The sequence below is a fragment of the Pinus tabuliformis genome, chromosome 6 (genome assembly GCF_031772625.1).
Source record: "Pinus tabuliformis cultivar Carrire ecotype Pingquan chromosome 6, CPIR1, whole genome shotgun sequence".
NCBI classification, from domain to species: Eukaryota; Viridiplantae; Streptophyta; class Pinopsida; order Pinales; family Pinaceae; genus Pinus; species Pinus tabuliformis.
In genome coordinates, this window is record NC_142292.1 from 1,506,450,870 (window position 1) to 1,506,522,958 (window position 72,089).

At 37.9% G+C, this 72,089-nt stretch overlaps 1 long non-coding RNA gene across 1 annotated transcript; it reads right to left on the bottom strand.

Moving 5' to 3' along the window:
- Positions 1–12,396: 12,396 nt before the first annotated feature.
- On the bottom strand, positions 12,397–57,188 carry LOC149264375 (uncharacterized). The gene is made up of 3 exons (XR_016250072.1): positions 56,844–57,188; positions 56,637–56,727; positions 12,397–12,544 (listed from the first exon to the last, which is right to left on the bottom strand). It is a non-coding gene; the product is annotated as an uncharacterized LOC149264375 (long non-coding RNA).
- Between the last annotated feature and the right edge of the window lie 14,901 nt (positions 57,189–72,089).

Sequence of the window (72,089 nt, forward strand, 5' to 3'; positions counted from 1 at the left end):
TCGACTTCAGCGCAATTCTCACATGGATCGACTTGTACTTAGAGTGAAGATCGAACGAGTTTGAAGACCCCGGATCTAGTTTCATCCATCCGGGCTGCGATATATATTCAGGAAATATAAAAGCATTTGTCATGTACATCATTGCAACAGATGATCATCCTATTCAAAGGATGATAATTTCAGCAGAAAATTATCAGTCTACCTTCAGACGATCGTCTGTCATATGTACCAAAATGTATTTATAGAAAGCTGAGCATGGGAATGCCCGCCTCAGCTAGATCATGAGAATAATGATGAATGAAAAATAATGTATTGTATTGTATTGTATTACAGGGCACTCTCCTCAGCACTAGAACGAACTTCGGATCCTCTAGCTAAAGCATTTCACCCGATAAACGGCCTCATACTTTAGGGGGCAACTGTTATAGACATTTTTGTGCCTCGCGTCAAGGAGCATGGAATGTCAATAATTACAGGGATCCTCAGTCCCTAAATATGTTGTTCTTACCCCTAAAAGAACAAGGTCATCAAACAACAGCACTTCCAATCAGTTCTCCACCTGAAAACACTTCAAAACAGGCTTATTTTGGATCATGTCAGCTGCTTAACTGAGCATCTGCGCTGTATTGCAACTGTCCCACTCTGTACCTGCGCTGGAAGTCAAAAACAATGAAGGCTACCTGCGCTGGGCGAGATTGGCCAAGTGGCACAGTCATCCTGCAAGGTGTCAATTGCCCAGGAAGCTTCCAAAATGACACTTGGTTCATGAGATTCGCCCTGTGATGAGTAAGAGGTACTTGATCACCATGTGTAAGCAAGGACCTCCAAGTGGACACACGAACTGAAGATTAACTGAAGATGGAGAGGACACTAGTCAGCTATATGCCAGCCTCCAGCTGACTCATCCTTTCCTCTTCCCTCCTATATATAGAGCTCTTCTATGAGGTCTAGGGAGGCTGGAATTTTGTATAAGCAAGGAGGTGCTGTTGGTATACCGCCAGGATTATTGGGTGATTGTTTTACTAGAGGTGAAGAGGAGAGTTCTTGCTGCCGAGGAAGTGCTGCTGGATTGGATCCAACATCATTGGTTGTAACTTCCTCTGGAACCCTGTTACTTTCTATCAATAAAGTTTGCATGTTCTCCTGTATACTTGTTTTACATAGATGCTTTGTGTTTACATGTATATTTGATGCACCCTAATCCATGCTTCAGTTATTAGTACATGTATCTTGTAGTTCGCTCTCTTGTTTTGTGCAGGATCTGTATGTAGCTGGATCGGCTAGGAGAGCAAAGAGCTGGGAGCAGGATACAAAGAGAGAAGGACAAGGATCGACTAAGCGCAAGACACCAGGTTGGTTGACCTTCTTACTATTCTCTCTATACTTTCATAAAGTGGAACATGAAAGCTTTATCATTCAGTTGTTGCTAAAGACTGTCACCTTTAGAAGGGTTAGTGTCATCCGCATCGGATACTTTTCCCCACAACAAATAGGCACCAAAATCACAATCAGAGGAACCTGAGGTAGAGAAAACAATGAAAGAAATAATGGAAGAGAGGATGCTCAATACCAATGGGAAGGGAAAAACTCAACCAACTCAAGAGAAGCCAAAATCACCATTTTAGCTTAGACTGAGATCAAGGCTAAGGGCTATATCTTGCAAACAATAATCAACTGAGAAGTCAACTCCTCCACCAACTATTGAGATCCCTGAAGACACACCCGAAAAGGCTACAATGGAGGAAACTAATGAGAAAGTGAATGAAATAGAAGGACATATATATCAACCAAATGTGCAACCAGATTTACAAGTGGATGAACTAGAGTTGCAACTACCAAATATACAGTTACCAGAGGTATAGATGGAAGGACAAGGTGTGCAGGAGAAGGATAAAGAGGTTAAGCTAGAAAAACAAGAAAAGGGAAAATAAGTTATTGATGTAGAAGAGATGGAGGAGCTTAGAGTGCTACACAGGAAACCAATGACAAGATTGGCAACAACCAATTGGAAAAAACAAGTCAAGGAAGCCTTTGAGTCAACTGAGAAGCCACCTTTTGATGACTGGAAGGAGTACCAGAAAATCTTTGAAGAACTTGAAATATGTCAGCAATAGCTAGACCAGTCAAAGGGAAATTATGAAAGATACAAGCAGAACATCACCCTGATCCTCAAGGAAGTTGACCACCAGGTGTTTGAAGCTTTGGAGGCCATTAAAAGGGCTAAAGTAGTTTTGAAATGGACCCTCCCTATGCATGTACAGGTAAAGCATTACTACACTAGGAATTTGATCATGAGGAGGAGACTGAGACTGGTAAAACATAAATTAATGAAGGCTCAAGGATAAATAAAAAAATTTAGATAGTTGTCTATTGAATTGCCTGCATAGGTACCATCCCAACTAGTGGAAAGGGCCAAAGCACACCAGTTGCCAGCAAAGGAACAATCCAAAAAACTAGAGGATGTCATGTCAGCCCATAGCTAAGAAAGAAAGCCTTCAACAAGGAAGAAGAGTAGATATTTTTAGTCTATGCACTTCGTTTTAAATTTTTCTCATTTACTCTGTTTTGCAACTAGTTTTGTGAAGCCAAGGTTCCCTCTAAGACCTTTAGAGATTATTTTTGGTGATGATCGGTATCATTTTGGTGGAGCATATTGTTTACTCGAAGTATAAAGAAACAATGATGGATATAAAGCACTTTGGTATTTTGGAGTGGCACAAATAGCTATACACGGGGAATTTTTATTTTGCTACCTAACTACTACACAATTGTTGTGCATTGCTAGACACTACTATGCAATGACTGGTTAGGCAGGTTTTGGAAGGTGCATACATGGAGAAAAACACCTATGGGGCCTTACACTAGCTCCACATCTTTGTCACCATCCTCCTTAGTTCAACTCGATAGTCACAACCTATAGCCACATCTTATTTGACTCCACTACACAAATGCTCCCTAGTTCTACAAATTAGATGTTTCTTGTTTTTTCTGTTAAAGCTGGACTTTTCTAATTTTTGTAAGTGATATTGTGGATCAAAATACATGATATGGTCGAAGGGATTAGATAAAATACATGGTTGTTGCAGTTTTACTTTCAGTTTAATTTTAGTCTTTAAAAAATAGATTTTTCCTATCATGTTATTTTATAAAATTGAGTGGATATATCGAACCTAGTAAATGTTTTTACTAAACTAAATAGCAATATGAAGGAATGGTTCAAATTCTGACATATGGATATTGTTTTGTGGCTTTGTTGTGGTAAATTTTCAGTGCTATGTGTGTTTAGCTATTTTAGATATTCATGTGGTATGTGTTCTAGCTATCGTTATCTCCTTATGTGTTATACCATTTATCTTTCATCTTTAAGCAACTGTTAAACAATTTTTCCTTTTAGAAGTTGTCTATTAATTTTCTAGATAGATAATTGTTTGAGTGTCAATTTCATGAAATAATATACTATACTTTAAGCCATCCATCCTCTATTTCTTCCTGATATTCAATCAAAGTTTATGTTGCATATTTCATGATGTTTTAATTCTCTATACATGTTGTTAAGAATCCTCATGTTTTCTATTATTTCTTTAGAGTTCATTCAATAATGTTTTCATATGTTGTAGCCTAGAGACATATCTATATTACATCTATTGCAATAGATTTACATGCATGCACTGATTTCCTGTGTTAGGACTTGAATAGTTGTCTCATGTAGTAAACCACCTCCCTCAATTTTTTCAACCATTATTTCAATAAAATTATCCATACATACCTGGTATCTATGATATTTCACTATAATATATTTCCTTTTACATTTAGATAGTTTCGAATAAGGGAGCCCCCTCCAATTAGAAAGGACTAGTTTCTAACCCAAAGAGGTTTGTGGTTAGCCCTGTAAACCTGCTTATCCTATACGTTAAATTATAGGGTGATAACATAGTGGCGTCGTTGTTGGGGATCGAAAGTCCAATTTTCCCGAGGGAGAGTTGAATATGATATTCTAACCCTAAGAGGTGATAGGTTGTCAGAAATATATAGGTTGAACATCACCATGAAATTGTGTCGTGGTAGACTACATTGGGGTTGTGTGAAGGAAATATGGCTTCAAGAAGATATACCAGGAAAAATCCTAATCCAAATTCTCCCAAAATCTTGTTCCAAAGAGGAGGTAAGAAAGGTGTTTGATGCTAGAATCATATTTTCTAAATGGTTATATAACTTGGTGCCAGTTAGAAAGAAGAACAGAGAAATTAGATTGTGTGTTGATTTTAGGAATTTGAACAAGGTGTCTCTCAAGGATAACTATCCTTTGCCAAAAATGGACCACATTCTACAAAAGGTGGTGGGCTCTAGGAGGATGTCACTAATAGATGTTTTCTTAGGATACAAACAAATCCTTGTCCATCTAGAATATCAGGATAAAAGTACATTTACCACACCATCGGGTACCTTCAAGTATGCCAAAATGCCCTCTAGTTTGATGAATGAAAGCACCACATTTCAATGAGTTGTGGATATATATTTCACTAATGAGAAGGATAGATTTTTGGTGATATATATTGATGATATCACCATGTATTCATAGTCAGATGAGGACCATTTGCAGCACCTAAGGGCATTTTTTGAAAAATGCCAAAAATATGGCATCTCATTGAATCCGAAAAAGTCTTTGTTTGGGCTTGAAGAGGGTAAACTATTAGGACACATAATTTCTAAGGAGGGAATTAAAATAGATCCTAGCAGAATAAAGGAAATTCAGAAAATGGATCTTCCAAGAAACAAAAAGGAGATTCAATCATTTATTGGCAGAATAAATTTTTTAAGGAGATTCATCCCCAATTTGGTAGAGATTTTAAGAGCAATCACAGACATGTTGAAGAAAGAGAACGAAGGTAAGTTGACCAAAGAAACAAAAAAAAAAATGTGGTAAAATCAGCCCTATCCTGTGCTCCCGTTCTGATTAGCTCAGACTATACTCAAGATTTTATAATTTTTTCCTTTGCTTTAGAGCACAGTATAGCCGTTGTCCTAATGCAAAGAAATCAACAAGGTGAAGAGAAATCAATGGATTTATTTAGTAGGACTCTCAGAGATGCTTCCTTGAAATATAAAATTATGGAAAAATAGGCCTTTTCTTTGGTAAAATCCTTGAAGGACTTCTGGGTGTATATGTTGCACTTGCCCAATATTTCTTATGTATCAAGTTCTACTCTCAAAGACATTCTTACTCAAAATGATCCAGAAGGCAGGAGAGGGGAATGAATTTATTCTATATTAGAATATGATCTAGAAATTAAACCCGCAAAGTTAATCAAAGGGAAAGGACTAGCGAAAATGATGGTAGAGTCAAATATGCATGAACGTGATATTAATTTCTTGGTTTCCATGTCAGAAGAGGAAGACTCATGTGAAACTCGGAAAGTGTTGGAGAAATTTGTTGTTTCTCCATGGCATTCAGACATCACGTATGTGTTGTAGAACTTACAAGCACCTCTAAGTTTGACTAAAACTAAATCTCGGTTCCATAAATTGAAGGCTGTAATGTGTCATGAATTAGTTTTCATATTGGAAAGACCCCATTGTTATGTTGCTGAATTGTATGCTTCAAGATGAGGCAAATAAAACAATAGAATAATTTCATAAAGGGGATTGTGGCAGACACCTATTTTGAAAGACCACTACAAACAAGATCTTGAAGGATGGATTTTATTGGCCAACACTACTTGTTGATGTATACAACAAGTTGGTTAGTTGTTATGAATGTCAAGCTTTTGAAGCAAGAAAAAGTTTTCTCCCGCTCCCCATGAAACCCATTGAAATTGAGTCACCCTTTTAGTAGTGGGGACTTGATTTCATAGGAGAAATTCACCCAGCCTCATCTTGAAAATAATATTTCACGAAGTGGATTGAAGCAGTCCCAATGTAGCAGGCTATAGATGTGGTAATCATTTGATTCTTGGAAAGCAACATATTGTTTAGGTTTTGCTAGCCATAGAAAATCGCCACTCACAATGTTGTTGCCTTCAAATCTAAGAAGATGGTGGATTTTTGTCATAAATATCATGTCACGCTTGGTCACTCAACGAATTATTACCCTGAGGGTAATGGTTTGGCCGAGTCTTAAGATAAAATTCTCGTAACATAATCAAGAAAATGTTGCAATAAAACAAGATAATTTGGCATAAAAAGTTGGTAAATGCATTGTGGGCTCACCGGGTAAGCAGAAATAAATCAATAGTCATGTCCCCTTTTCTGTTAGTATATGGAGTAGACATTGCTTTTCCTTCTTTGCTAGGAATTCCAGTGATGAAATTTCTTTAGGAAGCCAAGGTGGAACCAAATGACATACACAGAAGAATCAACCAAATGATCCAATTATAGCAGAGAAGAGAAGAAGCTTTCAAAAATACCTTGGCAATACAACATTTGAGCAAGAAAAACTATGACAAAAGGACTAGAGCATATGATTTTCAGAATGAAGATTTGGTTTTGAAGTGGGATGCTCATAGAGAAGAGAAAGGAAAGCACAGGAATTTTGAAAATTTATGGAAAGGTCCCTTCAAAATTGCTTATTTCCACGGAAATAATGCTTACCTCCTCAAAGACTTGTCTAGTGAATTGCTTGGATGTGGGCCTATCAATGGAAGATAGTTGAAGCATTTTCTCATGTGATTTTCAGCTGATACAACAACTAATTCATTATACATACCAGTTTCCTTTTGCTATAACAGGTGTGGGTAATTATCTTTGGAACTTGAATCCCTAGGAGAAGTCCCTAAGGTTCGAAAACTCAGTTGCCATATGTAAGTGAGTTAGTCAATTTTGATCTAGTCGTTCAAGTTTGATTCAGTCAGTTTCGTTTTCAGTTAGTCAGTTAATTTGCAATTTTAGTTTTTGAATCCATTGCCCAATGGTTAGACTACAAGTCTGCGGTGTTCTTGGAACCTCACTAAGAGCTTTCCATCCTGTGTGGAGCCAATTTTAGGGTCCTAGTGCTAGGTATTAAATGTCTCTGACTTGTTTATTTTTCCTAAGATCTCGTGTAATAATTTAGCCTATGTCACTATTGTGGTTACAACCTAAAAGTTATTGTCTAATGTCATTATTAGTGTTCCAGAAAAGTACTTACCAACAAGACATAACAAAATCTGAGTTAATCATGATCATCAAGTTATTTGTAATGAGGTTCTAAGGATCTAGGTGTGGTCAGTCATTGGTCAAAGCTACAAAAAATACAAGTTGTTTCATTAGTAAGGTTCTGCAATCTAAGTTAGGGGTATATCATCATACCATTGTTGATTTAATGATCTATTTTCCCTACATTACTTCCATTACAGGCTTCATTTACATCATTACATATTTCATATGCTTTATTCCATAACATCATATCACTGCATTACATTATACACCTACACATTACATTGCATCCTACACATCACATTACATTTTACTTTTATTACCCCACTACACTACACTACCTTTCATCATTACCCCACCTAAGCCCCTAGTTCCTAATCATCACTTTTTCCACTACCTATGATACCCCCATAACCCCGACTATCATTACAATGGGTGTATGAGAACGATAATCATGATTTTCCAAAAGTTCCACATGTGACTATGGTAAATAAGGCACACCTTTGAATTCATTTTCATTGTTTTTTTCCCTCCATTTTTGCCAAAACAATGCACCTTTATGAGAGGAAATTGACACGGTGTTTCATTACGAAGAGATGAAGGGGAGCCAAAGGTGTTTTCAAGTTGTTTGTACAATTTCTGAGAGATTCCATCTATGGTGTTCGTTGGTGGAGTTCCATTTCCTAACAACTAGACAGCCTAAAGCTACACACCCTCTCCACAAATACTACGCAACCATCCCATGTTCACTGCAAAGACTGCATTGTGCCAAAATTGGTATTTATTGTGATTTGAGGTAGGAGGAATCATAACCCAACTTTTTGTTTTTTTTTTAAATCATAACTTAGAAAACAATAGTAGCCCTAATACATTTTTCTCCTACTCGTAACTATTATGCAACACTTGTATAGAGTCTCAAATGGAGTGTGAAGTCACAGTGAGCATTTTGGGTTTGCGTTGTCTGTGTAGGGTCAAGTAAGCTGAGTCACAGGTATTGGAATGTGTGTAAAGTGGGTGGGCTCATATATATTTCATACGCAACACTTGCATTGACAGGTAGAGACCAATGCATTTTGTTTGTCAACAACGCACACATAGTGACCCTTTGCGCTATGTCATAAGAGCCATCAAGCTGTCGTCCAGTTACTTACGTGTGTTGTTTCCTTCTATCATCTTTATTCCATTGTATACTTATCCACATTGCATAGCTCCTCATTGTTTCCACTCAGCCCTACATTTGTCTATGTTGTCACCCTTTCACAATGCCTTTTCCACGAGAGTAGGCCACAGTGTTTTGAGCAGTGTGTTGTTATTGAAAACTATCACATGGCAAGCTCACCCAACCGAAGTAAGTCCAATGGAGGGGACGTGGTTCACATTGAACCTAGGAGTTTAGACATGGTCAATTCAGACCCAATAGTGAGAGAAAATTTTGAACAGGTAGGGTGTGTCTAGTTTTGTGAGAAGATTCAGACTCATGGGCATCATGCCCAGCTGGCCAATATGTTTGCACAAGGCTTCAAATATGAAAAGGTTAAACTGGGTGATTTTGAATTTGTGGTGACTGAAGAGACTATCTCTCAGGCCACAGGAATCCCTCTGCAAGGCAAGAGTTGGTTTAAGGGAAGAGAGCTAGATGCTGCACATTTTAAGGAGTTTGTCAAGCCTCAGTTTAAGAACAAATATGCTACCACCTTCCCTAGAACTTATTTTCTAGACCAACATAGTCAACTCCTGAAATTTATCCAACGATACTTCACATGTGAAGGTCGATTCAGCATAGTCTACCAGTATCACATTAGAATTCTCATGCATTTTACTGGTAGAAGGAGTTTAAATTTACCTTATTACCTCCTTAAGAGTTTGGGGAAAATGGCAAAGAGGGTGCAAGCAAAGGGAGACAAACATCAGTCCAGCCTGTTCCATTTCTCCCTCATTAAATTGTTGGTGTTACATGAAATTGAGAAGAGGAGCTTATCATGGGATGAGTTTCTAGTAAATGTGGGTCTCCTATCATATATCGCGATTTCCCCAGAGAAGACAAGAGAAAGACATAAGACACAAGAAAAACAAGAGGCTCAAGAGGCACCACAAGCACAAGAAGAGGAACCTGAGGTAGAGAAAACATTGAAAGAAATAATGGAAGAGAGGAAGCTCAAGACCAAGGGGAAGGGAAAAACTCAACCAACTCAAGAGAATCCAAAATCACCATTTCATCTTAGACTGAGATCAAGGCTAAGGGCTATATATTGCAAACAACAGTCAACCAAGAATTCAACTCCACCAACTATTGATATCCCTGAAGACACACCCGAAAAGGATATAGTGGAGGAAACTGATGAGAAAGTGTATGAACCAGAAAGATAGATAGATCAACCAAATGTGCAACGACATGTGCAAGTGTATGAACTAGAGGTACAACTACCAAATATAAATTTACCAAAGGTACAAAAAAAGAGCAGATGGAAGGACAAGGTGTGTAGGAGAAAGATAAATAGGTTGTGCTAGAAAAACAAGAAAAGGGAAAACATGTTATTGATGTAGAATAGATGGAGGAGCTTAGAGTGCTACACAGGAAACCAATGAAAATATTAGTAGCATCCAATTGGAAAAAATAAGTCAAGGGAGCCTTTGAGTCAACTGAGAAGCCATCTTTTGATGACTAGAAGGAGTACCATAAACTCTTTGAAGAAGTTGAAATATTTCAGTAGAAACTAGACCAGTGAAAAGGAATTTATGAAAGACACAAGATAAACATCACCCGAATCCTCAAGGAAGATGACCACCGGGTGTTTGAAGCTGTAGGGGCCATTGAAAGGGCCAAAGTAGTTTTAAAATGGACCCTCCCTATGCTTGTATAGGTAAATCATTACTACACCATGATTTTGATCATGAGGAGAAGAGTGAGACTAGTAAAGCAAAGACTAATGAAGGCTCAAGAAGAACTCAAAAAAATTTAGACAGTTGTCTATTGAACTGCGTGTAGAGGTACCATCCCAACTAGTGGAAAGGGCTAAAGTACACTAACCACCAACAAAGGATCAATGCCAGCAAGTGGAGGGAGGAAACCCAACCACTAGTGACTAAAGAAAGCCTTTAACAAGCAAGAAAAGGAGGAGGTAATTTTATTCTTTGCACTTGGTTTTAAGTTTTTCTCATTTAATCTATTTTGTAACCAGTTTTGTGAAGCCAAGGGTCCCTCTAAGACCTTGAGAGATTTTTTTTGGTGTTGTTGGGTATCATTTTGGTGGAGTCTATTGTTTACTAGAAGTATAAAGTAGCAATGATGGATATAAAGAACTTTGGTATTTTGGAGCGGGAAAAATAGCTATACACAAGGAATTTGAATTTTTCTACCTAACTGCTACACAATTGTTGCACATTGCTACACAATGATTGATTAGGCAGGTTCTGGAAGGTGCATGCATGGAGAAAGACACATGTGGGGCCTTAAACCATCTCAGTAGCTTTGTCACCGTTCTCCTGAACTCACCTCAATAGTCACATCCTATAGCCACATCATATTGGATTGCATTCTGGAAATGCTACGTAATTCTTGAAATTAAATGTCTCTTGTTTTTCTGTTAAAGATGGACTTTTCTAATTTTTTTAAGTAATAAATGGATCAAAAGAAATAAGATGGTTGAAGGGATTAGATAAAATGCATGCTTTTTGTTGTTTTACTTTCAGTTTAATTTCAGTCTTAAAACACATATTTTTCCTATTATGTTAGTTTTGATCCACTGAGTGGATACATTGAACCTAGTACAAGTTTTTACCATGTAATTTTGTATTTAAACTAAACAACAATATGAAGGAAGGGTTCGATTTATGAGAGAAGGCTATTGTGTTGTGGCTTCATTGTGGTAAATTTTCAGCGTTGTGTATGTTTAGTTATTTCAGAGATTCCTGTGGTATGAATTCTAGCTATTGTTATCTCCTTATGTGTTATACCATTTATTTTTCATCTTTAAGCAATTGTTAAACAATTTTTCCTTTCAAAAGTTGTCTATTAATTTTTTGGATAGATAATTGTTTGACTGTCAATTTCGTGATGGAATACACTATACTTAAGTGCTCCATCCTCACTTTCTTCCCGATATTTAATCAGAGTTTATGTTGCAGAATTCATGTTGTTTTAATGCTCTGTACATGTGGTTAAGTATCGTCATGTTTTCTATTATTTCTTCAGAGTTCATTCAATGTATTTTTTAGATGTTGTAGCCTAGAGACATATCTACCTTGCCTCTGTCGCAATAGATTTACATGCATGCACTGATGTCTTGTGTTAGGACCTGAACAATTGTCTCATGCAATGGCCCTCCCCCTTAAGTTTTTCAACCACTATTTCAATCAAATTACCCAAACAAAACTCATCTCTATGATATGTCACTCTATTATATTTTGTTTTATATTTGTACAGTTTCAAGGGAGAGAGCCCCCTCCAATCAGAAAGGGCTAGTTTCTAATCCAAAGAGGCTTATGGTTACTAGTGTAAACCTTTCGAGCCTAGAGGCTAAATTATAGGTTGATAACAAGTCATACTAGTAGTAATGGGAACGAAAACTAGGCACGATGAACAATGAGTCCCTGTGGAACAAGATCTAGTTGTAGTGGAAACCCTCACTGAGATAGAGAGGAACTTTGAGAGGGTGAATTTGGATAGCCCAAACATCAAGATTGATGACCTTCCTCCTCGTATTAGAGGTGTACAACAGGTGTACTTGGGCATATTCATTTCCTGTTATGACGAGTGGCTCATGCCATCATCTGTTATTACGAGCATCATTATTAATCTCTAGGAATAGAGCTAGACCTTTTGTTTTGGTATATTGACATGTTCAGATAATAAAGGCCACCAACCTCATATGTATTAGATGACATTTTTTGTAAAAATTCAAAACTTTTTATAAACATTATGATTAATGGGAACTACTTCTATTTAGTTGACTAATATTGTACAATATCTAAATGATTATTGTTTTCCTTTTAAAAATGATGCAAATGTTGATTTAACATATAATTTTTCTATTCTTGAGTTAATGTATTTAAATGTCCTTGAATGCATTTGTATCCAATGTAATTGAATTCTCTTTCCAAGAGACATACCATAAAAACAACCTTAACAATGAAGAACTTCAACTAAATAAATGTGACTTAAGTGTAATACTATGAGTTGAGAAAACAATATGACGATTAAACTATGAATACCAAATGAAATAGGATCAAATCACAACTCAATGATGACACTATATTTTACAGTATTGTTCATTGTTCAACCAAGGCATATTCCATGTAGACTCACTAACTCATCGGTGGGCGAATAGATGGCCCAAGATACAGAAGAAATATTACAAGTACTATGACTAGCACCATCAATGTAGCCAATGTAAATTTGAAGGAGCGTTGACATCTGCAAATCAATTGTATCATAAGATAAACATGAGAAATAGAACAGGTTGGTAAAAAATAAGTAAAATTTCTGCACATGTAAAATATGATACAACAATATACAATGTACTCATGCAATGAATTAAGCATATTACCCTTTCATGTAAAGCCCATTTCTGGGCATAGCCAAAGGAATACCATCATAGTCAACTACCTCATAAGCACCTTTCGCAAGTGCATGTTTTACAATATATGGACCATGCCACATAGGTTCGAACTTACCAGCTCCCAACTTATCGTGTTATGGATTGTAAACCAAGACCAAGTCACCTTCTGAATTATGATGATTTACATTTCTATCGAAATGATCCTTAATATGCTTCTTATGAGCCTTGCTAGCTAATTCAGCATCATGACAATTTTCATCTAAACATGCCATGCATAAAAAATGTTCCTCCTTTGCAGAAGTAGAAAGGAGTAGTTCAATTGCTAGCTTCAGTGATGAGATTTCACATTCAATAGGTAAGACTACTACTAGACTGTAAACTAACTAAAATGGTGTAAAACAAGTTGTAGCTTTTACAGAGCTCCAATATGCCCACAATGCTGAGAAAAGAATTAGATGCGAGTTTCACTTATGAATTCCCATAATCTGTTGAAGAATAGTGGTTAAAATGTTTTTCACAGCTTCTACCTGGCCATTGGCCTACGACTAGTAGGGATTCAGGCTATTGTGATGTAAGCCCAACTTCGAAATAAGTTTGCTCATCATAAAGATTTGAAAATGGCTGCCATGGTCCATGATGATCGCCTATGGGATGAAAAACTTAGAAATCACATGATTGAATATGAAAAGAATAGTGATTTCACCATCATTCCTATATGTATACATTACCTTGGCCCATTTTGTACAATAATCCTCACTTACGATAATATACACATTTCCCCCTGACTGAGTGAGGGTTACATGTAATGAAATCAATGCCCCATTTTGCAAAGGGATCGACAACAATGATTGTAAGAGTAGAAGAAGGAGAATAAGACATTTTGCGATGATAAATTTGACAATTATGACATTTCTAGATCACAGTAATATCTCTTGGTAATATAAATGGAAACATAAGTGGAAAGGTTATCTAGTACAAGGTTCATCATACATCTAACAGAAGGAAACATTTGTTGATGGGGATAATTTAGATTGTCAAGATTATTTGATGTAATCTTCTTCGAAATGTTCATCAAACAAGAGAGGAAGCATGTGTTTCATCAAGAATTCCAAAATTGTGGAATTCATGGCATCATGACATAGAGGTGAAGCAGATCAAGGGATTGAAGCTCTTTCAATCAAGGAAGTTGTTGCAGGAAGTCTGGATGACCCAATGAAAAATGAGGTATGTATTCTTACATTTGATATTGTACAAGTCATGTCATATGGTTTCTTGTAACATCAATTAATGTTAAATATTTAGATCATGATAAAAAAAGAAGGATTTCCTCCCTCGAAGAAATGCAGGAATGCATGAGTCATACACCCACTAGATGAAATCAAAATAATATGTTCTCATGTGAAGTATGACGTGGTTGAAAAGAATTGAGGAACTTTGATTGGAAGCTCATAGGAATGAGATGTGTGACGAAAGGAAGGAAGATATCATAAAAAATGAAGCCATGGTAAAGGCTATCAACATCTGAAAAAACCAAGAAGATTTGACTAGGATATCTCGATGGAAGATATGAAGACTCTCATGAAGTATGAAAAATAAATTGACCCTTGACAATATATATATATATATATATATATATATATATATATATATCTTTTGTATATGTGTCGATATGTGTGGCGGATGTTGATGGAAACTAGAAGATGTTATGATTAAAGACAATCACAATGGCAGTGTTGATTTTAATGCTCATTCCTTTCTTTTTGAACAAATATCTAGATATGTTTATGTAGGGCTTCCAAGGGAAGATATGTGGATATATTCCACCACCGATGAATGTGTAGTATGATTAAAGATCGTTAAGTAAACATGGCATGAATAAAGAAGCATGGAATGAAGGAAGGTGAGATATAGATTGATAGATCACTTTCCGATGATGACATGGTGTTGAGGGCCCCGAAGTCGGGTCGACAACAAGGGGGATACCCACCCGGTCCGGAACCTGGTTGGCGGCTCCTTTCCTGTTTGGAGTAGCGGGTCCGACTGGGGGTAATGGGACCAGTTTCCCAATGTGAAGGGTGTGCGTGTGTGTGTAGAGTTTGATGATATTAATCTAAAGGTTTCTCTAAGCTGGTCTTAATCTAACTGCTAAGCTAACTCTATGCTAATGTAATCTAATGAAGAGAAACAATACATCTAGTCTACGCTAACCCGGGGTGTTTTCTTTTGTTATGCGATCTAGAAAGATTTCAAACAACAGCTGGTAATAAAGATCATTCAACTGTTATCAGAATATAAATCAATAAAGATAAACCGTTCTGCATAAGAAGTTAGACAGAAAAGTTGTGAACAGCATATCGCATAAACAGTTTTCTATATGTCAAGCATAAATAAATGACCCCACCGTACAGAAGTGCCAAATGGTAATACAGACATTCATACAGTAACATATAAAGAACTCAACTGCATATCACTTTAGGAATACTAGCAGAATTTAGTCAAGAGATAAAAGTACCATTTATGACTGATTTCACTAATAAACTTCAAGCAATAATGATTTATTTCTACTTGTTCTAATATCTGCTAAGAGTACAGAAGTGCAACATCAGTAACAGACATTAAAATGCAAACATAAATAAATCTCGATCCATCCATTCATCAAAAACCTCCTCTGAGGGTGCAGAAGTGCATGTTCTGAGGACAAGTTTTTTGACAGATTCCGGACCCTTCTCTAAATGCCATGAGAAGGGTTAAATACTGCTAACTAATCAATCTTATTTACACGAAATTAGGGAATCGGCTTCAAACGACCGCCTTTTACTAAAAGCAAATTTATTTCTAAAACTTTAAATCTAATTTCTGACCGTTTCTGTATATTCTCTTTAGTGCTGTCAACAGCGCAACGTTTTCCTGGGCACAGTCGGCTGGCCGCCTTCTTCTTTCGCTCGGGAGATAAAAGTGGAAATAACAAGAGCTGGCACTTCCTTCTAACAGACCAGAAGATATTTTCGAAAACCTTTCTCTAACTGGGTGTATTCGCCGCGTGTATACTTAGCACAACCCAGGTTCTTCTCGAACTGATTTTGTTGTTGCTATTCCGGTTTCTGGTCGTGCCAATGACTGAGTGAGTTAGGAGTCGTGCTGTATGGGAAACTCCCTGTGTCGAGAATTTCTTCCGTTCTTTGTTCCAGGCTTTTCTGGGGCGTCTTCTTTCTCATGCGCTTCTTTTTCTGCTTTACCACGTCTGAGCTTCAGGATCTTTTGTGAACACGCTGCTTTTGTGCGCTTTTGACTCTGAGTCCTGGATAGTCTAATTCCATCAGTGCCGGTTGGCTTCTAGTCTGGAACCCGCGGTCCTGCTGCATGCGGCATCCATTTGTGGAGGCATCTTCTCTCTGCTGTCTGATTGGCACTTTCCCTTTTCCTTTAGATATTTCCTGCATATAAATTTATATTAGTTGCGTGTCTTGCAGTCTACGCAAAGAAGAAGGGAAATGAAAAGATTGACATGAAAGCATTAAACTCTAATGAATGCATAACCCTGACATTTATCATGACTTGACTCTTCGAAAAATGCGATGCAATCATTCCTGGATACTCAAGCATGCGGTCATTAATTTCCTTTAAGGCGCGCGCTTAAACTTGGGTCTATTGGGTATGTCGGAGAATTCGTGCGATGAGTCTTTTCATATCGCAGATCGCCGATATCGCCGATCGCAGATCGCTGTCATCGCTGATCGCTGGTCGCTGATCGCAGATTTTATTCAATGGTTTATGCTACCTAGTGCGACGTTTGCGATGTGCGATATCGCATATCGGCGATCGGCATTTTTGAAGGTCTTCTTTTTAGAGGGCGCTTGGGATGCATGCGATGCGATGAATTTCGCATCGCTCTTTCGCAGTTTTGTTTTCCGCGCCTGGGTAATGTTTCAGCCTTCCCTTGCGATGCGATTTAAGCCTTAGGGAGAAAATACAAAAATTTAGAAAAATATTTTTGGGATTTTTCTTTCAGGGTCCCCCCCTTTGCTCGATGTTATTGCTAATATCGAGCAAAGAGGGGGGGGTTGTTGGTGACCACAACAATGGCGATTCACTGTGAAGAACCAGTTATCTCTGCTTGTTCTATTGCACTTTCACTTCCAAAACAGAAAAAAATTTCTTATGTCTAAATTTTGTTATGGACAGATAGAGTATTACCCCTTATCCCGTCAATAATGTTTCGTCACAACTTTTATTTCATTCCGACTGTTTGCTCCCTCTGGGTTATTTCTTGTATTCATACCTAGACATTACTCAGTGCTTTTCAAAGACAAAATAAGGTCTTCTCTGCGTACTGGCTTTGTAAAATATGCTCATTTGTCGTAGGTAGAGCCTCTGCTGCCCGCAAGCGTCCATAGCCTCGACAGGGTTACCATGTTATCCAGCAATGATCCTTTTTCCTGTTTAAGGTTATTTACAACATACCAGAGAAAAATCCTTTTGACACTTTTTTTCTTTCTTTTTGATTTTTTTATTCTCTAAATAACAGTGTCTTGGTTTGGTGGCCAAATTATGACACAGTGATTCACTTGATTTACACTTTTGCTTAACAAGCTGGCTCGTGATGAGACCCCTTGTCTTTTGATTGCAACAATCTTGAGTCGTTGCCCTGTTTTGGTAGACAGTAGTGGCAAAGTCAGCAAGTTATAATATCTGTGATCATGATAAGCCGGCTCGCGATGAGACCTCTCATTCTTTGAGATATAGTGTTTTCTTGGATTGTTTCTCTGGATGCTGCGATTTCTTTAACAGGGAGGAAGTCATTGTTTTTCCTTAAGAAAGCTCCGGACGACAATAATAGAGTTTAAGAACAGCAGCTTTGCAGAGAATAATTATTTTGCTATTGATGACACTTTTCATTGCGTTGGCATAAAACAATTTTTTGCCAAGAGTTACTTTCATCCCAGATTTCTTTGTGAAGTTGAAACTAACATCATATTCAGGCTAACGTTAACTCTATCTGTCAATAATAAAAGTCAAATTTTTCCGAAAAGTTTTACTATTTATACAAGTGAAATCAAAATCTGATAGAGAAATGGTATGTTTCTTCATGAATATAATTTACGATCATTCACAACCAACCTTATTTATAAGAAATAAAAACTAAAAAATAAAAAATAAAACTAAAATTATCCTACAAAAATAGAAGGATGACCTTCTATGGAAAATACATTTTTAGGATTTGTCCATTCACAGGCAGAGAATCTCTCCTGCCTGTCAAGTCCTGCAACACAAAAGTCGACGGGCCTATGACCTCCACGATCTGAAAAGGACCAAGCCATAGCTTCTGGAATTTCGTATGTTTGCCCTTTTCTTCGTGAGCCTTATCCCATTTCAGAACTAAGTCTCCCATCTGAAAGTTTTTTCTGGTCATTATGTGCGAATCAAAAGAGGATTTTATCAGCGCTTGGTGGTGAGCATGGGTTTTCTTGGCCTGTTCTCGTTGTTCTTCTAGCTTGATTATTTCCATTTGTCTTAGCTGTAAGGGAGAAGTAGATACTTCGTCAATGTATTGTACTAAGGACAAGGAGGGAATGACTAAGTGAGTAGGAAGAATTGCTTCTCTCCCATAGACTAAATTAAAGGGAGAAGTGCCGATCGAGGCTTTCTTTGTAATTCTGTCTGCCCATAAGGCGTTTACCAGCGCTTTATGCCAATTCTTTTGGTTTTGGTCGACTGTCTTTTTGACAATCCTGATTAAGTTCTTGTTCGTTGATTCAGCCAGCCCATTACCTTGCAGATAGTAGTTGGCAGAATACTTCAGTTTGAACCCTCTTTTGAGCGCGAACTCAGTCATGCTATTTCCAGAAAAATATGAAGCATTATCGAATATTAAGGCCGTTGGCAATCCAAACCTAGTAATGATAAAACTGATCTATGAATTCAATAATGTTTTCAGAATTAGCTGTCTTGAGAGGAACTGCCTCTACCCATTTAGTAAAATAGTCAGTTGCCGTGAGGATATACCTATGATGTTTAGAGGAGTGAGGAACGATCTCACCTATTATGTCCAGGCCCCATTGGTTGAACGGCTGTTCGATGTTAACCGGCTGTAGTGGCATGGATGACTTCTTTTGTTTTCCTGTAGCAATTTGGCAGACTTGGCATTTCCTTACGTGATGGTACGAGTCTTTGAACAGCGTGGGCCAGTAGTATCCTGCACGTAAGATTTTGTGTGCGGTGGCTTCTCCAGCATAGTGTCCACCTGCTGGTCCATCGTGGAGTTCCTGCAAAACCTTTTCGGCTTCAGTTTTCTCAAGACATCTAAGGAGCACAGAATCATAATTCTTTTTAAACAGGACATCATTTACGAGCTAGTATTGTTTAGCTTTTAATCTCAGGGCTCTCTTCTTGATGTGATCCAGGTGAAATGGAGCATGCCTGTTTTTCAGGAAATAAATGGTGTCAGCATATAATGATTGTGCGTCGTTTAGGCTTACCTCATACGTGTGTACCTCTTCAGATGATTTTTCGGGGATTTGCGATGCTCCAGCTAACATCTTGCAGAAGCCTTGGCCTCTTACGATGTGTGCCGGCTTGATCTCCAGGTCGTATTCTTGCAAGGCGGTGATCCAATTCGCTCTCTTCTCGCCCACATCTTTCTGTATTAGGAGGTTTCTCACCGCTGGGAATGGTACTATGACCTTGGTATGGGCCTTTAGCAAGAAAGGTCTGAAATATTTAATCGCTTTGAAAACGGCGTACGCCTGTTTCTCTACGTCCGAATATTTCAGCTCAACACCTTGTAAGTTTGAGCTAAAGAATGCGATAGGAGCTTCTACCTTTTCTTGATTCGCTTGAGTCAAGATCGCAGCATAAGAATTCTCTGAGGCAAACGTATATAAGTGTTGTAGGGAAAAGTATCCAACACGGAATGACCCTATCCCACTCTAAGGGTGATAGTACCTCAGCAACAACCGAAGCAAAGCTATCTAAGATTTCTTCTTTATGAAAGTAAAATAGGGGAGAAAGGGATCCACTAACCGATGTCTTTCGCTAATGATTGATCCAATCTTCTCTCCTTGCTGCTTGCTCCCAGCTCCTTTCTCTTTCACTGGCCCAGCTACACAGATCCTGCAAAAAAGGCAAGAGAGGGAGACTACAAGAAGCATACATTCATAATTGATTCAAGGATTAGAATAAATCAAATACACAAGTATAACAATACACCATTGAGACACATGCATATAGAAGAACCTCAAATGCTTTATTAATGGAAGAAGTAAAGTTCAAGGAGTGTTACAACCATAAGAGGCCCAATCCAGCAACACCTCCCAGCAGAAAAAAATCTCCTCTTCACCTCCTTCAAAACAATCACCCAATAGCTCTAAACTCAAACCAACAGCACTTCCTTACATTCACAAAATTCCAGCCTCCCTAGACCTCATGAGAGAGCTCTATATATAGGAGTTTTTGGAGAAAGGATGAGTCAGCTTGAGAGCTGACTAGTGTCCTCTCCCACTTCAGTTATACTTCAGTTCTTGAGTCCACTTGGAGATCCTTGCTTCCACTTGGAGTTTAAGAACCTCTTACTCATCACTAGGCGAATTCCCTGATCCAAGTGTCATTTTGGAAGCTTCCTGGGCATTGACACCTTGAAGAATGACTGTGCCACTTGTCCAATCTCGCTCAGCGCAGGTAGCCTTTGTTGGATTTGACATTCAACGCAGGTACAGAGAGGGGCAGTTGACATTCAGCGCAGATGCTCAGTGGAGCAGTTGACATGATCCAGAAATTGCTTGTTTTTGAGTGTTTTCAGGTGGAGAACTGATTTTCAGTGCTGTGGTTTGCTGACCTTGTTCCTCTAGGGGTAGGAACAACATGTTTAGGGACTTTGGATCGCTTAGATTATGGACATTTCATGCTTCATGCTGTAAGGCACAAAAATGTCTATAACAGTTGCCCCCTAAAGTATGAGGTCGTTTATCGGGTGAAATGCTTTATCCGGAGGATCCGAAGTTCATTCAATCGCTGAGAGGTGACCTGTAATAAGATACAATACAATACATTATTTTTCATTCTGCTTTCATGATCTAGCTGAGGCGGGCATTCCCATGCTCAGCTTTATAAATTCATTTTGGTACATAGAACAGGCGATCGTCTGATGGTAGACTGATAATTCTCTGCTGAAATTATCATCCTTTGAGTAGGATGATCATCTGTTGCAATGATGTACAGGACAAATGTCTTTATATTTCCTGAATATATATCGCAGCCCGGATGGATGAAACTAGATCCGGGGTCTTCAAACTCGTTCGATCTTCACTCTAAGTACAAGTCGATCCATGAGAGAATTGCGCTGAAGTCGAACATGGAAAGACATTGCTTGATTACCGGTCAATGATGTAAACCATTAACAAGCGCGAGAGGAATTACCGATAATGATAATGACCCTCAAGGTACTGCAGTACAATTCACGTGGTGTGAATAAAGGACTTGGCGTCGAACACCACGTAAAATCTTTCGGTCGAAGGTCATTGATGTATACCTGTCGCCGGAAGTGAGAAACTTGCCATTGAGGCATGCAAGCTTCGAAGTACTGAAGGGATTGTTCCTAGATCAACTTCTTGGATAATGAGCTGATGTCGACAAGAAGCGATCCGTCAAAGGAGGGCCTTAATGAATCCCACATCAGTGACACGAAACGGAGCTAATGATTTTAGTGGAGGTGAAAACAATCTCTGACATGTGATTCAGGGTGGCGATCATGGATGGATGAAGGATAATGTATGGCAGTGGATGGGACACGGTTGACTCTTTCTGAACGACATCTCTTGAACATATAACGACACTGATGCGATGGATCGGTAGCATTACCCCAAATGTGGATGGTTTGGCGAAGACCATGGTGATGAGACCGGTGAATGAAACAACCCAACCCGATGTGGTACGGAGGAAAAGTGTCATGTTCAAGAGCGACTTGCTACCATTAAAGCTTTGAGGTTCTCCCAATTTTTCCCCAGTCATTTCTGACCAGTACCTCTTTATTTTTGTCAAGCTTGAGGAGGATAACATATGCTTGTTCTATAACCTGCCCTTCGGGCAAGCCCATCGCTATGTTTTAACGAGCCTAGCGATAGGGAAACTCGTTCTCGTCTAAAGACAAGTTTGTCGCTATTTAATCATTTTAACGAGTCTAACGACAAGGAAAACTCGGTCCTTTTCATTTTTAGAGAGTCTGAAAAGGTACAGAAAGTTAACTCCAAAATTCCTTTTTCGTCATCTAATCCCTTAAGTCCGAAAAAGTATAAAACAATACAGAAGGGATGAGTTTTCGGTACTTTTAACGAGCCGAACAAAACAAGCGCTCGATCTTTTTGTGCAATAATCCCTCAGGTCCAAAAAGATTAAAATCTAGAGGAGGGATAGCTCTTCCGGTCGTTTAACGAGCTGGAAGGCCAAAACTCGGCAAACTTTTCATATTTTACGAGTCAGATGAAAAGAGCTCAAAGAAGACTCGTCTTTTGAGGAACGAGTGATAAACAGGGATAGCAGCAGATTCCAGGTACAGGTTGGAATTTTCCAATCACGGCAGTGTCACAAGGATGGCTAGGTGAAATCACTCTTCGCAGCCGTTTCTCAAAAGAGGTAAACAATCATATGGAGGTGAATGATCGGCCAAATGAAAAGTGGAGGTGACGGGCGAACACGACCAAGGCTTTTATGGCTGATGGATTTACGATCACAACGGTTATTTACCGGTTCATTTTTGAGCTTGAACTCTAAGGAAAAGCCTGCTCACAATCTTATGCTAATTTTTTAACGAGCATGAACTATGCGCTAAAACTGCTCGAATCTTGCGTTTATTTTTTAACGAGCATGAACTATGTGCTAAAACTGCTCGATTATACCAGTCATAAGATAAGAAATGTCTCCTGTGAGATCTCTATTTTTTAAGGAGTTTCATCTTCACTAAGCTTTACTCCATATCCTTTCTTTATGTAAGTTTGGAAACGACTAATCCAAAAAACAGATAAATAACCGCTCTTTGCTTGCACTCCAAAAGGTTTGCATGCCCCCAGGTATAAAATACAATTTCAAGGCTGCCCCTCCTCTCCCCCACCTCTGCTTTTCTTTGGGTGTTCCCAGCTACTTGTCGTCTTGCCAGTCTAATGTTAACGATACTTGTCTTCTCGTTATTTTAAGGGGTCTTACGCGGTACTTGTCTTCCCGTCGGCCCAACTTTTAACGAACAGCTATTTGCGACAAGAGAAGAACACTACTCAAAGACAAAACATTGGTGTTATTGAGGGAGGCTTGCCTCTTTCTAGTTACCCAAAGATTGTCTCGTTAATCTTTCAAACAAAACACTTCCTCGGCAATGCCTACCGAAATAGACAAGGGTGAATGACTGTTGTCAAACACGTAACTTTGACAAAAGAATCCTATTCCAGAACAACCCCTCTTCCATCCACGGACGGGGTACGGACTAGTCATATTCTCTCGCGGAAATTCTACCTTATACCCAGGGTTTCTTCTGCCCGAAGCAGACCAGGATGCATGCCCCCTGGGTTCCAGTCCCATCTTTCTGAATCACTCGCATTCATCGGGAAGGAGGACTGGGGGTGGAGACATTTCTTGATTGAATAGACCATTTAGGGTTGGTATTTGACTATTTTCGATGCGTGATCCCGGAAATGAAAGTTGGTCTACGAGCTTGACCACTCTTCCTTCGTGTGGAAAACACATTACTCTAAAGAGTGAGGAGACTATCGCTCCCATGCAATATATATAGTCTCGTCCAAGGAGTAGGTTATAATCCAAGGGTCCTTGAACGACCATCACGTTCATTTGAACGGTCTTCCCTTTCAATGTAACAGGCACATTGGGGAGGATCCCTAATGGTCGACTGGTTCTTATCTCAGGCAAAAGCGTCGGGGAACCCAGTGCTTTCCAAGCAATAGAGGAAAGAATACTCACAGATGCCCCTTCATCAATGATAGTGCCAGCCATTATCATTATGTAGATTTGGACAATGATTCTTAATGGTATACTGGCTGGCAACCGGGGTCTGCCTAGTTGATTCCAATCAAAGGATACAACCAGGTTGCTTGGTGGTGGGACCAAATATACGGCCGGATATGACCCTGACGATGTTCCTTCCTGCGATAAAGGAATGGGCGCATTGCCCTGATGCTCATCAGAGTCTGTGTTGATGAAAAGAATCTGGATGGTGTCATCCTTATTCTCTTCAGTGAGGGTGTCATTTGAAGATGAGTCTTCAGTGACGGTGTCATTTGAAGATGAAACTTCTTAAGGGAGAACCCGGTCAACTGCCGTATCGACCTTTGGACTTTCGTCCGGTCTGGATTCAGTAGGTTCATTTTCAGTGACTGACACTTCAGCCGACCACTTGAGCGGGCCAGCTGTATTTTCAACCAACGAAGGACTTGGCACGAGTTTTTTGTATCCAGGAGGAAGTCTCAACGGTGAAACCGGATGATCTTCCAAAACTCTCTTCGCTTCGTCTAAGAAGGGACAACGGTGGATGGCGTGATCGCCTTCACACAGTCTGCAGGGGAATCTTACTCCCCCTCTTTGTCTTGAACCTTCACTTTCGCTGGTTGACGGTAAGCATTCAACATGGCTATCAGAGGTTGATGCTCCCGAATTGTGCAAACGAGGGGACCAGTCCCTTAGTATCCGGGGAATACAGGGACAATCTCTATGGAAGTGGTCTCCTCTACATATGACACATGGCGATTTAGGCCCGGTCTGTGCTATGTGTGGATTTTTGTCAGATGTCTTTTGCTTGCCCCCAGTCGCCTTAGGCTCCTTCTTCTTCTTCTCTTTCTTCTTCTTCTCCTTCTTCTCCATGGGAGCTTGGCTTTTGCCGGCTCTACCTTGCGAAGACGAGGGATTGGAGGAAGAGTTATAGGAAGTAGAAGGCTGGTGGGTAGCTCTAGACTGATCTAACTGTTGACTCGACTGCTCAGGAACCATGGTGTTCTGAACTACATTGGTTGAGAATAGCCAAATGGGCAGGCCAATTGTCAGTCCTGGAAGCGACAATGTGGCCATATGGGGCGCACCAACTTCTCCCCAAGAGGAGAAAGGACTAGGATTTCCATCATGGGGAATTCCTTGGTTGGGGCGTTCCATGCTCTCAACCTACAGATCAACGCGGGAATAGGAGGTGATTATGTTCCGTTTAAAATAAATTTTATAACGACGCTTTAGACATAACTTGCTTTTTCACTTTTTAAGAGTCGAGAAAAAGCTAAAGATGACTCTAGTCTCCTTCGATGTTTTAACGAGCCCGAAGTGACAAATGCTTGGATGGACTTTTTCAGTTATAGAGTTTGAAAAAGGCCAAAAGAAACTGCTCTGGAGATCTAGGCAGAGGGTGTGCCAAACCTTTCGCGAAACCACAGAATACGTTTTACGGTACGGGTGGTCGATCTTCGTGAATGCTGTGTTCACTGCATCGCGATCACTAGGGCGGCGGACACGGCTTCCTAAGGATAAAGGCTTTGTTCCTATAGGGGTCTCCCAATATATACGCGACGGTACGTGGGAGCACAAGTCCGTATTGATACTTATCGCTTCACCGTGGAGGAATCACCCAACCACTCAACGCTAAGATATTACGTTTAACGATGCCGGAACACGTCTCTAGCTTAGACCTCTATGTGTTTGCGTTATGTTTCAATGCATTGTTATGTAAATTCAATTCATTTTAAGTTGATCTTGCTTAGCAGTTTGCCTTTATGGATCACCACGAGATGTATATACAACTTCCTAAATGTAGTCTAAGATGATAAGCAAGCTTTTCAATCTTTCAACTTTGAAAATCTTAACTACTGAGGGAAAAGAAAGACATCATCTTTTCACACAGATCATAGAGCACACGCTAATGCACTTTTCCCTAAATCAACATGCAAGCTGTCAAAATGTACATGCACAATGCAAGTATTTCTTTTCTCTTTCTTAATGTTGATGTATTACAAAAAGAAAGTTGTTGTATAATTTTGAATTCAATTTCAAGTGAAAGCAAACAAGCTTGTCCAAAATCAAAAGACACCTTAAGATTTACTTGTTTCAACACTAGAAATGTATAAATTCAAACCATATAACGAAAGCAAAATCTCAATCAGCTATGAACAGCAAACAAACTAACTCTTAAGATCAATACGACACTTATCACAGGTCTAGATCTAAGAGGCCACAACAAGACTAGTTCGCTTTTCGTTATGGGAAACTGTAACTGATGTAAGAAATACACAAAGAACAAACACAGTTTCTTTATACAACCGAGGCGGAATAGTGGCAAGGAAAGTTGGTTTCAGATAGGTACATTGACTGGTAACAGGCAGCAAAATCAAGGATGAAAACAGGGCAAGAAACAGCAGGAAACCCCAGTAGCACAAGGCAAGACTGGTTCAGCGCAGGTAGTACACTGTCAGTTTGACATTCAGCGCAGGTAGCCCCTTCGAGAACTGCGCTGAAATGCAGACAACCTTCACACAGCCTGCACTGAAGAACGAAACTTTCGTTTCTCTTGGTTTCCGGGTCACAGATTGCTCAAAAAATCACAGTTTTTGGCCAAATCAGAAGCTATCAGTCAAGTACACACTAAAGGCTAATTAGGAGGATGAAAAGCTATCACTAAGAGCTGTTCAGAGTCCTTGTGGATCAGCTCTTCAAATCATAAACATGCCCAGAAACTGAGCTAGAGTAGCTGCCCTCTACTTTGCATTTGAAAGATCCAAATGCAGTTCGATTCGGTACTCCCTGTTTTTATGAAATGAATAGCAAAAACACAAACAACCAACAAGATACGATCCCCAGTGGAGTCGCCAGTTTGTTGTAGGGAAAAGTATCCAACACGGAATGACCCTATCCCACTCTAAGGGTGATAGTACCTCAGCAACAACCGAAGCAAAGCTATCTAAGATTTCTTCTTTATGAAAGTAAAATAGGGGAGAAAGGGATCCACTAACCGATGTCTTTCGCTAATGATTGATCCAATCTTCTCTCCTTGCTGCTTGCTCCCAGCTCCTTGCTCTTTCACTGGCCTAGCTACACAAAGATCCTGCAAAAAAGGCAAGAGAGGGAGACTACAAGAAGCATACATTCATAATTGATTCAAGGATTAGAATAAATCAAATACACAAGTATAACAATACACCATTGAGACACATGCATACAGAAGAACCTCAAATGCTTTATTAATGGAAGAAGTAAAGTTCAAGGAGTGTTACAACCATAAGAGGCCCAATCCAGCAACACCTCCCAGCAGAAAGAAATCTCCTTTTCACCTCCTTCAAAACAATCACCCAATAGCTCTAAACTCAAACCAACAGCACTTCCTTACATTCACAAAATTCCAGCCTCCCTAGACCTCATGAGAGAGCTCTATATATAGGATTTTTTGGAGAAAGGATGAGTCAGCTTGAGAGCTGACTAGTGTCCTCTCCCACTTCAGTTATACTTCAGTTCTTGAGTCCACTTGGAGATCCTTGCTTCCACTTGGAGTTTAAGAACCTCTTACTCATCACTAGGCGAATTCCCTGATCCAAGTGTCATTTTGGAAGCTTCCTGGGCATTGACACCTTGAAGAATGACTGTGCCACTTGTCCAATCTCGCTCAGCGCAGGTAGCCTTTGTTGGATTTGACATTCAACGCAGGTACAGAGAGGGGCAGTTGACATTCAGCACAGATGCTCAGTGGAGCAGTTGACATGATCCAGAAATTGCTTGTTTTTGAGTGTTTTCAGGTGGAGAACTGATTTTCAGTGTTGTGGTTTGCTGACCTTGTTCCTCTAGGGGTAGGAACAACATGTTTAGGGACTTTGGATCCCTTAGATTATGGACATTTCATGCTTCATGCTGTAAGCAACAAAAATGTCTATAACAATAAGACAAAGGGTTCTGAAAAATTTGGGGTTGCTAGAGATGGAGCGTTGATAATGGCTTGTTTGATTAAGTTAAATGCTTCGTGCTCGTCTAGACCCCATTTAAAGTTTGAATTCTTTTTTATCATTTTTTGTAAAGGAGAAATAATACGTGAAAAATCTGGGACAAATCTTTTCACAAAATTGATCTGTCCTAGGAAAGATTGCATGGTCTTTTTGTTATGAGGCATGGATATCTCGGAAATTTCTTTGATTCTGTCAGGTTCAATGTGAATGCCAGATTTGGACACTATGAACCCTAGCAATTTTCCTTCACTCAACGTGAAAAAAGATTTCTTCGGGTTAAGCGAGATCCCATACCTTAAACATCTTTGAAAGATTTGCTTCAAATCTTTGAGGTGGTCGTTTCGGTTCTTGGAGTATACATTTATATCATCCAGGTAGATCACTACCGATTTATTGACTAAACCTTTAAACGCAATGTCCATGGCTTTCTGAAAAGTGGCGCCGGCGTTGATCAAACCGAACGGAATTTTCCGATATGCGTAGGTACCCCATTTAGTTCGGAAGGTGGTTTTTAACTGATCATCTGGGTGTACCAACACTTGATTATATCCTGAAAATCCGTCCAGGAAAGACATTAACTCTGAGCCTGCGACTGCCTGTAATATTTGCTCCATAGGTGGGAGGGGAAAATTGTCTTTCTGACAGGCTTTGTTGAGATTCAGGAAGTCGATGCAGATTTTAATATCTCCGTTTTTCTTCCTAACAGGTACCATGTTGGATACCCATTTGGAATGTCTGACCGGGAAGATTATTCTGGCTCTCAACAATTTATTCAGCTCGGTTTTTATCTGATTTTCCAAGTTGGGGTGGATTTTTCTGAGCTTTTGTTGGACAGGTTTCTCGTTGTCAATCATAGGGATAGTGTGTTGAATGATAGAAGTGTTGTAAGTCTTCAGCTCATCGTAATTCCAGGCAAAAACGTTTTTGTACTGTCGTAGAAGACGGATATATGCTGATTTTTCTTCAGGAGCTAGGCCTTGACCTAGATTAACGTTTTGCGGCTTCTCATCGGTTCCTAGGTTCACTGATTCGTAGTTCAGATTTGAACTATAGAGTTTGGCGTTAGCTGACCTTTTGAACCGACTTTTCAAGTCGTATAAATCTTCTAATTTGACCACCGATTTGGGTATAGCATTATTAGTGCTATTTTGTTGTATCTGGTGATCATGACAGTCTTCGTCGATTATCTGGTTTGAGTAGGATCCTTCGGAGGTGAGGAAACTTACGATGTCTGGGTCGTCGTTGAATACTCTCCAGTTGGTGACGTTGTCAGGGATAGATGGTTTAAAAATCAATTCTATCGAAAACCTATCTGGACTAAAGTCTTCGGAGGGGATGAGTCTGGAGGCTACGTTAGCTAACAGGTCTGCGTTTGCATTGTGAAGTCTCGGGATTGACGAAATATTGAACGCTGTAAAATGTGCAGTGAGATCTTGTACTAAAGATTGATAATGCTTTAAATGATTAGACAGGCAGTGTATGGTGTTACGTACCTGTTTAACGACGATCTCAGAATCTCCAAAGACTTGAAGATATTTCACGTTGCAGTCGATTGCTTTGTATAGGCCTTGCACCAAGGCTTCGTATTTTGCTGTGTTGTTCGTGCAATCGAACTCCAGTCTGCATGTGAGCATGGTCTTATTTCCGTCTGGGCTGATCAAAACGCATCCTGCTCCCGCTCCCTCGTTGGATTTAGAGCCATCAAAATATAATTTCCAAAATAAAGAAGTATTTACAGGGTTACCTAAGAAACTAACACATTTTGAATCATCAGTCTGGGAAAAGTTTTCAACTTGGGACAAAACTGAATTTTCTAAATATGGTGATATGTGAGCATTGAAATTTCCGAGGAAAGAGTCTACCGAGTAGTTGCCTATGATGTTGTTGTTGTATGCTATGGCTTCGTTCTCTCCTTCCAAATCCGTCACTATGTATTTTTGGTGCAATTCCCGTTCAACTTTTATTTGATTTGGTTTCCCGTTGAAGGGTAACCACATGTGCGACCAGTCGGTTGAGAAGTATCCGTGTAGTTTCTCGGACCAGTCCCTGCTGAGAATCAGACCATAAAATTCAGGGATGTCAGCCACTAGAATGTCGATAACCTGACATACCTTGGGGTTAGACGACAGTCTTATGGTCACTTGATTAAGTTCGCCTATCACTTCGACTTGCGATCGATCAAGTTGAACTATGCGCACTGCGGATTTTTGCGGTTGAACATTAAGTTCGGCACATATTGACTTGGGTAGAATATTGGTGGAAGCACCAGAATCGACCAAGCAGTTGTGCACGTTTCTGTTAAAGATTTCATAAGTGAGGAGGAAAGGAGGAGTATGGGATCTAGATCTCCCTCCAATCAGAGCGATGTCATTTGGATCGATTTTATTGATCGTATTGATTGGAGGTCTTCCTATATTATGGGAAGCTACAGCTGTAGGTAAAGTTGTAGTAGGTACGGCGTGTAACTCTTTCATCATGATTTTCTGTTGGTGTTTCAATTTGCTCAACTCGTACAGAGTGATATTAGCTCTAGTCTTTCTCATGTCATCGATGATGTTATACTCCATTTCATCCGACACTATTAGTGTCTTTGATGGAGGTGATTGCTCTGATTGGACTGGGCTAAATGAGGTCGTTTTAGCAATTGTTTTCTTTGGTGCGACCTTTTCTTTTGCTGCAGGGCTTGCGCCCTTCTGTTTTGGGGTATTCTGGAGAGGATCAAGTTGATTTCTGCTTCGTGTGCCAACCGGAAGTGCTTCTTGATCTTCCTCTTGTGGGAGGATGAAATCCCACATTCCTTGCAGTTCCACCACTTCTTCATCGTCGGTCTGCATTTCGATGGTGCTCTCCTCTTCTTCTTCTTCAGATTCCACATTTGAGACCACGTTGGGTGGCTTCGTCTCCATGGGAGGGTTTCTTTTGAAATTCCTAAAAGGCTTTCTTGGTGACGATTCTGCCACTTGTTTTCTTATGTCAATCATCTCATTAGACATGGCCTTTAATACCTTTTGTAGTCCTTCCATGTCGAAAGGATCTTTCATTTGCTTCTTCTTGGTGTCTTCTTTGAAAGAGATTTTCTTAGATTTACGCTCTTCGATTGTAGATCTCTTTTCTAGGGCTACTACGCGTTTTTCAACTGCTAATGCCTCAGCCAAATTTTCGACTAAGGTTGTCTTGCTCGCCCTATCTACGAAGATGGCCAAGTTTGAAGGTAAGGCCGTGATGTACCACTCACATCTTACTTCCTCGCTGGGTTGAGAAGCAGCGGGGATTTTGTTGAGGATCTTATTGAATCGTAAGTTAAAATCCTTAATGGGTTCCCTATCCTCAGCTTTAAGATTGGATAAATCGTTGATCAGTGTCGTTGTGGATCTATCATCGCCGAATTTGGTGAGAAATTGATTCTGAAAAATGTCCCAGCTGGTGATAGATCCGGAGGGCAGCGAAAAGTACCATGACCCGGCTATTGCTTGCATTGTATAGGGGAAAAGTCGGACCACGGCATCTTCGTTGGTAACTCCGTTGAGATTAACAGAAAGCATGAAATTATTGATATGTTCCTCAGCTAGCATTCCTGTTTCTGGATTGAACTTTGGTAGCCACTTCTCGGGATGGGCAGGTATTGGACTTAGGGGTGGAGGCATTAAAACCGCCCCAGGATTATTCCACGGAGATTGGGCCATCGATGAGTTGTTGGTCAAAAAAATTGTAGGAGATGGTCTTTGATGTTGAGGAGATGGAGATGTTATGATCTTCGACGATTGCAGAGGAAGAGTTGTGGAAGATGGATGAGTGAATTGAGGTGGAGATGTGGGTGGTTGACTTCGCGGAGAGGGAGTTGAAATGGACGAAGTGGATGAAAGAGTCTCTCTGTCAGACTCTGGGAGTGCTTTCCTTGCTCTTTTCCTAGTGGGGAGAGGGATTTCAGTTGGCTGGACGCCAAACTTTTCACTCTTCAATCGTGTCAGGGGATGAGCAGGATTGTACTGCGAAGTCAGGCTGCTTTTAGATTTATCAGACTTCTGGGTAAAAATAGAGAATCCCTGGAGTTTACGGATCAAAGTTTGAACTTCAGGGGGATCGATAGTAAGTTGGTCTGATGTATCAGTATGTATAGCAGCGGTGGATGTCCGAGCGACTTCTAGTTCCGAGATTAGTCGTACCGAGGAAGTCGGGGAAGTTGGTGAGGGTGATTTGCTCTCAGAATGGTATTTGGATTTTTAATTATGTGCCATTCATAGCTTGGCCCTCCTTCTAGCGCCAGAAATGTTGAGGGCCCCAAAGTCGGGTCGACAACAAGGGGGATACCCACCCGGTCCGGAACCTGGTTGGCGGCTCCTTGCCCGTTTGGAGTAGCGGGTCCGACTGGGGGTAATGGGACCAGTTTCCCAATGTGAAGGGTGTGCGTGTGTGTGTAGAGTTTGATGATATTAATCTAAAGGTTTCTCTAAGCTGGTCTTAATCTAACTGCTAAGCTAACTCTATGCTAATGTAATCTAATGAAGAGAAACAATACATCTAGTCTACGCTAACCCGGGGTGTTTTCTTTTGTTATGCGATCTAGAAAGATTTCAAACAACAGCTGGTAATAAAGATCATTCAACTGTTATCAGAATATAAATCAATAAAGATAAACCGTTCTGCATAAGAAGTTAGACAGAAAAGTTGTGAACAGCACATCGCATAAACAGTTTTCTATATGTCAAGCATAAATAAATGACCCCACCGTACAGAAGTGCCAAATGGTAATACAGACATTCATACAGTAACATATAAAGAACTCAATTGCATATCACTTTAGGAATACTAGCAGAATTTAGTCAAGAGATAAAAGTACCATTTATCACTGATTTCACTAATAAACTTCAAGCAATAATGATTTATTTCTACTTGTTCTAATATCTGCTAAGAGTACAGAAGTGCAACATCAGTAACAGACATTAAAATGCAAACATAAATAAATCTCGATCCATCCATTCATCAAAAACCTCCTCTGAGGGTGCAGAAGTGCATGTTCTGAGGACAAGTTTTTTGACAGATTTCCGGACCCTTCTCTAAATGCCATGAGAAGGGTTAAATACTACTAACTAATCAATCTTATTTACACGAAATTAGGGAATCGGCTTCAAATGACCGCCCTTTACTAAAAGCAAATTTATTTCTAAAACTTTAAATCTAATTTCTGACCGTTTCTGTATATTCTCTTTAGTGCTGTCAACAGCGCAACGTTTTCCTGGGAACAGTCGGCTGGCCGCCTTCTTCTTTCGCTCGGGAGATAAAAGTGGAAATAACAAGAGCTAGCACTTCCTTCTGACAGACCAGAAGATATTTTCGAAAACCTTTCTCTAGCTGGGTGTATTCGCCGCGTGTATACTTAGCACAACCCAGGTTCTTCTCGAACTGATTTTGTTGTTGCTATTCCGATTTCCGGTCGTGCGAATGACTGAGTGAGTTAGGAGTCGCGCTGTATGGGCAACTCCCTGTGTCGAGAATTTCTTTCGTTCTTTGTTCCAGGCTTTTATGGGGCGTCTTCTTTCTCATGCGCTTCTTTTTCTGCTTTACCACGTCTGAGCTTCAGGATCTTTTGTGAACACGCTGCTTTTGTGCGCTTTTGACTCTGAGTCCTGGATAGTCTAATTCCATTAGTGCCGGTTGGCTTCTAGTCTGGAATCCGCGGTCCTGCTACATGCGGCATCCATTTGTGGAGGCATCTTCTCTCTGCTGTCTGATTGGCGCTTTCCCTTTTCCTTTAGATATTTCCTGCATATAAATTTATATTAGTTGCGTGTCTTGTAGTCTACGCAAAGAAGAAGGGAAATGAAAAGATTGACATGAAAGCATTAAACTCTAATGAATGCATAACCCTGACATTTATCATGACTTGACTCTTCGAAAAATGCGATGCAATCATTCCTGGATACTCAAGCATGCGGTCATTAATTTCCTTTAAGGCGCGCGCTTAAACTTGGGTCTATTGGGTATGTCGGAGAATTCGTGCGATGAGTCTTTTCATATCGCAGATCGCCAATATCGTCGATCGCAGATCGCTGTCATCGCAGATCGCTGATCGCAGATCGCTAGTCGCTGATCGCAGATTTTATTCAATGGTTTATGCTGCCTAGTGCGATGTTTGCGATGTGCGATGTCGCATATCGGCGATCGGCATTTTTGAAGGTCTTCTTTTTAGAGGGCGTTTGGGATGCATGCGATGCGATGGATTTCGCATCGCTCTTTCGCAGTTTTGTTTTCCGCGCCTAGGTAATGTTTCAGCCTTCCCTTGCGATGCGATTTAAGCCTTAGGGAGAAAATACAAAAATTTAGAAAAATATTTTTGGGATTTTTCTTTCAGGGTCCCCCCCTTTGCTCGATGTTATCGCTAATAGCGAGCAAAGAGGGGGAGGTTGTTGGTGACCACAACACATGGCTAACTCATCGATGGAAGTGACGGATGGCCGATGCCATATGTAGAAGTACCAAACATGAAGAATCCTAGAAAATGAAAGGAAGTTCATGACATCATGAGGAGGAGTTCTTAAAGCAGTTAATTGTCCCATTATCTTCACTTGAGGAGCTTCTATAGGTCCCTAATTAAGAGGGGGCCTAAAAACAAGTTTCTTTCTTGGAAGAAACTTGGAAATTCCTAGGCCCAAGAGGGAGTTTAGGTACATTCCTTTTGGAGGAATGAGTACATTCCCTTATTGGAATACATATATCCTCCCTAATTACGAGGGAGAGATAGACACATCATTATTTTCTTCACTTGGGAAGACAAAATGGAGGATTGCGTAAGCATCTGGCATTGAATGCACTTTGACGATGTATTAGGGCATCCAAGATAAGAGTAGTTGTTGAGGACCGATATTCTTTGAGGACCGGGAATCGAAGATAAGAATAGTCTTGGTGGAACAAACCATGAGAACCCGAGTGGGGTATGTTCCAAGAGAGAAAATGATGAGGGTGTCTATACATCATTGGTCTCACTAGCATTGCGCTCGAATCTTGTTGAGAGATAGATTTGTTAGTCAACGCCTTGCTATGTGACAATGGTGGTTGATATGATTCTATACAGATGGGTTACCAGTCCGACTCTTCTTATGAGAAATTATTCATATTGGGAATGAGCAAGTACCATTATGAATACCTCCCTAGTTAAGAGGGAGTGTTGAAAAGTAACTAGGTTTGATCTTCATAATGACATGTAATTATGATTTTATGTAATTGATAAAAAGAATAAAAATAAAATTACTATTGTAATTATTGTCTTATGGGTTTCATGATAAAGGAATTTTATTTTAGTATGACTCCCATTGTGATTCCATAGGATTGGTCATAAAATTAATTGTCCCATTATCTTCACTTGAGGAGCTTCTATAGGTCCCTAATTAAGAGGGGGCCTAAAAACAAGTTTCTTTCTTGGAAGAAACTTGGAAATTCCTAAGCCCAAGAGGGAGTTTAGGTACATTCCTTTTGGAGGAATGAGTACATTCCCTTATTGGAATACATATATCCTCCCTAATTACGAGGGAGAGAAAGACACATCATTATTTTCTTCACTTGGGAAGACAAAATGGAGGATTGTGTAAGCATCTGGCATTGAATGCACTTTGACGATGTATTAGGGCATCCAAGATAAGAGTAGTTGTTGAGGACCGATATTCTTTGAGGACCGGGAATCGAAGATAAGAATAGTCTTGGTGGAACAAACCATGAGAACCCGAGTGGGGTATGTTCCAAGAGAGAAAATGATGAGGGTGTCTATACATCATTGGTCTCACTAGCATTGCGCTCGGATCTTGTTGAGAGATAGATTTGTTAGTCAACGCCTTGCTATGTGACAATGGTGGTTGATATGATTCTATACAGATGGGTTACCAGTCCGACTCTTCTTATGAGAAATTATTCATATTGGGAATGAGCAAGTACCATTATGAATACCTCCCTAGTTAAGAGGGAGTGTTGAAAAGTAACTAGGTTTGATCTTCATAATGACATGTAATTATGATTTTATGTAATTGATAAAAAGAATAAAAATAAAATTACTATTGTAATTATTGTCTTATGGGTTTCATGATAAAGGAATTTTATTTTAGTATGACTCCCATTGTGATTCCATAGGATTGGTCATAAAATCAATTTGAGTCTATGCCATGTATAATCGACCCTTCTTGGGCATATTACACTTATGCAAGAGTCAATAAGAATGTAAAATAACCCTCCAAGATGAGCACAAGGCATCCCTCTTCAAGTAGGCCTCAAATGAATTAATTAACTCCTCCAAACAGTCATGTCGGATTAACCTCTACATGTAAGCTTGTTATAGTGGAAAACCACTATAAATAGGGCCATATGAGTTTCATTTAGACTCAATTTGTAGTCACCAAGTTTGAAGGAGAAAGTGGAAATTATAGTAGAAGAAAGAGCCAATATATGGTAGTCAAAATAGTGCGAGGTATGAATTTTAGTAGTATAATAAAGGGCCGAGAAATGGTAGCCAAAAAAATGAAAATTTTGAAGCATATGTATAGCAAAAAGAGCCAAGAAATGGTGGTTGAGAAAGTGCAACTTAGTTGTAGCAGAAGAGCAGCTGAGACAAAGAAGGAAAATTCTAGAAAAGGTAGCAAAGAAACTGCAACTTAGTTGTAGTAGAAGAGAGGTCGAGACAAAGAAGTTAGAGTCTCGAAGGAAGGCTAAAGGTTTGAGCTAAAGAATATTGAAGTGGAAGAGGAATTGAGAAAAGGAAGGGAAGCTTGATTATCGTTGTCAAAAGAGAACTCATGTACTGGTCTTAGAGTTGAAAATAGGTCATGGTCTTCGTATTCGTGAACTGGAATCTCATTTAGTGTATTTTCTATCACAACTGTAACAAAGACCTTTTTCTATTTTTTCCTCCAATTCTTGTGGTCTCAGTATTCTAGGTTGTGGATGATAGGGGTAGCAACACTTCCCTCTTTATAGTTGTGGGTGGTAGACTTCCTTGTTGCCATACTTTTTCTTTCAAGTTTTCTTGCCACCGTGAATGCCTTCTCCAATGAATCAGTTTCCTAAGTCGAACTTCATGTTGGATGTTATGTTTTGGAGTCCCTGTGAAGACATCAATCATATGGTCCTTTGGAATATTGATTACCCTAATATTCAATTTTTGGAAGTCTTCAATCTGCTGTGCCATTGAACCCTTTCGTTTGAGATTTATCAATTGGCTAAATGTGGTGTTGCTCTTTGTATCTTCATAATGTGCTATCATTTCCTCCCTAAAATTGACCACATGATAAGTGGTTTACAAGAACAAATCCATCTATACCATACAAACTGAATGGGTTGCAAATATAAATATGGAATGCATACCTTTTGTGAGGGTTGCACTTCATGTAGATCAAAATATTTCTCCATATGTAGTATCCATGTTACTAGATCCTTGCCATCAAATATCTTGACATTTATATTTGGAATGTGATTGTTCTTAAATCCCACATTGGAGTCTATTAAACCATAATTCATATTCCTTTTGTACTCATCATGATTTTCATGGATCGCCTTGTCACCACTAGGAAGACTTTCTTGCAACAAATTTGTCAACCCTGCCAATTTGATATACATCGCATCCATGTCTACTTGAAAAACCTCCATGTTACCTTTTATACCATGCATGCCCCCTTTTAGTTCATATTTGGTTTCTCTTTGTGAGAGAAAAATTTGTTTCACTTGGTCTCGTAATTTTGATATAGCATGTTGCAATTCTTCCTCTTTATGGGTCACAATAGAGATTTCTAAGGGATTAATGGGTATGGAATGAATTTTTTTTGGAGAAATTTTAGAAACCAATATTAATATCTATGCTTCAATATGCACTTGGAATCACTTCAAAATTATTTCACAAACACAATTTATGCAATTTTTAAAAACAAATACACACACTTTTTTTTGCTTCTAAGAGCTCAATATTGAAATGTTTATAACTATGTAATTTTAGATCTCCAAGGTCTAATGTTTAGTCTTATGGTATTCCTATGAGTCTTCTTTCCAATGCCACAATTCACACTAATATTGTATTTTTCAACATAGAGTTATGCCAAACTCCCATGATGACATCATTATGGATTGGTTCAGTACAAATACATTGAATTAGATTCCACGTGTCACTATGTCAACCTTCACCACTCAAATGGCTACAAGAATGACTACATTTCATGCACTTTCATACATTTTGTATAGAATCCAATTCTGATGCCTGAAACGAAACTTATGACGATTTTACCTAGGTCACCTATTTGAGATGGAATTGAGGACCCAGTAAAAGCCCTAACTTCCCTGAATCATATCTCCGAAAATATAGCGCCAAGATTTGAAATTTTTACATGAAGGTCAAAAATATTTTTTCTCCACGGAGTCTAAATTTCGGCTTCTAAATCCTCATAGGAAAAACGTTATAGAAAAAATTCAAATATGACTTGTTTGATGGAGCAAAACCCTAGAATCAAAAGCTCTCAAACCAAATGTTATGCAACGAGCTCATAAAATAGAAGAAAATATAGATCAACAACTTAGAAATTATCCTCTTCGAGGAGGAAACCTCCTTTACATTACATAAATGAATAATTCTTGGATGATACAAAAGACAAGAACTCCTTCATATGTATAGGAGTCTAAGGGGTCATAAGATAATGAGATCCTACATAACAACAATAATGTAATAATAATAGTGGGAATCTATGGGGCACAAAAATAACAATATGGGTGCTACATGTGTACAAAAATAAAAATAAAGGGGTGTACACTAGTATTATAGGGACCTAACATAAACATTGCAAAAATACCCATAAGCATGTACGTTCTCCTTCAAAAATTCACTAGTAATTTGTTGAAGGGTTAAGAATTCCAATGTTTGTGGCTCCACAATAAAGAGATAAAGAGTGTTAAAATATACTCCAACCTCTCTACCTATACTAGTGTCAAAATTCTTGCATGACTTTTGTAAAATTAGTAGGAAAAATCATTCTTAGGAATCTAGTATAGCATAAACATAAAATACCACAATTAATTTGTGGCAATATCATAAGAAAATATAATTTTCTGAAACAAACATCTTATATAATTAAATTATAATCTCAAAACCCTTTGAAGGTATTTTATTAGATGATAAAACAGATGTGTTGAAATTGAACAAGGGTTCTAGAGACATTGACACCCACACTAAACAATTTATTGACATGAAACAAATATAATTTTATGGAATATGGAATGATTATAGTGCACTTAATTGAGGATAAATATAATTCAAGAATTCAATCCTTGGTGCATTCAAATAAGAAAAATATGTAATGCATGTTGTACATACAACATGAATTTTGTGATTATTTTGACACACAAATTTGTTAGGATATTCTGACACATAGGAAATAGTTAAGTACAACTTGGTCTAGTATAGAGTTAGATAAAGTGTGTTTCTTTACTATGTACATTTTGTAACTTACAATCCGACGATCACGATATGTAGTGATCTGATGGTTCATTCTCTCCTCGGTATTACCGACACTTGATCCATGGCTTGACACCCGATTGGTCCATGATCTCTATTTAAAGAGCATGGAGGGTCATTTGTAGGGTAATCCGTCTATGAGAGAAGTATATGTAGATTTTCATTCTTTTATTAATAAATTTCCTGAAGTGGCCGCATTGGCTCAAGCCGTGGACTGTTTCCCTCTTTGAGGGTTTTAACCACGTCAAAATACTGGTGTATTGATCTGTGATCTATTTGTGAGCGGTGTCCTTTGGTGTTCTGTTTGAGGAACTTACCTTGTAAATTCCTACACGGTATCAGAGCTATTTGAGGGCCGCATCCGTTGGTGATCCAAATCTGAAACCGGTAGAACTGCATCTGACAACCGTTTCCTAGATCTATTGTTTCTCACTGCTTTCGGGCCGAGAAGACTGCTCTGTTGTGTTGGGAGCATTTGTTCCAGTGAGGAACCCCCTTCGTTTCACGCGAAAAGGTTTCCGGTAGCCCTAGCTGCGTCATTTTTAAGATCTGGAGGTATACAGTGTTTATTTGCAGTTTACAGCGATTTTCTCTTTGTTTATTTCGGTTTCGGTTTATTTAGCCTTTTTTATTACTGGATCTGAACCTTTCATTTCTGTGTATGCTCTTTGCCCCGCGACTCTGTGCGATCTGGGAAAATCAAAAACATAAAGGAAAGATTTTTCTCATGCGTATGCTCTTTTCCGCTGCGCCTTAGTGTGATCTTGGAAAATCAGAAACATTGAGAAAAATATTTAGTTTCCGGTTAAAGCTAACTTGGAGCCGTAAGGTTTGTTTTTTTTTTTTTTTTTATTTCCGTGTTGGGTTTTGTGTTTTTTGTTTTTTAGGGAAAAATAGCTTTCTCAAAGCAAGCATGCAACCCAAAGCTTCACCCCCCCCCCCTCTCTCTCTCTCTCAAACTTTTTGTATAGCTCACTTGGTCCAAAGCTAATTTATGAGAGTAGAGGTCTTGGGTTCAAGTCTCCATTTTGTGGGGGCGGATTTTTCATTTCCGCACATTCCCGCACTTCGTCGGTGACTTCAAATTTTCTTCAAAAGCCATAATTTCTTCATCCGGAAGCCGTTTTCAGACCCGTTTTTCTTTTAAACAGCCTAATTTTTCGAAATCTTTCCATTGCAACACTTAGTTTCAACATCTATAGCTTTAGTTTTTTTTTTTAAATGGAAAGTCCATGCCAAGTTATTCTTGACAGCACCAACTACTTCCAATGGTGGTCCTACATTGTGGATTTACTTAGAAGTAAAGGTCTTTACAGAATATCCACAGGCCAAGAGACCAAACCGAAAAATGAAGACAAGGCAGCTAAATGGGAAAATAGACAAGACCAAGCACGTGGGTTGATAGGGATGTCTATTTCTCCAGATCTTAGATTCCATGTTGGAGAACTTGATACTCCTAATGAAGCAATGAAACAGAGTACTAAAGTCTTTGGAATTAAAAATTAACTTAAAGCCCATCAACTTGAAAATGAATTGCTTACATTGGACCCCAATAATTTTTCTTGCATTGAAGATTTTTTGTCCAAGTTCAAGATCCTTAGACTTCTCTTGGAAGGTGTTAAGGTTAAGAAAGAAGATAGTAGCCTTATCTACTCCATTCTTACTAAGTTGGGACCAGCCTATTCTGTGTTTGTTTCCACCTTCCATTCTACAAGAGAAGCCTTCATTTCTCAAGGACAAACCTACAAGTCCCCTTCCTTTGATTCCTTTTGTGATTCTTTAATAAGAGAATGTTAGGCCCCTATACTACTAGTGTAACCCCTTATTCTTATTAGTACAACCCATTTATTATATTGATGTACCCATGTAGTGCCCATATTATTACTCTTGTGCCCCATAGAAGCCCACTATTGTTATTATTGTGCCCTTACATTATTATTGTTATGTCGGCTCTGATTATATTATAACCCCTTAGACTCCTATATATAGAAAGGAGTTATTTTCATTTGTATCATCCAAGAATTGTTCATTTATGTAATGTAAAGGAGGTTGCCCCCTCGAAGAGGCTGAATTCTAAGGCGTTGATCTATCTTTTCTATCTCTTCTTGAGCTGGTTTCATAACATTTGGTATCAGAGCTTTGGATTCTAGGGTTTCGCTGCTCCAAACAGGTCATCGTGGCATTTTCACTATAACTTGTTTTCTGTGACGTTTCAGAAGTCGCAAAAAAAAAACCATTTGAGAAGAAATTGAGCTGAACCTTGGGTCCGAATTTCAGATCTTTTCGCGCGATATTTTCGGAGATATGATCTGAGGAAGTTCGTCTTTTTTCATACTCCTGAATTACATTCCAAACAGGTGACCTCGAAAAACTCCTCATAACTTTCTTTCTGAGCATCGGATTGAAATTTTGCAAGAAGGTACAGAAAGATAACGGACTGTAGTTTTCTTTTATATATGTTTCAGAGCCAAATCTTGAAACAGTGACACGTGTCACTTCATACAAGTTCGCTCTACTGAACTAGTCTACAACCAGGTCACTCCGGGAGATTGTGCATAACTCTTTCTTGGAGAATCCAATTTGGATCAGACTAGTGGCATTGGAAAGAGGACACAAAAGGCTACTACAAGTTGAAATTTCAGAACTTAAAGATCCAAAAGTACAAAGTTACAGTTGTTTCAAGGTTGAGCTCCTAAAATCAAGAAAAAGCAAGATGAGGAAATTTGATGGCAAGGATCCGGTAAATTGGATACTTCAGAGGGAGCAATATTTTGATATACATGGTGTACAACTATTACAAAAGGTATGTATTGCATCTTCATATTTAGAACCACATCAATTTTTATGGTACAAAGGGCTTTGTTCTCGTAAAAAACTTGTTACGTGGTCAATTTTCACGAAAGAAATGATAGCACATTATGAGGATACAAAGAGCAACACCTTCTTTAGAGCAACACCACAACAATTGGAAAGAGTAAAAGGGCTTTGTGACATAGTGGAAAGAAAAATTATGGAAACCAGGAAGCGTACCCCTCACAACTATAAAGATGGAAGTGTTGTTTCTCCTAGCCTTCCACAACCTACAGGGGTTACACCACAACAATTGGAAGAAAAAAGAGAAAAAGGGCTTTGTTACAATTGCGATAGCAAATGCACTAAAGGTCATAAGTGTGCTGAGAAGAAATTATTTTACATAGAATATGAAGAGGAGGAAGAAAAGGATCAAGAAACATCAAAAGAAGAAGATATATGCCAAGACCCCACCCTAGAGAAAGAAGAAACGAATCAGACCATATCTTGTAAAGGATTGGAAGAAGTTACCACTCCTCAACCTCTAGAGATAGAAGGACATATCAAGAAGAAAAAGGTTCAAGCAGTGAAAGATCACATCGAGCATCAACAACAAGTTCTCCAACTTTTAAAGGATAACGCCACTTCGGTGCAAAATCAAACGAAACAACAGGTAGATCAACATCATAGTGAAAAATGTTTTGATGTAGATGATTGGTTATTTTAACCGCTACATCTCAAGCAAGCTATTTAGGAGAAGAAAATGTTGGCAAGACTACATGCACTTAAAAAATGGAAACCTTACCGAATGGGAAGACTCTTCAAGGATGAGGATGTGGAAGCATTGTTTTGTGCTATTTATATTATCCAACCAGATTGGATAGACGAAGGAAGGGATGAAGGGAAGAAGGACGAAGAAGTGTGGCCACTTATTCAAAAGTTGCAAAAGATCCCAATTCAAACAATATTGCCAGAAATTGAAGAGGAAGGAAAAATCATATTGGAACCTGGAGCAGTCACAGAAACAAGAACCCGACAGCTACGAAATCGATCAATTTCAGAGTATCTCATCAAGTGGAAGAACTTACCAGCTGAATATTCCACATGGGAGGACACGAACTTTATACAAAAGCATCAAGAACTACTCAAGTGTTGAAGACAACACTTTTTGAAGGAGAGGGGCATGTTAGGCCCCTATACTACTAGTGTAACCCCTTATTCTTATTAGTACAACCCACTTATTATATTGATGTACCCATGTAGTGCCCATATTCCATGTAGTGCCCATATTATTACTCTTGTGCCCCATAGAAGCCCACTATTGTTATTATTGTGCCCTTACATTATTATTGTTATGTCGGCTCTGATTATGTTATAACCCCTTAGACTCCTATATATAGAAAGGAGTTATTTTCATTTGTATCATCCAAGAATTGTTCATTTATGTAATGTAAAGGAGGTTGCCCCCTCGAAAAAGCTGAATTCTAAGGCGTTGATCTATCTTTTCTATCTCTTCTTGAGCTGGTTTCATAACAGAGAACAAGAAAAACTCTTACACCTTGGTCTTCTTCATCTTGGAAACTCTTCTAAGAAAGCTTTAGCCGCCCAACAGCAACCAAATCCAAAAATCCTAAGAAGTTGTATCGTAAAAAGAATGGTCCTAAACCAAACAAGGGTTCTAAGCAATTTCAGCCTCAAAATGAAAAATCATTTCAACAAAATGATAAAACAAATAAAAACAAAGGGAAGAACACTGATAGACATTGCAACTTTTGTAATCGAGATGGCCACTTAGAATCCAAAAGCTTTAAGAAGATGGAAACCTTGGAAGCAACAATGAAGAAGCATAGCATCCATTTGGAGCACTCTTCAACTTCAACTTCATTTTCAGGAATGGCACTTTCTGCATGTGGTTGTCAAGCATCTCGGTCTGGCTATGCACTAAATGTATCTTCTTCTTCTCATTCTCATGAGTGGCTCATTGATTCTGGAGCTTCTTATCACATGGCCAAAAACAAAGCCATGTTTTCTTCTTTAAATGATTGTAACACCAAAAATATATATGTTGGTGATGATAGATCTCTTAGTGTTGTAGGGACTGGAACTGTTCATATAGACAATTGTCAGTTTAATGATGTATTGTGTGTTCCAACCTTATCCTGCAACCTTCTATCTGTATATCATATAACTCATTAAGGTGAAGGTAAAATCGTTGAATTTTCACCTCACGATGTTGTAATTAAGGACCTAAGAGATCCTAGACAGATTTTAGCCACTGGCATTGCTGATGATTCTACAAGGTTGTATAAGTTTCACAAATTTGGGTCATCAAATCTTCCCTCAGTATTTGTTGCTCATAATGATGAAGTGAGCAAACTTTGGCATGAGCGATTTGGTCACTTAAACTATCGTTCTATTCAGAATCTATGTAAAGAAAATATGGTGACAGGTCTTCCAATGGTATCTTGCAGAGATGGTGTTTGTTCCGGATGTGTACTCGGAAAACATCATTGGGACAGTTTTGAAAAATGTGCCTCTTGGCACGCCTCAGCGCCTTTACAGCTTGTGCATAGTGATTTATGTGATCCACTTCTAGTTGCTTCATTCTCTGGCTACAAGTATTTCTTAACTTTCATTGATGATTTCTCCAGACACACATGGGTATACTTCTTAAAACTCAAGAGTGAAGTATTTAACATGTTCTTGGCCTTTAAGGCCTTTGTTGAAAAACAATCTGAACATCAAATTCTTATGCTAAGATCTGATAATGGCGGAGAATATGTTAAAAACATATTCATCAACTTTTGCACTGAGAATGGAATTCAAATGCAACATACTGTTCCATATACTCCACAACAAAATGGTGTAGCTGAAAGGAAGAATCGCACCATAAAGGAAATGTCTAATTGTATGCTTCAATCTAAAGGACTTAGTCTTAATTATTGGGCAGAAGCAATTAACTGTGCAAATTACATAATAAATCGCACTCCTACTAAGGTTTTAAAGAATATCACTCCAGAAGAAGCATGGAGCTCAATTAAACCAGATGTAAGTCACTTTCGTGTTTTTGGAAGTGAAGCATGGGCCCATATTCCAGATGAGAAACATAAAGCTTTAGAACCTAAGAGTGAAAAATGTATTTTTGTTGGATATTATGAAGATGTCAAAGGATATAGACTTATTCCACTTAAGTCCAAAAATGTTATCATTAGAAGAGATGTAAAGTTTGTTGAAAATATATCGGCCTACGAGCCTAGTTCGGTGGATGTGCCATCTCTCCCTATCTCTTCTACTTTTGAAAATATTTCTTCTTTAGATGATGAAAGCGAGGATGAAACTCCCCCCCCACCTTCTCAGGATCCTCCTTCAGCTCCTCAGCTTCCAAAATGGGTCCATGCTACTTGGGATGCAGCAGGTGATCTTGCCAGTGATCCTACAGATCAGCGACGTACACGTTCTCAGTTCGATAGAGCCTCTTCTTTACTGGCTCAAGCTTCAGTGAATTATGATCCTGACACCTTTGCAGAAGCTTCAGGCCATCCAGATTGGGAAGCAGCTATGAATAAAGAATATCATTCATTATTGGCAAATGATACATGGGATCTTGTTCCTCTAACAAAGGGACGAAAACTTGTTAGATGCAAATGGGTTTACAGAACCAAGTATGGACCAGATGGGAAAGTTGATAAACATAAAGCTCGTCTTGTTGCTAAGGGTTTTTCACAAGTTGAAGGCATTGACTACACTGAAACCTTCTCCCATGTTGCCAAAATGAACTCTATCTGCCTTGTTCTTTCCCTTGCTGCTTCTTTCAAATGGGAAGTCCACCAGATGGATGTTAAATCCGCCTTCTTGCATGGGGACTTGCATGAAGAAATCTATATGGAGCAACCTATTGGCTTTATACAAACAGACTCCAGCCTTGTATGTCGGCTTAAGAAATCCCCTTATGGTCTCAAGCAAGCTCCTCGAGCTTGGTATGCCAAAATGGATAGCTTTCTTTTAGAATCTGGCTTCTCTAGGCGTCATTCTGACAATACTGTCTACACCAAGAAAGTGCGCAAATCTCTTATCATTCTTGTTCTTTATGTTGATGATCTTATCCTGACTGGTAGTGATCCCAACCTTATAAACCATGTGAAGTCTAGCCTTAAAAGGAAGTTTGAAATGACACACTTAGGACACTTACATTATTTTCTCGACCTTCAAGTCTTGTAATCCAAGGAAGGTATTTCCCTTTCTCAGTCCAAGTATGCCTGTGATATTCTACGCCATTTTCACATGGAAGACTGTAAGCCAGCCCCTTCTCCCTTTCTGTCCGGAGTCAAACTTTCAGTCACATACTTCTCCTGAAGTTGATGCTACCTTATACCGTCAACTTGTAGGAAAACTTTTGTATCTAACCCATACTCGTCCTGACCTTTCCTTTGTCGTTGGCCTTGTTGCTCGGTTTATGCAAAACCCACATGAAAGTCATTGGAAAGCAGTTAAAAGAATACTTCGTTATGTTTGAGGTGCAGTTCAGTTTGGGATTCATTACAGTGCCAAAGCAGCTCCTCTATTGGTTGGTTTCACTGATTCCGATTGGGCTGGTGACCCTGATGATCGGAAGTCTACTGCAGGTTATGTGTTCACTCTTGGTTCAGGACCTATTACATGGGCTTGCAAGAAACAACGTGCCATTTCTCTTTCTTTAGCAGAAGCAGAGTATCGTGGTGCCGTATAAGCTAGTAAGGAAGCCTTGTGGCTTCGTCAGATCTTGTCAGAGTTTGGCTTTCAGCAGCAGCATCAGACTACACTTTGGTGTGATAATCAAAGTGCCATTCAGCTATGCAAAGATCCAGTCCAACATCAGCGCAGCAAACACATTGAACCACACTGCACTTCATCAGAAAGCTCATTCACGACCCTGTTCTTGATGTGCAATATTGTTCAACAGATGATCAAGTTGAAGACATCTTTACAAAGGATATCACGGAGGCGAAGTTCACTAAACTTCAATTTATGGTTGGAGTTCAGGAAGTTGTCACTAGGGGGGGGGTAGGCTCTAGTGCCTCCTTCCTTCTCCTATTGTGTCATATTTGTAAATCCTTCAATCCTATCTCAAGTTGTTCTTAAGGGGGGATGTTAGGATATTCCGACACATAAGAAATAGTTAAGTACAACTTGGTCTAGTATAGAGTTAGGTATAGAGTTAAGTAATATGTGTGTTTCTTTACTATGTACATTTTGTAACTTACAATCCGATGGTCACGATATGTAGTGATCCGACGGTTCATTCTCTCCTCGGTATTACCACACTTGATCCGTGGCTTAACACCCGATTGGTCCATGATCTCTATTTAAAAAGCATGGAAGGTCATTTGTAGGATAATCTGTCTATGAGAGAATCATATGTAAATTTTCATTCTTTTATTAATAAATTGCCTGAATTGGCCGCGTTGGCTCAGGCCATGGACTGTTTCCCTCTTTGAGAGTTTTAATCACGTCAAAATATTGGTGTATTGATCTGTGATATGTTTGTGAGCGGTGTCCTTTGGTGTTCTGTCTGAGGAACTTACCCTGTAAATTCCTACAAATTTCATGCATTGTATAGGATTATTGGCATGGAATGGTTAGTTATATGACTACTAACATCATCTACAAACTCTATTGGTAGCATAATAAATACAAGGCCAAAGGATTGTAAGTAATTTTAAAAAATATGTCTTACATGGGACATTACCCAAGTGTGGTGGAATGAAATTACTTAGAAAGTGCAAGCATTTAAGTGCTAATTAATAATTGAGGAAGGAGGGCTAGTTACAAAGTTACAAAGTTTCAAATATGTCATGTAAGATATGTCATGAGAAAATCAAAGAATAAAAATACAACTAGTGATTTCCTAAGTTAAACTATATCTTTGTTTTTTAGATTACACTTTGAAATGTGATGTAGTTGATTGTTGTAAGAGTGAAATTATATAATTTTTTATTTTCCGGCTAGGTTCAAGTAAATGACCATGGAAAATTTATTGGAAGAGACATAACAATATGTTCAACATGCCCATATGGTTCAATGCTAAGTTGAACATTTTAGAATATGTAAATGTAGATTTCACATAGGTACTCTCTTATCAATTGTTGATTTTGCTAATAACTACACTTTCATCTAGAAAATAACATTTAGATCCAATAGTTTCACTCAAAGCAAGTTAGGCTAATAGTCCATATTACATATAGGCATGGAACAAAAAGTAGCTAAGAAAAAAGAGTTGTATTGAAGGAGTGTCACTTTTACAAAAGTGACAATAGGTGGCATGAATTAACTTACACTTAACATTTCTTTTAGTTCTTCTACAAACACATGAAGGATAATAATATATAGAGGGATCATAATTGGATTTGGTAATATGGTTTTCTATTTCATTCCAAAATTCCTATGCATTTCAATGGTTTTATATGTTCCATTAAAAAAAGGATAATAATATATAGAGGGATTATAATTGGATTTGGTAATATGGTTTTATATTGGATTCCAAAATTCATGCATTTCAATGGTTTTATATGTTCCATAAAAAAATAAAAGGTGCCCCAAATTTGGAGCTATTTCAAGAGTAAGCATGAAAGGGGAGAATGGTAGAGTGTATGTGTGCATATAAACTATTTGAAAAGTAAGCATGAAAGGGGAGAATGGTATAGTGTATGTGTGCATATAAACTATGTTGTGTAGGCAAGAAAGAAAAATCACAAAATATGGAGCACAAAATCTATTATTAAATGGTTTCCTTGATTGATATTAAAAAAGGGAGAAGGCCAATCAACAAGTAAATGACACATATATAGACATTTTTGGGAGGTGGTCAATGTAGATTAATTAAATATAAATAAATGAAAATGTATATAGAGAAATCATATATTTAAATTAATTTAAACATCTATAATTTATATGTAGATTAAAATACTTTCTTTCTTCTCTAGATAATTATGTGCCCGTAGACTAGGTTGAATGAAAGGATTGCATATTACTTTCCATTTCCTAATGTATAAATATTGGTTTTTCTCAATTGGAGTACGATATATCAATTATTTCACCAAATTATTATTATATCTAAGATCTTATACAACAAGTTAGCAAATCTTTTATGAATTTAGATTAACTAGTATAAATGTAGTAGGCCTTGGTGAATTAATGGACTCATTTGTTGGCATAGGATTTTTGACAAGAAGTATATATTAAATAATTTTCTAAGAAGATAATTAGGAACATATTATTTGTTGATATATTGTTTAGACTAAAGGAAAATTTAAATATATATAAGATAATAAAAATAATTTGGCTATTGAAAACATGTAACTAATTTCACATCAAATTATAATCCGTGTAAAACATTATATATATATATATATATATATATATATATATATTAGATTGAAAAAAAAAACATAAAAAATATGAGACAAAGCTTTTATTAAATAATTATATTATTAAAAAATAAATGAAAAAGAATTTCATATCTTATATTTGATTGGGTCACTGGACACTCTTTTACAAACAATATTACATTTCAAGAGACTAATACTCTCCTTTGTACAAAAAAATATTGTATTTCAAAAAAATATTACTCCTGTAAATAGACCTCAACATTAAACTATCATTAAATTGAATTATAGTAGTATTATTAATAAAAATATTATAATTTTAAATATACATTTACTTGGGGTCATTATTTTAGCAATTATTTGTTATATAAACAATCTCTAGAAGTTCACTATCTATGTAATGCCACAAGAGTTGGAAAAACAATACAACTGTCAAATAAGTTTCACATTGGGGTTTTGGATACATGATTCACATTCGTTCTGGAATGATTTTGAAGATCATATTATGATTCTCTACATTTCATGTTCATAAATTATGGAGGAATATCAAATATTCTATTTTTCTCTAGTGTCTCACTAATTATTGAGGCTTCAACAACCTCCAAAGTCAACTAGTAATTCAAATTTTTTTTTATATATTTCTTCATTAAATACATTATATTGGTGTTTAACCATTTATCACTGGTTTTTGTGCTAAATAGTAAAGCCAATCCACTATTTTATAAGGATTAATGATGATGAAGCTTATTTCATTAAATTGCATAGATATTCTATGATAACATCTCCATCACAAAGTTGATATAGATTTGATATATAAATTATTTTTTCATCATCCATGGATATATTGAGTGTTTCTCAACTACACTTGAGAATTCAGATCATTAACATTAGTTCTTATGTAAAAGAGTTAGAACTAAACTAAGATATACTCTTAAACAGAATAAAGAAATTTCAGTAAATGCTTATTGGCTTTTTTTTTGATAAATTAAGATAAAGATAAAATATTATTTTAAAAACAAACATGAAAATAAAAGGTATGGTACTCTTATCTTAACCTGACATAAGTGGATTCAATGAAAAATGAAAAATAGGTGAAGTCATAAAACAAATACAACCATTTAGCCAACTCAATATTTACAATTATAATTTGGACATAATGTCTTCACATTACTTATTAATCTATTCTCTTATAAAAATGACAAAAGTTCTAATATATAATAAGCTATTAGATTTATCAAAAAAGACTTGTATAAGACAAAAGATTTCAAACTCTAAAAATGTATAGCTTATCCATCATCAAAATGCTAATATGCAATCTAATCGAACCAAAAACTTCATCCTATTACATATCATTAAAATTAATTAATTAATTATATATAATTAATAAGGGTTAATTTGTGTTTTTGGAAATATAAAATAACAAAAATAAAATAAAATAAAAAATTCTTTAAAAAACTTGCTGCGATTTTATATATATATTATTATTCTGTATATAGAAATCTATAATCCATAATGAATTAAGCAAAAATATTTAGTAGAAATATATGAATTTTTTTGAAAGAATAATTATTAATATTACAGGGCATCTAAAACAAAACTATATAAATATAACAAAAATCAATTTACTTAGAAAATATATAAGAAAAACTTTCATATCCAACATAAAAAGGAGTGATATATATTTATGTCATAAATTGAAAAAAATAACAGAAATAATTATACTGTACAAAAATAAGCCATAAAGCCATAAAGCCACACCTATTATATCAATATCTTAAAAAACGATATCATGATAATAATAAGAACAGCAGTTAATGAATATCCTATCCTCCAACGGCACTTTACTCAGCACACCTAGTCCAGATTCGAAAAATAAACGAGGAAGCCAGGCATATTATATAATAACTTGAAAAACGATTTCAATAATAGCATCTAATGAATATCCTGTTCTCCATCGGACTACTCAGCACACAGTTGACATTCCAGACAGAGAGCTCAGGAATTTGAAATAATGTAGGAATGGCCACGGCATGAACTCTGGAGTATGCTGGAAAATAGGATCAGCCACAACGGAAAGCACTGGTCGATTGGCCCCAGCATTAGGATTTTTGGGGCGGACCTCCACAATTACATTTTTAGCTACACAAGATTTACACTCATTTTTAACCCGAAATAGATATACGCTCGTACCCTTGCCAACAAATTTTCTTTCTTCGCCCCACGTCACCTTACTTCCATCTTTGCCACCCACCTCCGTGGGTTGAATACTGGATACCGGAACTAAAAGTCTAAAACCAATCCAATAACCCCACCCACAAAAAACATAGCGATGATTTCAGGTCAGCTTATATTAAAATTACGAACGACTGGTTGTCTTTATTTTAAAATTACGAATTTTTATTTTTACCATACTGCTAATAAAAATTATCCTACGAAGATGAGCGTATAAGAAAGGTTTTTTTATTTTCATCTTAGAAAAACCCTAAATAAGAATTAAGAAGACAGACGTACCAGCTGGTCTGATGGGTGTGACAAGATGACCACTCCCAACCATAAACAAAAACAAAAGAGTAAACTGAAGTTGGTATTTCATCTCGCAAACTGTAAATGCCATATCTTCGGCTTGATACAGTTAGATAGTCTCCTTCAGAAACAATACACGGTTACTAAATATAGTTAGGTACTCTCGTTCAGAAGCAATACGCGGTTACTAAATATTGCAGGTGAAGCGAACAACACATCCTATAAACAGATATCAAATTACACCATGGTAGCTCTCTTAGATAGATATCAAATTAGATCATTGTACTCGTATTAATAAGAGTTCAATATCCCCGGATGCGGGTGATCGCTAGCCATGTGACACACAAGGCTCGTCCAAAGGGCATGTGTCCGCCCGGACGAGCCAAGCATGACAGAAGGACACGCACACATTCTACCACCCTTCAGCATTTAAGGAGGGGAATTAAGAAGGTTGACAGAGAAGTCCTGTCGACCATCAAGGCGATTCTTGAGAAGCGCATCATGGCGCTTCATAACAGCCTTCTCCCAGACATTCTTACGCCATTTCTCGCTGCAACTGTTTCGTTCTCGCCGGAGGTGACGGAGGTTCTGAACTTTGATTGTGAATGTGAGTGTGATGCTGCGGAGGAGTGGGCCAATTGGCAAGCTCACAAGCAAGCCAATTGCGCCTCTGAGAATTTGGTAACGCCTCTCTGTATGCGCCTTTCGTTAGCTCCTGCTCTGGCTTCGTTAGAAGGTGAGGGCACTCGGAGCTTCAGCTCGTATCCGCGTCCATTGTTAAGTCCTGTTCTGGCTTCGTTAGAAAGTGTGGAGGCTCAGAGTCTCAGCCCTCAATCAAACATTAAGAAAGAGGGTCAAGGCTCTGCTGCCACTGCTCTCGGCAATTGGGAAACTCAAACCTGGTCTGGCAGCATTTCTAGGCCGACTCCGCTGTTTCACTGTGGAATTAAGCGCTCTGCTCATAAGACCAGCATGCAGCGTACTAGGGGAAGAGGCAGCGGCGGCAGGGGTGGGTATAGTGGCAGAGCCCCCTCGACTTCCTCCTCAATTGAGGAATCCTCTGAATGCAGAAGGCCGAGGGGAAGGCCCCCGGGCAGAGGCAGAATGGGGGAACAGCCTGCGCGCATGGATTGTGGGCACACGGAACACCCAATGGTGCGTTACCGCCTCCCCTGCACCTTAGCTAATTCCACTTTCTTTGTGACTGTCTCTGTTGAGCATTGTAGCAATCCATGGGAAGATGAGGATGACATCCCTCGAGCCAACCCTCCGCGTGTTCCTGGGATTGTTCCCATGGTGGATATGGAATTCCCTGCTGTTGAGATGATGCGGCCCTTACATGACCCGGGAGCGAGCCTGAGAGAGCCTGTTGGTGACTCAGGCGCTGGCCCAAGCGACCATGGAGCGCGCAACCTTGGCAAAGCTATCCTTCAGCCTCCACGCTGCAAGGCAGAAGATGAGCCGCAGACCACTGACGAAGATTGACATGCCCAGCTCGCACTCCAGGTTCTACAGCAAGAATTTTTCTCAGTCAGCTTCCTATGCGGTTATATATGAGTCTGTCACTCTGTCTCTATGTAATGGTGTCGGTTTTATGTTATCTCTGTTCTGTGTCGATGTTCTGCAAGTGTATATGTCCATGTGTCAGCTGCATGAATGTGGCTCTAAGTCTTTATCCATGTGTCCTCTGTCCATGTGTCCTATGCAATTCTGGCAAGAATTCTCAAGTGTCTACTGTCTGTCCACGGACAAATTTTACAGGGCCGCGGCCCCGTTGTAATTTTCACAATGTAACTCTGCTCTTGCTGTAATATAATAGTTTAGTATTACTTAGAAAAAAAAAAAAAAAAATAAGAGTTCAATATATTTTCAAATATGAATCAGTATGAGGGGTAGAGTATAGTATATTTTAGTAGATTTAAAAATAGTTGGGGGAGGTGGACTTTTTATCTCGCAAACAACATAATTTCATATTTTAGTAGATTTAATAAAATAGTGGGGGAGAGGTGGACTTTTTATCTTGCATACAACATAATTTTATAAACTAATTTGATGGGTGGCTTGTGATGTTAAAATTGGAGGAGGAGATCATCATTGTACCGGGAGGAGATCATCATTGTAGCTGTATTAGGCATAGAGTGAATATGTGGATATATGTATGTAAACAATTTTAAATGAAATGTCATCTTAATTAAAGAATTGAAAAAAATAAAAGTTGAAAGTTAAAATAGAGAAAAATCAAAAGCTAAAAGTGATATATTTTGATTTTGTTAATAGGGTTTGTTACAATACCATGGGTCAATACCATGGATTATCAATACCAAGTGCCCAAAAACCATAACTTATTTCACAACCAAAATATTTACACCTTAAGGCGTTCCCTCTGAAATGAACTCCCCCTCATGTCATGTTGGTGTAATCTACACCATAAGATTAATTGTTAGAGGATTGAATGGTCTTCTGCCCTTGGATCATTGATTGAAATTTAAACTAAATTAGTTTCAGTCGGTTAACAGTTTATTCAACTATTCATCTATGAAAATTTAAACTGACTTTGCAATTAGTTGTTCATCTGTAATGACTTGCCTCGAATGCAATTAGTTGTTCCTCTGTAACTACTTGCCTTCCATGGTGCTCCATCTTACCTGCTACCCTTAAGTGGAAACATGGCGATATTTACAAAGAAGATCATTACTTGTTTACTAATCGTTGATCACCTGCGTCACATTCCATCGTAACTGCTACAGAGACTGCTCTTGACACTTTCCCACAGAAACTTTGGTAATATTTACATGTAAGTTCATTACTTTGATCATGGGTATGTCAATTCCAGCTAGAGGTTTTCTGACGAAGGTCTTATACTGTTCCACTGTCGAAAGAATGGAGTAGTAGGCAAGGATGGAGTATGTGGTCACTAAAGATCCTACGAGTTGTCAAATTTTGTGGGCTCTATGGTGATGAGAATAATTGAGATTAGCTTTATTTTAATGTTATTGGATCAGATCTAATGCTGCGGTATCATGACTAATGAAATATGTGATCATCAACGTTCCTACGGGTCCTCAATTTTGTGTGCCCAACGTTGATGGGAATAATTTAGATTAGCTTTCTTTCAATGTCATCGAGTGTTATTGTTAAAAGATGAAATATTGGATAATGCAAATAATATACAAGTAACTGTGGGAATTTGAAACGTTGCAAATCATTACAGTCTGCCAAATCCTTGAATGCAAGATTGCATTTGTCTGCCACTATTTTTATTAAAATTCAGCAATTTTCTGCCACAATTTTTATTAAAATTCAGCAACTTCATGAAGGATAAGATTTTCATGGGAAGGAAAAGTGTTCAGCTTTGGCTTTTGTAGAGCATTCTCATCCAATTTTGATCTTCACTGCAATAGTTTATAAATATTGAATTTGGATTGCTAATACTATATACAATCACTCATATTACAATTTATTTGATGTGGTTTATAAACATGTATATGCATCTCCTAAATGAGGAGGAGCAGGTGGAGGGGCCATGTTTTGGCAGATAATGCCAAAATAAATGAGTTCATATGGAAATGGGTATGAGATTGTTTGCTCACTATGAGTTCGTGGCACTACCCTTTGGATTAACTAATGTCCCTGCAACCTTTATGTGCTTGATGAATAGTATATTTCATCAGTACTTGGAAGTTCAAGAGTAACTAGAAAGTGCATACCCTAGTTCCAAGATGGGACTCTTATATAAATCAGAGCGAAAGAGAAAAATCTTTGTGTGAGAAACAAACTAAGCCGTAGAACTGATGAACCCAGAAACTAAAGCAAAACTCCGGCTCAGTGTAGTATTTCTAGTAAAATTAAGTAGCGGCCTTGTCTACGAAAACCGTGAAGAAAACTTCTAGGCCTAAGAAAAAGTGGCACTCAGCGTGGGAACCCTAACAAAGACTTAACCCAAAGAAAATCATAAACTATAGCCGCGCGCTAAAAGCAGATAATAGAAAGAGCAAGGAAGCTATGCTCATAAAACAATAAACCCTAACCTCGACCTTAACGTGTGCATGCATATAGTAGTGAAGCGAATAATCTTCAAAAAACAGTAAATTCATTGTGATAAGCAAAATGATTTAGTGACTTAACTGTACACAAAATCTTCAGTCCGAAGGCTTTCATTAAATATTTCTAGAACAGTAACATACCCACAGAGCCAAAGAAAAGACTGAACATGTCAAATTAATTATAGATAATGCAAACCTGTGCGTAATTCCGAAAATGAACTTTCATAGAATAATTCATGATAAGAGGGCGACATCAAGAAACCCATAATTATAAAAACAGTAAATCTGCGAATAGAACCTTACTTCAAGACGAAGGGTTTGGCATCAACGAGATAGCATACACAGGAGGTATGCTTCGTTTTCAAATTACATTAACTAGGAAAACAAGATAGCATACACTCGAGGATATCAGGGGTCTCGACCCAAGGAAGGTATTCCAAGAAACAATACATCATAATCATAAAAGAAAACTTGTGATGGTCATGGTTGCATAAAACTTGTCATGGTCATGGTTGCATATCATGTCCCTTGATAAGAAAATATAAATACATATTATTACTTCTGTAAAATTACAAGGCCCCCGGCAAGAATAGCAACAAAACAACAAAACAGTCCGCAAAGGGTGGCGCCACCTAGAAGGTATATCAAGAGGCCTAAGGGGATGCTTTTCCTCTAAATAGCAACATACAACCAGGCAGATAACACCCACAACTACAATCAAAGTGGATTTCAAGATCTCGTTGGATGCCAAACCCTTCGTATAACCCAAAGCACAAATACTTCAAGATGAAGCTTACCCGGAAAGCTTAACCGCACCGGTATCTGCTAGAATGAACCAAATCTGCAAGGGTGGATAGTTGGGGAAGCTCAAGCCTGTACCCGCCATTTCTGTATTCAGAAGGTAGTAACAATTAATAAAAAGAATTATGTAAATGACATAAAGCAACAAATCAAAGGAATTTACGAGCTCAGTGTTGTTAAGCGGATGGATTTCAGCAGTTTACCTTTGCAAAAGACAACTCAGAAATTCTTGTCTGGTCCTCAGTGACAGAGTATCCACCATATTCGAAGAACTGGATGGAGGAAGGAAGAGCAGAGCACAAGCAAGCGCCAAAAACTTGGGAACCAAATGAACGGCAAACCAGCGACCAAGAATGTGTATCATCGCTGAATTGGTCATAGCTGTCCGATTCGAGATCTGAACTCTCCACCGTTGATTGGAGAAGGAATCCCGAGACATCCAGCTATGGAGAGACGGCCTGCTCGTGCCATAGAGCCATGGCAGAGCCGTAGAGATCATCAAGCCTCGGATCGAACGATCCACAGATAAACACGCAAGGGATGAGTTAAATTCACCGTGTTTGACAGGTCTCGGCATAAGTGTTGAATACTGTGCATAGGCTAAACGTACCATAAAGCACGAGCTATGATGAGGACCAGGATTCAATAATAACATTTGCAAAATATCAGTGGATAAGGAAAAAAAAAACAATAGAAGTAGATATATGTAACTTCTGTTATTCTAAAACCATGTAAATGATATTGGTAAAGGTGAAATTTTTTAATTTACCAGGATAAGAAGGTTAAGTTCCACCTACTTATTACTTTGTCATTTACTTATAACTTCCTTTAATATGGTTATGTGTTATGAAGGGACATGACATAGTTTATAAATATTGAAATTGGATTGTTGATATATATACAATCACTTAGATTAAAATTTAATTGATGTGGTTTATAAACATGTATATGCATCTCTTAAATGAGAAAGAGTAGGAGGAGCACTAGATAAAATTGAGTGTTTAAAATTTGAATTTTAATAAAAAATTATTTAGATTAATGAATTTATGATATTAAATATAATAAATATTATATAATATAATTGTGAAAAGTGATTGTTTATTTTGTTTTTAAATTGCATTTTATATTTTATAGTTAGATTGGTTTCTAAATTATTGGATGTAGTTTTTGATTAGTATATTTTATAATTAGATTGTTTTGTTAATATCATTGAATGTAGTTGCTTATTTATTTTGAAAGTGTTATGTGTTTTATTTTAATTTAAGATAATTGAGTATAATTGGTTGGAGTTTTAGAATATATTATTTATTTTTTTTCAAATAGTTTATAAATTAGTTAAATAATAAGTAAATAAGTTATTAAGTTAAATTTAGAAAGAAAATAATTAGAAATTTCAAATATAATATTTTATATTAAATATATAGTATTTATCAAGATACCCAAATTAAAATGTTTTCATCATAATTTTAATAAGTTCATGTTGTTATTTTAATAATTTCTTTACCACTTGTATTTATTGTTCAAAAAAAATATTTTTTTAATTCTAGAAGTGTTTTTATTTAAATTCTTTTCATATTAATTAATAATTTATTAAACATCATTATAATAATTAAGAAAAGTTTAAATAGTGTTTTATATTACTATTTTTACTCTTTTTAATTTTTTGAGATTTATATAATTAATAATTTTATGATTTTAAATTTTTTTTCTTTTAATTTTGAAGAAGTCAAACTGTTTAAAGGTTTTAGTTTTCTCATTGAAATTTAGTGAGATCATTATGTTTTTAGTAATTTTAGTTTTTTTTCCTTTTTCTTTTTTCTTTTTTTTCAAATAGATTATAAATTAGTTAAATAATAAGTAAATAAGTTAGTAAATTAAATTTAGAAAGAAAATAATTAGAAATTTCAAATATAATATTTTATATTAAACATATAGTATTTATCAAGATACGTCACAATTTTATTAAGTTCATGTTATTATTTTAATCATTTCTTTAACACTCATATTTATTTATTTTGTTTTTAAATTACTTGTTTAATATTATAAGTAAGTGTTTTTGTTTAAATTCTTTTCATATTAATTAATAATTTATTAAATATCATTATAATAATTAAGAAAAGTTTAAATGGTGTTTTATATTACTATTTTTACTATTTTTAGTATTTTGAGCTTTATATAATTAATAATTTTATGATTTTAAATTTTCTCTCTTTTAATTCTGAAGAAGTGAAAGTGTTTAAAGGTTTTAGTTTTCTCATTGAAATTTAGTGAGATCATTATCTTTTAGTAATTTTTGTTAGTACTTAAAATATATTTTTAATTTCACAAATTAATGAGAAGTTTTGAAAAACTCGCTAGACACTTCATTTTAGAGACTCAACAACTCAAATATTTCGTTCCAATATTTTTAGATTGTATTATTTGGAGTAAAATTTATCCAAAAATATGTATACTAAAAAAGGAAAGTTTAAAATTGTACCAAGAATTCTAATTTCGACTATGAAACAAAATGCAAAGTAAAAAATCAAATTGTGTGACAAAAGGAAATCTAGATTCAACCAACGCGACAAAAGGAAATCTAGATTCAACCAACTCACTGACTACACTAATAGAAGTACGATTTCCCGGAGGGAAAGGCCACAAGTGGAGGAAGCAGCGAGGAAAACTGCTTGCATGGAGACGTAGATTTAAGCAATGGGGAAATGGGGTGAATGATTTCCAAATGGAGAATTCAACCCCAAAGATTCATGACTCAGTACTCAATGAAATCAAGGCCTATAGTACCGTATTATTTGGAGTAAAATTTATCCAAAAATATGTTTACTAAAAAAGGAAAGTCTAAAATTGTAACAAGAATTCCAATTTCAACTATGAAATGAAATGAGAAGTACAAAAGAAAATTGCGCGAAAAAAGGCAATCCAGATTCAACCAACTCACTGACTACACTAACGACACGTTAGCAATACGATTTCCGGGTGGAAAAGGCCACAAGTGGAGGAAGCAGCGAGGAAAATTGCTTGCATGGAGACGTAGATTTAAGCAATGAGGAAATTGGGTGAATGATTTCCAAATGGAGAATTCAACCCCAAAGATTCATGATTCAATACTCAATGAAATCAAAGCCTACCAAATGGAGAATTCAACCCCAAAGATTCATGATTCAATACTCAATGAAATCAAGGCCTATAGTACCGTAGAGTCGCTTACACCACTGGCAGTGTTTTTTATTTTCATCCTCTCATATTTTTATTTTTTTCAACGAAAGGATTATGAGACTATTTAATAAAACTTGTTTATATGTTTTTTTTACACTTTTCATTAAGTAGAGCATGCTTTTGGAGATTTAAACCCATCATAGTGATAAACACAATATGTGCTTCTACCTTTTCGGCTCACCTCTTCTTCTACTTTGATTAATTTTTTCTTTCTTGTATTTTGATTAACTTTTGGTATTTTGATTATTATTAATCCCCTTTGCATTCTCTTCAATTGTTAGGATAAATATGATTAATGTCCACCATGAATGTATGTGTTAATTATGGTTATTATGGTGTTTCCATACGTGTCTCTACGTTATTAGATTAATTGTCTTTTAAATTTTATAGTATATTATAGGTTAGCTACAAATAACATGAAAAATTATTGTCTCCTATGTTGTTTAGGGTTGGTGGTGAATTGATCTAATAATCACCCTATGAGCGACATCAGTTGAAGATTTATTAAACAAAAGGTATTACAGACTCATGCGTTGGTGTGTGTGTTCTGTGTTATTGAAGCAACGGATCGATCAGATTGCCAATACATAAACAATTAAATGGAAAGACAACAGAGAAATACAGTAAGCAAATACAAAGACACAAGAAATTAATAAGGAGTTCACCCTATCCTCCAGGGCTACATCTCTGGTCCAACTTTCAGTGGTGGCCTTGTTTTATTGTGCCTTTAAGCAGAGAAATTACAATACAGGGACTCAATATGAGTTCTCCTGAAGCAGATTTGCTTGGCAGGGTGGTTCTTGGATTCCCCAAGCCACTTGAGTACACAGACTTCTTCTTCCTACCAGCTCTGTGACCTTCTGGTCTACAGTGGAAAGAGCCAAATGTCATACTCAGTCCGGACAGATTCCTCTATGGGATGGCTTGAATCTTCGAGCTCTCTGGGTGCGCGATGTTGCCTTAGGTTAGCTCGTCCCTCTATCTTCTTCTGCTTTTGCTTTACTGCCTTCTTTCTGTGGGTTCTGTCTCTATGTGTTCAATCCTCCTCTCTGGGTTCACTGTTCCAATTCTTCGTCTCTCAACTTCGACTAACTTGACTATGTATTCTATCTCTTTTCATGGCTTTTAGCCATTCATTCCAATGCCTATTCAATTCCTCTTCCGCCTTTGTTGATTCACCTTCTACAATTGCGCTTAGAGTTCCGTGTTCGGCATCATCATCAGTGCTCAGGGAAATGGCCACATGTCCTCCTCTAAATGGTGCCAGTCTGCTTCGTCGGTTCGTTTCTTCAATTACATCGTGGATAAGTCTTTCCTCCATCGTGGTGGTCAAAAGGATTCCAAATATTTATAAATCACAGCGTATTCCTTCGTTGATTCCGCTTCCTCCATCAGGCGCGATCTCAGCCATCCGATCTGTGGCCTCCACATCTGATGCCATACACACATTTCACACGGTTGACTTGCTCGACCGATAGCACGCGATCAACAACGGTTTTCTCTCACCTCCGCTTGCCACGTTTCAATCAGTGAATGGAATCGCTTCACTCTCATCCAAAACCTCTTACCATTTAAGGGCAACCCGATCAATACCGCCAATTTCCAGAGTGTCAGTCCCGCCTTTGTACTTTTAGTGCTTTTTCCTTTCTGCCTGTGGTTCTTTGGCTCACCATGCGTCCGTGTGCTTGAACCTCCTCCTTCACAGCCCTGTTCGCCCAACGAGCGCTAATCGCGCATCAAAAAGGCTCCCAAGGGCTACTTTGACCTCCCACGTAGTTTCCATGGGCCTCGATAAGTGCTCTTTGACCGAGGTCCTCGTCATTCCACGTTGGCTACCATTGCCACTGGTTCAGGGTGTTTTTGATCATTGTTTTGGAATTTCTTCAGAGATTTGCTCTGACCTGATACAGTCATGGTTCTTTGACGGTCTTTTATGGATCCAATTAGGATCATGACCTTCCTAGTGAAAAAGCTTTTGGACCACCAAAAGTTGGTTTTCAAGCATCGACTAAGTGAGGGTATTGTTTTCTCACTTGTCCAATCTCAATCTACTTTGCACTACTCGGCTTTGAACCTTTGAGCCCAATCCTGAGATATTCCACGTCTCCCCTACGGATTGTCCTCACCTTCCTATCCAGCACTATGTCTTCCTACAACTTATTAAGATATTCAGGTAGTGGGTCATCAATAGAAAGCAATTGACTCTGCTCTTCAAGGTCCTCGATCATTGAAGGTTCAAACAATCTCAAGCAATCTGCATTTATGACTGAGTAGATGTGCATGTAAGATGGTAAATCAAGGCGAAAAGCATTTTCACCAATCTTCTCAAGTATCCTGAAGGGTACATAACTGATAGGCTTTAGCTTCTTACCTTCAACTTGCATCTTGTCCTTGCTGATATATAGCTAGACTTGGTCTCCAACTTGAAAACTATGCTCCATCCGATGCTTATCATGCCTAGCCTTATACTTGACCTCGCTCCTTTCTAGCTATTCCTATACTGCCTGGTGGATCTCCTGGATTTGTTCAATGAACCTAGTTGCCTTGTCCACATCACTGTGTCCATCAACCATGGTATCTTTACCAAAGACAAAATCCAAAGGATACCTTGGTGTGAAACCAAAACAGGTCTCCAAAGGAGATCTCTGTCTAGAAGAATGCCTTGCTCTATTGTAAGCATGCTGCACATAACACAAGTGTTCATCCCAAAGCTTAGGATGTTTACTACAATATCCTCTCAGTAACTAGATCATTGTGTTGTTTACTACTTCTGTCTAGCCATCTGTTTGTGAATGAAAAGTTGTGCTTTTCTTCAACTTGGTGTCCATCAGTTCCCACAGACTCGACCAAAACTTCCCCATAAATCAGGTGTCTCGATTAGATACAATGGAAGTGGATAATCCAAAATGAACCCATACATGTTCAAAGAACAATTTTGTAGTTTGTTCAACTGTAATCCATTTATTACAAGGTATCAAAATACACATTTTGTTGAACCTATCCACAACAACATATAGATAATCATGACCTTTCCTAGATTTAGGTAGTCCTCCAACAAAATCCATGGAAACACTTTCCCATGGGTGAGAAGGAACTAGAAATGGAGTGTACAAGCCTAGTTTTATATTGCTAGGCTTTCTTTTAGCACACATGGCACACCCTCTTACATATGTAGAAATTGTCTCATTCATTTTCGGCCAATAGCAGAACCTTTGTAGTTGTGCAACTGTTTTACTTACCCTAAAGTGACTTGATATCAGAGAAGTGTGTGCTTCCCTAATTATCTTTATCCTCTCAGTTTGTGGAATGCAGAGTTTCCCACAATGATATAAGAGTCGATCCTTTACATAATAGTCCAATTCTTCTACTCTTTTGCCTTGACTCAAAGTTGCATATACATCTTTAAAGTCCATATCTTGAGCATATTGTTCAATGTAGCTATCATGTAGCACTGAATTATGCTTAAGTATGGTAGATGCATTTATAATGGGTCTAGATAACATGTTTGCAACCTTGTTATGTATGCCCTTTTTATATCTGATGACTAAAGGAAACTGTTGTAGAAACCCCATCCATCTGTAATGTCTTGATTGCTGCAACTTAGTTTGGGAGTGTAGATATTGAAGTGGTTGATGATTAGTATGTATTACTGTCTCTTTTCCCATTAAGTAATGTTTCCACTTTTTCACACTCTGAACTAATGCATACAATTATTTATCATATGTAGCATAGTTAACTACTGCATGATTAAAAGTCTCAGAATGATAACATATGGGTTTACCATGTTGTGTCAACACTGATCCCATGGCATAGTCACCGGCATCAGTTTGAATCTCAAATGGTCTTTGCAGATCTGGCAGTGCTAGTATAGGTGTTGTACTAATTTTCTCTTTCAAGGTGTTGAAGGCTTTCTGATGTTTGCCTCCCCAGTGAAACACCTTATTCAATCCTATTAAAGCATGTAAGGGAGCTGCAATTGAGGAGAAGTTAGAAATGAACTTCCTCCAATATTGTGCTACTCCTAAGAAGCTTCTCACTTCTGTAACAGACCTCGGTTTAGGCCAATTCACAATGACTGCCACTTTAGAGGGATCTATTTCAATTCACCTCCCCCTACTATATGACCCAAGTAGTTTAGATATGTTTTGCCAAATACACATTTTGAGAGTTTAACATGAAGTTTTTCTCTTTTCAAAACATCTAATGTCTGCTTAACATGCTTTAAATGTTCTTCCCATGTTTTACTAAAAATCAGAATGTCATCCAAATACACAACAACAAAATCATCAAGAAATGGTTTGAGTACATCATTCATTTATCTCATGAAAGTAGCAGGAGCATTAGTTAAGCCAAAAGGCATAACTAGCCATTCATACAATCCCTGCTTTGTTTTGAAAGTAGTCTTCCATGCATCTTGCTCTGCAACTCTAACTTGATGGTATCCACTGTGCAAATCTAGCTTGGTGAAATAAACAACTTCCTTTAATTGATCTAGAAGATCATCTATGCGAGGAAGGGGATAACGATTTTTTATTATTATCTTATTCAGTGCTTGGTAATCAATGCACATTCTCCATGAGCCATATTTCTTTCTCACCAAAATAATTGGTGATCCACATCATGATGTGCTAGGCCTAATGAGCCCTTTCTTGAGCAACTCCCGCACCTGCTTCTTGATTTCAACATTCTCTAAAGCAGACAACCTATATATCCCAATGTTAGGCAAAGGAACATCTTGTTGCAAAATAATATCATGTACTATTCCCTTTTTGGGTGGCAGACCTTTAGGTTCTCGAAATAGGACATCATACTCTGAAACAACCTTTTCTATATCAGCTTGTTGTTCAGCATTATAACCCTCAAATACATTGGTTTTATCAGGTTTCTTTTCCTTTACAACCATTAGTAAGAATTGTTTGCATGAATTTATCATTCTTTTCATCTGCCCTAAGTTTATGAGAGTATAATTATTCTTGAGCTTATGAGCTCTTACAAAGTATTTGATTCCATCTTTAACCAGTAGATACTTGTTCTCAGCTCTATAGAAAATAGCCTTTCTATCATACAAGTAAGGACTTCCTAAAACAATTCCATGTATATCCAAAGGAATTATGTCTAAATCAACCTCATCTACAAATGCTGACCCAAAAGCAAACTTGAGTTTGCACTGTCTAGTCACTTGTAGTTGTGCTTTATCATTCAACCATCCTAATGGGTATGTTTTCTTGTGAGGTGTAGTTGCTAATACCAATTTCTTTACAATTGCTTCAGAAATTAGATTTACTTGTGAGCCACTACCAAACAAAGTATCAATCTTTTGATTTTTGGAAGTAACTCGAATATGGAAAAGCTCATGTCTTTTTCTGTCATTTTCTTCATAAATAACAGATTGAGCGGAATTACTAGTAGATGCTTCAGAATTCTTACCTTTTACACATGTGGCTGCTATAGTTGTTTCATCTCCCAAGTCTGATCCCAAATCTTTCTGAATAGTTGCAACAACCTTCTTCTTCTTGCCCTCAAACTTCTTAGGTCTCAGCTCTGGATGCAGAATCCAACAATGCTCATCATCATGCCCATCCTTTTTACAATGAGTGCATGAAGCTTTGGCTTTCTGTGCAGTGTTAGTCTTCCTTGCTTTCCACTTCTACTTTCTTTTCTCCTTGCTCTTGCTTACAGTGGGTTTGGATGGTCCCCCAACTTCTGGAATTCCATTCTTTCCTCTAGCTTCTAGATGAGTAGCTTGTACAAATACCTCATCTATACTAGTGGGATTAAAGATGAGGATGTTATGCCTCATGTAGCTGTGTAGACCACCAATGTACTTCAAAAGAGTCTTTGGTGAGTCTAGTGAGATACCCAACATCAATGCTCTCTTTTTGAATTCTTGAGTGTACCCTTGCACACTTTGCCCTTTCACCTGTCGAAGAGTTTGCCAACTCATCATAGCTTGTTGCATGTAAGCCAATGGATAAAACTTCTTTTTTATTACAACAACAAATTCACTCCAGATAGAGATGGTCTTGCCATGTCTTTTCATATCAGCTTGGGTTCTGCCTTCCCACCAAACCAAGGCGGTGCCTCCTAGGCGTAGGCTTACGAGCTGAATCTTACTCTTGTATGAGTCTATGTTCTGTACCCTGCAATACACATCAATTTGTCTATTCCAATTGTCCAAATTTTTAGCATTTAGCTCTCCATCATATATAGGCAAATCAAATTTAACATCTAGCTTAATCAAAGATGCTTTCTTATTATGCACAGGGCTATTAGGAGGTGTGAGAAAGCTTTCCTCTTTCCCCTTTCCTTTGGAGTGGTCATGGAAGTGAGACTCATCTTCTTCTTTATCTTGTTTAGAGCCTGATGAATCTTCCACCTTATGATTTCTAAAGTCCTGGTACATTTCTTCAACCATAGACTTTATAGCTAGGAAACTCTCTATGAATTGAGGTTCTAGCCCCACAAAACCTTCCTCTAACATTGTCTTCCGAGAATAGACTTTCCCAATTTCAGGATTAGTTTCCACCAACTCTCCTTCTCCTAATTTGAGCTTTGATATTGTGAGCATTCATAGCTAAACCAACAAAAGCTTGTCTAACCTTACAGCCTTGAGCTCTGATACCACTTGATTTGATAATCACCCTATGAGTGACATCAGTTGAAGATTTATTAAACAAAAGGTATTACAGACTCATGTGTTGGTGTGTGTGTTCTGTGTTATTGAAGCAACAGATCAATCAGATTGCCAATACACAGATAATTAAATGGAAAGACAACAGAAAAATACAATAAGAAAATACAAAGACATAAGAAATTAATAAGGAGTTCACCCTATCATCCAGGGCTACATCTCCGGTCCAGCTTTCAGTGGTGGCCTTGTTTTATTGTTCCTTTAAGCAGAGAAATTACAATACAGGGACTCAATATGAGTTCTCCTGAAGTAGATTTGCTTGGCAGGGTGGTTCTTGGATTCCCCAAGCCACTTGAGTACACAAACTTCCTCTTCCTACCAGCTCTATGACCTTTTTGTCTACAGTGGAAAGAGCAAAATGTGATGCTTAGTCCGGACAGATTCCTCTATGGGATGGCCTGAATCTTCAAGCTCTTTGGTGTTCGATGCTGCCTTTGGTCAGCTTAGCCCTTTGTCTTTCTGCTTTTGCTTTATTGTCTTCTTTATTTGGGTTCTGTCTCTCTGTGTTTAGTCCTCTTCTCTAGGTTCACTATTTCACTTCTCTGTCTCTCAATTTCAACTAACTTGACTATGTATTATATCTCTGTTCATGGCTTTTAACCATTCGTTCCAATGCCTATTCAGTTCCTCTTCCACCTTTGTCGATTCACCTTCTGCAACTGCACTTAGAGTTCCCTGTTCGGCATCATCATCAGTGCTCAGGGAAGTGACCACATGTCCTGCTTTAAATGGTGCCAGCCTGCTTCGTCGGTTCTTTTCTTTAGTTACATCATGGATGAGTCTTTCCTCCACCGTGGTGGTCAAACGAATTCCAAATCTTTATAAATCACGGTGTATTCCTTCATCAATTCCGCTTCCTCCCTCGAGCGCGATCTCAACCGTTTGATCTGGGGCCTCCAGATCTGACACCATACACACATTTTAGATGGTTGACTTGCTCGACCGATAGCACACAATCAACGGTGGTTTTCTCTCATCTTCGCTTGCCACGCGTCGATCGGTGAATCGAATCTCTCCACTCTCATCCAAAACCTCTTACCATTTAAGGGCACCCCGATCAATACCGATGGTTTCCAGAGCGCGGGTCCTACCTTTGTACTTTCAGTGCTTTTTCCTTTCCGCCTGCAGTTCTCTGGCTCGCCATGTGTCTGTGTGCTCGGGTTTCCTCCTTCACGGCCCTGTTCGCTAAGCACTTATCATGCATTAAAAACCACCTTCTTTTCCCTATCCAAGGCTCCCAAGGGCTACTTTTACCTCCTATGTAGTCTCCATGGGCCTTGATTAGTGCATTTTGACTGAGGTCCTCGTCGTTCCATGTTGGCTGCCATTGCCACTGGTTCAGGGTGTTTTTGATCATTGTTTTGCAATTTCTTTAGAGATTTTCTCCGACCTGATGTAGTCATGGTTCTTTGACAATCTTTTATGGATCCAATTCGGATCATGAATGTATTAAATATTCATTGAGGGAATTTCCTTTTTCAAGTGCAAAAGGATTTTCGTATAGGAAAATAGGTGGAAAACATGATGGCCCTTCCTTCTTTGAATTCTTAGTAGTGTATGGAATACTTTTATTTTAGAAAATGTTAGATCTCTTCCATGTGTGGTGTCATGAGAAACATGGATGATGGAAACCATCTTCTCGAGGCTAGTTTGGAAGGTTTTTATGGAGAATAAAAAAGAGATATCAATCAAGGATTTTCTATGGGAACAAATTTCATCACCAATAACCAAATCAAAGGACTTTATTTTGCAACAGTTCATTCCTATCCTCTGATATGGTAAGTCTCTATCTTTTCTTCGCATGTTTATATTGTATATGAGTGATTAAAAGCTTGAGATTGATAGGTTCTTACAAAGTTAGATCTATTCTCTAGAATTCTATCTATATTCGAGATGTTGGGTTTTTAGAGAAATTGATTGAGTCACAACAGTTGCTACATTCGTTCATGTAATCTTATAGGCAGGTAGTTCATTATTATAGTAACAAGTGTTCATTGCTTGGTCATAATGTTTGAATTTGCATTAATATATTGAACTGTGATTTGAACTTTTAAAGGCTTGCTAGGGTAGATGAGGAGACTTAGCTTTCATTTTTGTAGAGTTGGATAAAGAGCCACCTTGATGATGGAAGTAGGATATTGAAAAATCCAATTCTATTTGTAGAGTTTGGGAAATCCTACAAGACCCATGATTTCACATGAGTGAGAGAGACAATTTACTTGATGTGGTTTATAAACATGTATATGCATCTCCTAAATGGGGAGGAGCAGGTGGAGGGGCCATGTTTTGGCAGATGATGGCAGAAGGAATGAGTTCATATGGAGATGGGTATGAGATTGTTTTGAAGTAATGAGTTCATTTGGAGATGGGTATGAGATTGTTTTGTCTAAGAATCCATCCACAACAGCTCTGTTTTCTGGTCAGTCTCATAAGTTGGTCATTTATTTACGAGTATGTATGAATATAAGAATAGGAGGTAGATCCATAACTTGGTCATTTATTTACGAGGATGTATGAGTATAAGAATAGGAGGTAGATCCATGCACATTGCCCATGAAATCTATCAGAGGTTGACAAGTTGGTCATTTATTTACGAGGATGTATGAGTATAATAATAGGAGGTAGATCCATGCACATCGCCCATGAAAATCTACCCGAGGTTGATATTGATGGCCAAATTGTGTAAATATTTGTTTGAATGGCATTTTGTTTACTAATTTTTATATTCAATGATTTTCTATATGTCACGATTCTTCTAGAATTTATGCCTTACGGCGTTTCTTTTGCAACATTTGGTGCAAATGCTAGTTTATAATAATATGAAAAGATTCTTAACCATTGATATTTACCCCCATTTTACCATGGATATTATTAACTTGTAATTTAATTAGCTTTTTTATAATACCATGGGCCAATACCATAGCTTACCAATGCCACAATCAAAATATTTTAGAAAAATATGAAAATATTAATAACCATGAATATTCATCCCCACCTTACCATGGATATTATTAACTTGTAAATGGAATTTGTTACAATACCTTAGGCCGATACCATGGCTTATCAATACCACATACCCAAAAAACACAACTTGTTTCACAATAAAATTATTTTATAACAATATGACAATATTCTTAATCATGGATATTCACCCCCACTTTATCATTGATATTATGAACTCGTGAATAGGCTTAGTTATAACAGCTAATACCATGTCTTATCAATACCATATGCCGAAAAATCATAACTTATTTCACAACCAAAATATATTTCAACAAATATGATAAGAACCATGGATATTCACCCCCAATTTACCATGGATATTATTAACTTGTAAATAGGCTCTCTTACAATACCATGGCTTATCAATACCATATGTCGAAAAATCATAACTTATTGCACAACCAAAATATATTTCAACCAATATGATAAGAACCGTGGATATTCACCCCCAATTTACCATGGATATTATTAACTTGTAAATAGGCTTTCTTACAATACCATGGCTTATCAATACCATATGCCGAAAAATCATAACTTATTTCACAACCAAAATATATTTCAACCAATATGATAAGAACCGTGGATATTCACCCCCAATTTACCAAGGATATTATTAACTTGTAAATAGGCTTTCTTACAATACCATGGCTTATCATTACCACATGCCCAAAATCTATCAATCAAATCAAGTGATCTAATCTAGGGGGAGGACAAAGAGTATTATACATGAGCAAGTGAATTAAATTAAGGGGAGGGTGAGAAATTAAATTCAAAGTGTGAGAGAGTCAATAATTAAGAGATCAAAGAAGAGAAGTATGGTAGAGAATATAAAAGGAGAGATAGAGCTAACATAGCGTATATAATGAGGGGAGAGTAAGAAATTTACCTGACAGAGAAGATCTAGCCCCACCAAAATAATTAAACCTATAAGGGAAAAAATGGAAGGCCTTAAAGACAAAAATAAAATTCGATGTACTTTAGAGAATTTGAAGCATAATTCCAAATGGAGATGATGATATTAACAAACTCTTATAGCAGATACAACCACCCTCCAAAATTTTTCCTTAGCCTGTTTTGGAGCCTCCCTACCAACCTTACATAGCACTTTGTCTTGCTTCGTCAAGTACTCAAGCTTCAGTGCTTTCATCGCACAAAGGCAGCCTCTCGAACATAATCGATCCATTCCCCTCACAGACTACTTAACTGGACTTGGTTGAGCTACAAGTTGAGCAGCTTCCCCCTTAAAATTGTGCATTCCCGGAGGACAACTAGCAGTTCCCTCCATGAATTGCATAATCCTCTCTGTCATCCTATTGATCTCCAGGATTGCGCAATCCTCCCAGCCAACCCTCCTAGCAGGTATTGCACAATTTTTCCCACCAACAGGCAGTTTAGCCCAAGATTTGCACAAATTTGGGCAACAGTCAGCTGTTGGGCCTAGAAATTGCACAATACCCTTAAGTAGTCAACCCAAATTACAGTCAGGAATGCACATTTTTCCCAAGCAGTTGAGCACTCGCATGCATGGACAATCCAGTTGACCAGTTCCACCTAGGACCAAGGAAACTTGACTTGCATGCATGCATGACTTGATCTTCCCAAAATAGCTAGAGGCAACATGCAAAAGGTATCCCATGATTCAGGGAACTATTTTTAGCAGTCAGGAGTTACATGCAAAGTTGTTTTAGAAGTTTCCCTCCAAGTGTCACCTTTTCCTAGATTTGTGGCATGTGCGTCTTGAGACCAAACTTATATATTCAACGCATCAGAGCTCATTCATTTACATCAATCTTGGAGCTTTGACATCCCATAGCACATCAAGGACTCTTTGAGACATTCGACTCAACTATTCACGTGTAAGTGGCCTCAACTTGTATTTTTCATCATTTCTTTTGCTTTTTGTGTATTTTCTTGTGTGAGTGTTTTTTGCTTCATTTTTTTGAATGCATGCTGTCGTTTACATATATTCTAGCTTGTCCTAGATCTATTTCAAATTTCGTTGCTATCTCAATGTTGTCGCATGCATGAAACTATTTTGCACGGATGTTCGCCCAACCAGCGAACGACCTCACCCACAAGCATGTTGCTCTGTTTGCTCAATATTCCATTCATGTTTTGGATGCACTATTCATAACTTCTGTTATAACTTAGTGTCACCATGCATTTCATCAACTTACTTTCTTTCAGTTGCCCGTTGGTGAGGCGGCCCAACCTTGACCCAGTCTCTCCCTTCACCAAGGCTTCATTGCGTAAGATAGAGAAGGAAGGCTCATATTCCTCTCAAGATTTTCACAATCTGGCCCAACACTGACCTCCTGGACTGAATTGTGCATTTTTGGATGTCAGTGGCTGCTTGGCACAAAAATTTACGCAAAAGTCTCCTTTGGCCAGCAGTTTGTCCCAGCTGGAATCGTGCATTCCACAATCCCAATAGCCAATTGCCCAATTGAATTGTGCATTTTGTAGATCCAACTACCATTTCAACCTCGCAGTCAGTACATACTACCTTTTGCATAGCTTTGGTAGCTAGTCACTCAGC